Genomic DNA, 72089 nt, shown 5'->3' with positions numbered 1-72089 from the left:
AGGGGTATTGCGGCCGGAGTCGGGCCCGAGTCCCAGGGTCGCGCAGCACTGTACCTGGAGTACGCCTCGAGGTCCCGATGGGCCACTTCCAGGGAGCGAGCGAGGGCTGCAGCTGTTTTCAATTCGAGGTCCTTTGATTCGAGCAGTCTTTGCCGTGAGTAGTCGGACCGAAGGCCTTTCACGAAGGCATCGCGGATATTTCCTTCAGTATGTTCTGCAGCCGTTACAGCTTTAAAGTCACAGTCCCGGCCGAGTGTTTGTAGCGCCCGTAAAAATTCATCTACAGACTCTCCTGGCTGTTGCGAGCGGGATCTTAGGAGATGTCTGGCATACATTGAATTTACTGGGCTCCGGTACTGCTCTTTTAGCAGGTTGAGGGCGTCCTCGTATGTAGCAAGGTCCCGGATGAGTGCAAATACTTTAGGGCTCACCTGGGCGGTCAGAACTCTTAGTTTGGATTCCGGAGGCACGCCGGAGGCTCCCAGGTAGGATTCGAAGCAGCTCAGCCAGTGTTCGAAGTCGAGGGCTGAATTCGCTGCCTGTGGGTTTAGATCCAGGTACGGCGGTCGGAGGGCTCGCAGCCAGGTCGGCTGCTGGGGCTGTTGTAGCTGGCCGTTTGGCTGGGGCTGTTGTAGCTGACCGTTTGGCTGGTCGTTTGGCTGCTCCGGTCCATACATTTCAAAATTTAGCCAATAAAATTGATATACCTATCAATTCAGTCCATGAAAAGCGACGAGTTAAGGTAGTAACTATAGGTTTTTATTGGCTAAATAACAGAGCCCACCCTCGTGGGTGATCGGTTCCAACAAGGAAGAATACTAGCCAAGCGGCCACCTTTATACCTGGGCAAGCAGGCGGAGCCATGGGCGGAGTCAGCTGAGGTATGCCTAGGTATAACAGCGTGCGTAGCAAGAGGTAACCTTGTGTAGCGATAACAACAGTGTAAACAGTGATAACAACAGTGTAACAATAGTGAACGGTTGTGAACGGTAACAGTGGTTTACCACAAAAACTATTTGACCAGCAGGTGTTTCTTTTACTTGATGTCATCTTTTCAAAGGCACATGCCTCTTTTAATGTTTGTGTTTCTGTTCAACATGTTAACTTATAACACCTTAAACTGGGTCTTCCATTGTGTTATTCACAAACTCCAGACCCTCTGGAATCGCCAAACTGCCCTCTCAATAGGGTAATTGTTTTAGTATATTTAACTAATTCCCATTTCAAAGCGTGTTTGGTTTTTACAACTTTGTTATTAAACCATCCCATCTCAGAAGCCTGTATTTCTGTTTACAGCTTGTGTCTGAGGTTCTTTAGATTTTTAAACCTAGTATATCATGTATTAATAATGTCAGAAGTCATAGGATGGCGTATTTTTTTGAAATATGGCTTATTCCCTCACACTGCAAGTGTGGGTTTCCCGATGGCTGCAAACCTCGCCAGGGTCAACGAGGTGAGCAGTGGGTCTGCAGGGTTGAGAGAGATCAAAAAGTGCGCTGTGGAGGTGAGCAATGGGTGCAAGTGTGGAGAGGTAAGTATGAGAGGTGAGTGTAAAGTGTTAGAAAAAGTTTACTTACCTGTGTTTCTTCCTGCAGGCTTCAGCCCTTGGGGATCCGGAGGTGCCTCATCTCAATGGCAGAGATGACAGAATGGCTGCTGCATTCTCAGGTGCAGCAGCCATCTGATTTCTGCTGAGGAAAGTGGTTTGGTGAGTCTTCAGTACAAGGACTCACCTTAGAACAGAGATTGTCAGTGTTTGACAGCTTTTCTAATAAGCTGTCAAATGCTGACAATTCATCTGTCAAAAATTTTTGACATATGAAACGTTATACGCTGACGTCCGCTATCACCGGCTTTCCCTTAATTGGCTGGCTAAGTCCGCAGGGCGGGCTTAACAAGGTCAATCAAGGGAAAGTAGCATGGGTTGGCCGGACGTCATTGGGGGCGGGACTAAAACCCGACAGCCAGCAATCCCGCCCCCATTGACAAAATCCATCCCTTCGTGTCTACAACGAATAGGCCACAGGGTTGTAGAATGACTTTTGGTGGCTAAAAGGCATCAAACCTTGGAAGTTCTGAAATACAGGATGCAATGTAACACATGAAATGTGATTGAGTGCTTTACTGCCACTTCTGTAAAATTTTATGTGTGAATGAACAATTTGGGCTTTGATAAAGGCAGCTAACGGGTAACCACTCAGGATGTGTAGGCGTGAAATTTTGACAGCTCAAACAACTCAGGTCGAACATTAAAGAAACACCTCTCAATCTCTGAATGATTAATCTACTGAGAAAGGAAAGCAGTATAAAAGACTGACTAAAAATATCGGCACTGCAATCAAAAGGCGAAGAGCTACTGCAGTCAAAAGGCGAAGAGCTACTGCAGTCAAAAGGTGAAGAGCTACTGCAGTCAAATGGTGAAGAGCTACTGCAGTCAAATGGTGAAGAGCTACTGCAGTCAAAAGGTGAAGAGCTGCTGCAGTGAAATGGTGAAGAGCTACTGCAGTCAAATGGTGAAGAGCTATTGCAGTCAAATGGTGAAGAGCTACAGCAGTCAGAAGGAGGGGCCTGGCCGCTCATTTCATCTCGAAGAGCTGCAGTTGAAAGGAGGTGGCCTGGCCAGTCATCTTGCCCACGAGGACATACAATCAATACTGGACTGATGATCAGTGGGTGGTTGTATGTATGATTTCTTGTAACATTATTGGTGGACTGCTCAACTAGTGGTTGGAGTTTTGAATCTGTCTTAGGAACAATAAAAGGTTAAAGGCAGAACCCGTGCGTCTGGTGTAATTTCTCACAAGCCTCAAGTCCGAACTCTATAACCAGTTGGATGGGGCGAGGGGTAATTCCGCACACCCTACACTATTTTTCATTAGTGGTGTATTTAAGTAAAGGAAATAAATTATGGATGTACGTACTAGACTGTATACAGCAATCCCAGAACACTCTTAAAGCAACATAACCAATATGTTGGATATTACATAAAGGTCCTAATTTGACCTGTCTCAGACTGACTCAGACCATAGTTAGAATTCTTACATAGCACAACCCAGTCCAAATATGGCACAATGTTGCAGCCTCACACAAACCATGGAAATAGTTGTGGAATTTGTAAATATTATACTGGTATACTGTAGGGGGTCTCTCTGAATTTGGTGCTAAAGCACATTACTGGGGCAGTATTTCCACATTACATTATGTTTCCATCCATTACAACAGTGACTACACTTCAAAACTACTTAATTGGTTGTTAAGCGCTTTGGAACATCCTCAGGTAGTGAAAGGTGCTATATAAATGCAAGTTTTTCTTTAGTATTGAACAAGTTTTAGTTTGTATCTGCTTTGTCTTACTCATGACATAGGAGAACTCTATACTGACAATTGGTGGAAAATGTAAAAAATTGTTTTAATCATCAGCACTCATGGCCCTCCCCATGATAAAAACAAAACCACAAAAAACAATTAAATGTTGAACTAACATTTATTTTCAATGTTTGACTTTAATTATGCAATAATACAATTGAGCTATTGGTGCATTCCCTTTTTGCTTGCTCCCATAACCTAGGAAATTTTCGCAGATGCTCCCCTCCCTCACCAAGGTTTTTGGAATTCCAAGTATACTCTGTGTCTGCACATCAGATGAACCAACTGGCAGGCAGGAGGTGACCTTGTGACAAGATGGAACAGATAGAAGTGGAAAAATGTGGCACCAGAATGATTGGCATTGATTGGATCCAATCACAGGGCAGGAATTGAGAAGGAACAATGGGCCAAATTTTGCTGTGGCAGGACATCTAATGGCATCTGCCATTAGTTAGACTTGTCCTTGCACGTTTAGGTTTTTGCATTGTTTACATGGCAAGTTCCTGAAAGTACAAGCTAATAACATCGCAGCGAGGGAAACAGGGCATCTGGGACCTGAGTGAATAGGACAAGCAACTGTGCATCTCCTTAACCAATCAGATTGAAGGATTGTGAAATTAATAGTGCAAGGACTGAGAAGGAAGTGTAAATTTAAGTGTTACATAGTTACATAGACATACATAAAGTATACAACACAGAAACAGGCCATTCAGCCTAACTGGTCTATGCCAGCATTTATGCTCCACAAGCCTCCTCCCACCCAACTTCAATGAACCCTATCCGCATATCCTTCTCTTTCTTTCTCCATCATGTGCTTATCCAATTTCCCTTTAACTGCATCTATGCTATTCATAAACTACTCGTTATGGTAGCAAGTTCCACTCTTTGGGTAAAGAAGTTTCTCCGGAATTCCCTATTCAATTTATTAGTGACTGTCTTGTATTTCCGCTGGTTGGGGAGTCTAGGACTAGGGACATAGACTAAAAATTAGAGCCAGATCTTTCAGGAGTGAAGTTAGGAAACACTTCTACATGCAAAGGGTGGTAGAAATTTGTAACTGTCTTCCGCAAACAACAGTTGAGCTAGGTCAATTGTTAATTTTAAATCTGAGATTAATCGATTTTTGTTAACCGAAGGTATTAAGGGATATGGGGCAAAGGCAAGTATATGGAGTTAGGTCACAGATCAGCCATGATGTAATTGAATGTCGGAACAGGCTCAAGGAGCTAAATGGCCTAGTCCTGTTCCTATGTTCCTATTTATGACCTCTAGTTTTGGACTCCTCCACAAGTGGAAATGTCTTCTCTACATCTACCCTATCAAACCCTTTCATAATCTTAAAGACCTCTATTAGGTCACTCCTCAGTTTTCTCTTTTCTAGCAAAAAGAACCCCAGCCAGTTTGGCCTTTCCTGATGAGTTTATCCTCTCAGTTATGGTATCATCCTTGTGAATCTTTTTTGCACCTTCTCAAGTGCCTCTATATCCTTTTAATGATATGGGGACCAGAACTCAACATAGTACTCAGTGTGGTCTAACCAAGGTACTATACAAGTTTAACATAACTTCTCTGCTTTTCATCTCTATCCCATTAGAAATAAACCCCAGTGCATGATTTGCTTTTTTTATGGCCTTATGTTAACCGTTGTCGCTACTGTTATGAATCTTATGATCCATGAAGAAAGACTCATGAAATAACACTGGATTCAAGATTCAAGATTCAAGATTCAAGATTCTTTATTTGCCATATGTAACTAGTACAATGGAATGCTTACTCCCCAATCACTCCCACAATAAAGCTGTGGGAGCTCACAGAGACACGTCAGCTATTTTTACAGCGCCGTGTTCAGAAAGTCAATTCTTTGGCATCCAGTGGCAGTGGGAGCACGATGTCCCTCAGCCGTTCCGTCCTTCCCACTGTTGCCGGCTCGGCTCCACGTGCGGTGGCCTGCTTCTCCCACTCACCCTCTGGCCACCATTCCCGGCTCCCCTCCTCCCAGTCGGACTGCGAGTCGTCGAGTCTGCTGCTGCGTCCCCATGCGCTGCGCTCCTCCGCCAGCTGGTGGCGCCATCCAAGGAGTATAAATACATTTACATTTTGTAAACAGGAACTAGTGAAAGATAACTAGATCTCCATGTTTTGAAACAAGTTGATTAAAGCCTTGCTTTACACTCGAACCAAGTGCATAGCGAGTTTTATTATGTCAGCTACTTTTAGTGATTTGTGTATCTGTAGTCACAGACCCGTTGGCTCCTCTACCCCATTTAGACTCTCATTGTCCAAGCAGTATGTAGCCTTCTTATTCCTCCTTCCAAATGCATCATCTCACAATTATCTATATTGAAATTCATTTGCCACTTTGGTGTCAAAAACAAGAAGGCAGATTATTATCTGAATGGCAATAGATTGGGAGAAGGGGAAGTGCAGCGAGACCTGGGCGTCCTTGTGCACCAGTCGCTGAAAGTAAGCATGCAGGTGCAGCAGGCGGTTAAGAAGGCAAATGTTATGTTAGCCTTCGTAGCGAGAGGGTTTGAGTACAGGAACAAGGATGTCTTGCTGCAGTTGTACAGGGCCTTGGTGAGGCCACATCTGGAGTATTGTGTGCAGTTTTGGTTGCCTTATCTGAGGAAGGATGTTCTTGCCATGGAAGGAGTGCAGCGAAGATTCACCAGGCTGATACCTGGGATGGCAGGAATGACGTATGAGGAGAGACTGGGTCGATTGGGCTTATACTCGCTGGAGTTTAGAAGATTGAGAGGGGATCTCATCGAAACTTATAAAATTCTAACAGGACTAGACAGACTAGATGCTGGAAGGATGTTCCCGATGGTCGGGGAGTCCAGAACCAGGGGTCACAGTCTAAGGATAAAGGGGAAGCCATTTAGGGCAGAGATGAGGAGGAATTTCTTCACCCAGAGAGTGGTGAACCTGTGGAATTCTCTACCACAGAAGGCAGTGGAGGCCAATTCATTAAATATATTCAAGAAGGAGTTGGATATATTTCTTAAGGCTAAAGGGATCAAGGGATATGGAGAGAAGGCAGGAGCAGGGTACTGAATTTGGACGATCAGCCATGATCTCATTGAATGGCGGAGCAGGCTCGAGGGGCCGAATGGCCTACTCCTGCTCCTATCTTCTATGTTTCTATGTTGCCAATTACACACCCATTCTGCAAGTTTATTAATGTCTTCTCGTATTCTTCCTCAGTATTAACTATATCCTCAAATCGGCGTCATCCGCAAATTTTGAAATTGTACTTCCAATTCCCGAGTCCAAATCGTTTATATAAATTTTGAACAACAATGGTCCCAGTACCAAGCTCTGGGGGACACCACTTCCCACCTTTTCCCAGTCAGAGTAGGTGGGTGAATTCAATGTCAAATCAGGTACACAAAGAGAAATAAAGTGAGGGAAAGAAAGATTGGATTAAGAGAGAAAGAGAAAAAAAAGTGACAGGAAAAGTTAAAAATAAATTAATTTAAAATTTCACATTTTTTAAATCTCCAACAATTAAAACCTGAAGGAACGAGACTCCACACTTGTGATAGTTAATTTTCAGTGCCAGAGAGGTTGTTTGGCAGTAAGTAACAATTATCACGTCGTTAAAAAATGGTACTTCGACTGGAACGGACAAGACTTAACTTTCTGTAACGGGTATAGTTCGTATCTACCACATAAGTATTGCAACTTCAAGCCATTCAATGCATTTCAATGGTGAGACACTGTGATATCCGAGTGGTAAGGTCAGAAACTGAGAGAAGCGAGATATTAGGAACAAAACCCAACTGTTTATTACACGGTGTAGCAGAGAGACATAGCTCTTACCAGCTGGAGGCAAAGCACCATTTCTTACTGCACGAGCACCAAGATGGAGGATGAACCTCTGAGTCATACCCATAATGCAATGCCACATTACCGTATAAACTGGTGTACCAGGACATTGACTACATGACCCATTACCTTAAATACTGGTGAATATGAACACTTAATCTTTGGCTCCATCTGGTGGATAACTTAAACATTACATCCCAGATTACTATAGACACACAGCGATATGACATTTTCATGCAGCTTAAGGTGGAGCGGCTCAACTCGGACTGCAAGCTTTGGATATTTGAGGTTAACTGGGCATCTGCCCCTTGCCTGAAGTTGCTGTACCATTTGCGCATAAATAACAACGAGTGCCTTTAGCCTCACCATTATTTTGACAGGAAAATCTGGGCCTATGTGTAAGTGGTGCAACCATCAGTAGGTGCTGAACAGTGAGGGTGAGAATTGGTGGTTGGCAGTCTTCAGGCTGTGTGGCTGTGCTTCAGACTGGATGTGCGAGTGAACGATATGTGCATTTGTTCCTTCTAAAGTTATTTTACTGTTAAACTCAAAGTTTTCTGGTTATAAAAATGCTGGGGTGTTTTTTTTTAACCTGAAGAGGCACAGATTTTCTCTCAGCTCAACCTCTGAGCAGAATTCAGAAAGAAACATCGAATCCACAAATCAGGGCATCGGAAATTTGTGGGGATTCTTCCACTTCCTGCTGTAAGTCCAGCAGGTTACAGCTGCACACCAGGTGGGCATTAAGAACAAAGAAGGCAGAATAGGTCATTCAGCACATCTAGCCTCCTGCACCATTTCCCAATTCCTTATCTTTTCTCCATATCCCTTATTATCCTCACTGCCCGAGTAAACATCCATCACCTTTTCAAGCTCCTCAATTGACTTTGCATCTATGGCCTTCAGGGATAAGGGCTGGGATTCTTCCCACTCAATTCCAGCTAACCCTACACACCAATGCCCTAATGGATAGAGGAACGCTGGCTTAGCAGTTAGACTCCAGCAGTACCTAGTTTACTTTGGAGTCTTTAAGTCTCGGCTGTGCCAGTGTCTGTTGGATGAGAAGATGAAATAATTCAGTAAGCATGCATAAATGGGGAATTGAGTGGCACAGTGACTTCTACAGCGACCTTTCACCTCTGGGTTTGGGTTCAAATCCTGCTCAGTGATGAGATGAAAATCTCCCCTGTCGCTCGAAGGGTCTGGTCCCTGGTGGGCATGGGCTCACAGCACAAAACTGTCCCTAATTTGGCACCAACTGCCATTCTTACCCAGAGAGACCACAGGATGGCTGGTGTATGAAATGGAAAAAATAGCATAGTGCTCTTTTCGGGTTTGGGCTGAGGTACATTGTTGGGGGAAGAGTAGAGGAAATGTGACCCTCTATCTGGCTGTGTATACCTGACCTAGAGTGTGATTGATACTTACAGTGAGTGCCGGAAATAGAAAGAGTTCCATTCCCCAGCATTAACATCTTGAGTACAATACTTATAACAAATGTAAAATACAATTATTCAAATTCAGTGAGGGATCAAGCTGTTATTGTTTGTCCAGTCAACAGGAACCAGCAGATCCAAAATTCAACATGTCTCCTGACGTGATTGGCCAAACAGGGCAAGCACTTTTCCCTCATTGAAAGTAATGCATCAGCTTGACCTGAGAAATACAGGGTGCTTGAGAGTTATGGAAGTCTGTGTAGGTAGTGAGCTGTGTAAACTACAACAGATGGTATTTCAGAGCAGGGAAAACTGTGTTGCTGATCAAACTTGTCACCATCTCCCGTCTCTCTCAGAATACCCTGTTTGAATCTCTTCTGTCCACCAGTTAACAACGATGTGTCTGTCCTGGTCAAAGTCCTCTGTGATTGTGACTGTGGTGTGTTATCCCTCCTTGACATCTTTGATAGGTGTGATATGGTCGACCATATACATCTTTCATATCTGGATGAGTTCCTAAGTGTGGCTAACATACCTACATTTAGAAGATAGGTGGTCACTGGGCGATGTATCAGCCAGCCACTACGGACTCCTGAAACTTGCCTTCAGTGTCAGAGGGGAATTTCCCAGAGTTTTTCCAAATTGGCATAAGGTTCTTTTCTCTGTTTCAGTTACCTCTCCCGGAGATTGTGCAGCTGCTATTTCTTTTTCTTTTTTAGGAGGGGGCCAGCGGGGTGGGGGGGGGCGGATAATTGGGGGGGGGGCCGCAGGGTGGAATGGAGGCAGTTGGAGGTCATCCTGTTATCCTCATGACAGTATGGAACAGGCTTGATGGACCAGCTAGACTTTTCCTATACTTCGTTGTCATATGTTCTCGATCATCTCATCTTTATTGTTCAGCTTCTTGGGATTGCCTTTGCATGGTTCCATATGAAATCATGCAAAAAGTGGATATCCAGCAGACTGGGAGAGATATAAAAAGCAACAAAGGGATAGAAAGAAAGTAATAAGAGGTGCAAAATGGGAGTATGAGAAGTAACTGGTAGGGGAATCCAGAACAAGGGGGTATAATCTTAACATTAGAACCAAGATTTTTAGGACTAAAGCGGAACCTCCACCACCTAGAAGGACAAGGACAGGATCACCTCCAAGTCACACACCATCCTAGCTTGGACATACATCACTGTTCCTTCATTATTGCTGGGTTAAAATCCTGGAACTCCTTACTTAACAGCATTGTGGTAATAACGTTAACACATTGACTGCAGCGATTCAAGCAGATGGCCCACAACTACCTTCTAAGTGGCAACTAGGGATGGGCAATAAATACCAGTCTTGCCAGTGACGTCCATATCCCAAAGAATGATAAAACACAAATCAGAAAGTACTTTTTCACACAAAGGGTAATGGAAATCTGGAACTCAAGTGGCTGTGGAAATTTTCAAGACTGCGATCGATAGATTTTTATTCGATAAGGGCTTCAGAGGATATTGGGCAAAGGCGGGTAAATGGAGTTGAGGTACAGATCAGTTATGATCTAATTGAATGGCAGAACAGGCTCGAGGGGCTGAATGGCCTACTGCTGTTCTTATCACAGAATCACAGAAACCCCACAGTGCAGATAGAGGCCATTTCGGCCCATCGAGCCTGCACCAACACATCTCCCACTCGATCCCGGTAACCCCTACACCAACACATATCCCACACTATCCCTGTAACCCCACATATTTAATCCCCCTAACACTAAGGGTCAATTTATCATAGCCAATCAACCTAACCCGCACATCTTTGGACTGTGGGAGGAAACCGGAGCACCCGGAGAAAACCCACGCAAACACGGGGAGAATGTGCAAACTCCACACAGACAGTCGCCCGAGGCTGGATTCGAACCCGGGTCCCTGGTGCTGTGAGGCAACAGTGCTAACCACTATGCCACCGTGCTGTTCCCAAGAATGTGTCAATATTTGCTGGGAGGGTGTCTTTATTCACAGGAGGTTCCAGGAGTGTGTTAGTATTCGCAGGGTGTGTCAATATGCGTAGGGAATCCCCCACATTACAAGAAAGTTTGAAAAGAACTGCTCTGTAATACAGATCTGTATTTACTTTTACATGGTGCGGACATTATAAATATGGACAGAGGATTTTATAACAAAGCGTTATATTATTAATTTTTAAATAATACTTTTATACATTATCATATCTACTTATATTCCTATGTAAACTGATCTCACCTGTGATGGCGCAGTGAGTACATCTCCCTATTCCCTCAGCCTGTACTCCAGAGAAACCCTTGTGCTTCAACCAGCTCTGCTTCCTGTTGAATCCGTGAATGTTAATGTATGGTATTCTTCAATAAATCAACAGAGACTGCAGAGGAACAATTAACAGGTGTTTACTGGATGCAGGTTACTCAAAAACTAAAGTACAGATCCCTACTCAGGGTTTATATACCAGTGTGGTCACTGCCGGTACTACAGTATACAGGAGCTGTAAAAAGTAGTTCTCCCCTTAAAGGTACATACACTACAATTCCTCCCCTTTTAGATTAACAGTACCATAACATTCATTTAACAATTAACACTTTTACCATGTAACATTAACGGCAAATAGTCCATTTATAAATTCAGTCTTTGGGGCGGCTTCCTGATCCTTTCTGGGTAGCGCCTTTCCTGAGTGTCTTGCTCTTGGTGCGGAGGCGATTCTGGCCCCCTGTCGTCGGTTGGTTCATCAGCTTCCAATGCTACTGTTTCTGAGGTAGATGCTACCGGTATGTCGGGTTCGTCACCAGGTACGCGAGACCTGGGGTGGACTCTTTCCTGTGACTCTAGGATCTGGTCGACATGGCGTCTCACAATGTTCTCCCCAACATCCACGGGGTACATTAGTGGCCCCTGCCATGTGCATATCGTTCCTGGTTGCCATTTCTCTGTTCGGAAGTCGCGAGCCAAGACTGGTTGCCCTACATTTAAGCTCCTTGTCGGCTTCTCATTGATGTGCTGGAATTGCTTATTCTCAACATCTCTTCGTACATTTGGTTTGAGCAAATCCAGACGAGATCTCAACCTTCAGTTAAAGAACATCATGGCCGGGGTCTGGTTGGCGACTGTATGTGTCGCATTTCTGTAGGCTAACAGGAAATTGTCCACCTTATGCTGCAGTGGAATGTCGTCATCGCACATGGCCCTTACTGCTTTTTTTAAAGGTTTGTACAAACCTCTCAGCCAATCCATTGGTGACTGGATGATACGGAGCGGAGGTGTAAGGCCTTACCCCATTCCTTTTCATAAATCTTCGAAACTCTTCGGACACAAACTGTGGTCCGTTATCAGAGCAAATCTGCTCTGGCAAGCCGTTCCTGGCAAAGATGGTCCATAGGACTGCAATAGTCTTCTCCGTGGTGGTGGAGGACATTTTGATCACCTCAGGCCATTTCGAGTGCGCATCCACGGCTATTAAAAACATTGAGTCCATGAATGGACCAGCAAAATCAATATGCACCCGTTGCCATGGAGATGAGGGCCACTCCCATGGGTGTAGAGGGGCATGTGGTGCTGCATTTTGGACCTTCTGGCATCCTGAGCAGCTCTTTGTCAGGTCCTCGATTTGCTGATCGATCCCCGGCCACCACACATAAGCCCTAGCAAGGCTTTTCATTTTCACCCCTCCCAGATGGCCTTCATGAAGCTCATTGAGCACGCTCTCCCTTAACTTGGGTGGAATTACCACTCGGGATCCACACATCAAGGTCCCCTGGCATACTGACAGCTGTTCTCTTCTGGATGAGAATGCTGGCAAAAGTGAGTCGCCATGTGCTGGCCATCCCTTCACCGTCAAATCATATACCCGAGACAGTGTCGGGTCATTTCGGGTCTCCTTCTCTATACCAGCGTTAGTTACCGGCAAGCATTCAATTATAGTCGAATGAAATATTTCGACAGGATCCACTGCTGGTGCTTCCTCCGCAGTAGGTAGTGGCAGGCGTGATAGCCCATCAGCGTTTCCATGCTGTTTCGTACCCTTATACTCGATATAATATTGGTGCGCCCCTAGAAAAAGGGACCATCTTTGTAGCCGTTGTGCAGTCATCACCGGAACACCCTTCTTTGGGTTAAAGATGGAGACAAGTGGTTGGTGGTCAGTCAGCAAGGTGAACTTCTGCCCGTGCAGATAGTGGTTGAACTTTTTCACTCCCCACACTAGGCTGAGGGCCTCCCTGTCAATCTGGGCGTAGTTACGCTCGGCTGAGGTTAGTGACCGAGACGCAAAGGCTACTGGCCTCTCCGAGCTGTCTGGGAATTTGTGCGACAGCACCACTCCAATGCCATAGGGTGATGCATCACGCGCCAGCCGAATTGGTAGTGCCGGGTTGAAATGAGCCAACACCTCTTTTGATGTGATCAATTCTTTGCACTTCTGGAAAGCTCGTTTACATTCATCATTCCACTTCCATGGTACCCCCGTTTTCAGTAGGGTGTTCAGTGGGTGTAGAACTGTAGACAAATTTGGCAAGAACTTATGGTAGTAGTTCACCAACCCGAGGAACGACTTCAGTTGTGACACATTTTCCGGTGCTGGAGCATTGACTGCTGCCTCAATCTTTTCAGGGGACTTATGTAACCCCTCTTCATCAATAACGTGGCCACAATACGAGATCTGCTTCTGGAAAAACTCGCATTTGTGGCGATTAGCTCAGAGCCCATAATCCTTCAATCTAGTGAGCACCTGCTCCAGGTTGGCGAGGTGATCACTGCCATTTTCGCCCGTGACCAGGATGTCATCCAGTAACACTGGGTCCCTGGAATCCCTTGCAGGACTTGGTCCATTGCCCTCTGCCAAATAGCCGGAGCTGATGCTACCCCGAACACCAGCCGGTTGTATTGGTAGAGACCTTTATGAGTGTTGATTGTGAAGTACTGTTTCGAGGCTTCTTCTACCTCCATTTGCAGGTACGCCTGGGCCAGATAAATCTTAGTGAAGCATTTCCCTCCAGATAGCGAGGCGAAAATATCTTCAATCCGCGGAAGCGGATATTGTACAGTGTGAAGGACTGGGTTCACTGTCACCTTAAAATCCCCACAGATGCGAACCTTCTTTGGTTCCCCAGGCGTATTACTCAACGACCTCTTCATTACAGGAACGATGGGTGTAGCCCACTCGCTCCAGTCCACTTTGGATAGCACTTCTGAACGTTCCAAACCTTCCAGCTCTGCTTCGACGGCTGGGCAGATCGCATAAGGTACCGGTCTGGCCTTAAAAAACTTTGGGCTTGCATTTTCCTCTATTTTGATCGTTGCTGTTATGCCTTTTAGTGTTCGGAGTCCCTCCTGGAAGACTTCTTGTGCGTCAGTTAGCATTTTTGACAGTCGTCCCGGTGTGACATCGTCATCCTTTTTGGCATCTACAGTCAGTGCTTGTATGGAATGCCAATCTAGCTGTATCTTCCGGATCCATTCACGCCCTAGTAGTGGCGGTCCTCCATCTGGCAATACATATATGTCCATTTTTGGTGTTTCCTTGCCGTTGTATATCACGTTCACCCTTATTTTTCCTTTGGGGTAGACTTTTTGCCCCGTGTACGTCTTCAAGACAATCTCTGTATCTCTCAAGGGTATATGTGAGAATAGCCGCTTGTCGTCCCTTTGGTTTATGACTGTTAGGACTGATCCTGTGTCCAATTCCATTTTCACTTGGACTCCGTCTATCTTGAGCGTGACCCAGATAGTTTGGTGATCCTCCATTTTGATTACATTATGTAGTTTCAGACAACCCAGCTCCTTGCTTCCGGAGTCTGTATCACTTTTCTGTTCGTCTGAACTACTCTCCGTCACCTTATGTACCTTTTTGTACTTCTCCTGTGGAGATTCCTTGCTGCTGGTTTTCTTTCCCGACCTGCAGACACTTGCTCTGTGTCCTACTTTTCCACACTGTCTGCACACTTGGTCCTTGAACCAACAGTCCTTGTGGTCGTGTGTTGTTTTGCCACAGCGATAACACTTCACTGCTCCATATGACATTTCATTTGTGCCATATTCTTGCGATCTCCGTTGTATCTCTGCAGCGCCCCGTGCGGCTGCTTCGTGTGATACTGCCATGCTGAAAGCCTTGTCCAGCGTAAGATCCTTTTCTGATAGAAGCCGTTTCTGGGTTCCTTCACTTTGAAGCCCACACACAAACTTGTCCCTTAAAGTATCTGCTAGTCCCGTTCCAAACTGGCAGTGTTTCGATAGTTTGCGCAGTTCCGTTAAATACTCAGCATTACTTTCGTCTTTATGCTGGTTTCTTTTGTGAAACTTAAATCTTTCGGCTATCAGCAGCGGTGTGGGGTTTAAGTGGTCCTGTAGGATTGCCACTATGCTTTCAAAATCCTTATCCACTGGCCTCTCTGGGGTTATTAGGTTTCGCAGTAAGCCCTACGTTTTAGCACCCATGGAATTCAACAATACCAGTGCTTTCCTGGCATCTGGCACTTCATTCGCCTTGCAGTACACTTCTACACGTTCTATATATGTTGCCCAATCTTCGACTTCATTGTCGAACGCTGTGACAATGCCACTCTTCTGCATCCTTTGGTGTGGTTAGACTGGCTAAAAATGGCGTCTCCCACGCTCTCCCTTCTTCTCCACCGGCTCAAAATGGCATCTCCCGCGCTTCTTTCCTCCCCCGCAGACGCTACTCAGCCCTTGAAACCCCGGCCGCGCTCTGCGCGTTTTCCCTTCTCTCGTTGATGCCACTCGGTCTTCAACCCCGGCTGCGCCCTGTGTGCTTCACCCTCTCTCTTACCCCATCGACGCTGCTCGGCCTTTTTGTGTGCTGTCGATCGGCTCCAGCCGCTGCCGTCTGGGAAGGGTCTGCGCTGTACCTGCTGCCAGCCCGCTGTACTGGATCGTCTCGACTGGGGAACCAAGCCCAGCTCTCCACAGCCTCCTCTGCGATGTTCAAGTCCTCTCCGGATGGTCGACGCCCGCACTGGTGGAATCGGCCTTCTTTTACAGAATTGCAGGTAGGTTCGAATCAACTCGTCGCCACTGTTGAATCCGTGAATGTTAATGTATGGTATTCTTCAATAAATCGACAGAGACTACAGAGGAACAATTAACAGGTGTTTACTGGATGCAGGTTACTCAAAAACTAAAGTACAGATCCCTACTCAGGGTTTATATAACGGTGTGGTCACTGCCGGTACTACAGTATACAGGAGCTGTAAAAAGTAGTTCTCCCGTTAAAGGTACATACACTACACTTCCCAAATTGACTTATGTTTTGGTTTTTAATTATAAATAATCATATAAAATATTATTTCAAAATAAAGACAAAATGTACAATTTTAAAATGGGGACTAAATTACATCTGCGTGCTCCAGTCCAGCTGTCCCTGTCCTGTAACCCTGCTTCATGTAAAGACCGTACTTGGTCTTAACTCCCTGTCTGTAACACCGTTTGTATTTTATATTATTATTACTAGATTGACTAGTTATCTGGACAACAGCAGTTCAAAAATGGCAACAGCATTAATTGCTGCAGCTGAACTGGTCCTTTTGGGAAACAATAGATTCGGGTTCCTTTCACTGCCCTATGATAGTATAATTCTTTACTTCCACCCAACAAACCGTAGCGCTGGCTGTCTAATGTCTCACAGTTTACAGCTTAAAAAGACGCTATCATTGAGAAAATAAAACCAGCTGCCTCACTTAAAATAAGAAGAAAAAAATATATGTGTATGTGAAATGAAAAGCAGACGATTATTGTGAGTGCTCATGTTTCTTTGGGCCTTAGCTGTTAAATAAGCTGCCTGCAGTGCAAACCGCTTTGATTTAATATAAGGTTGAGTCCTGACTTACACACTGATGAATGAATCAAATAATTTAGATGTCAACTAAGATTATTAAAGTCAGTGAACTACAGTAAAGTCACTTTTAGTCTGCGTAATGTCAGATAAATAATCCTGAACAAGGAATGTGCAATTGCTAATGCGTCTCTAGTATACTTTATACTGTTACTCATACTCCAACATACAAAAACAGTGGTGCCTAATGTCATAGTTGTAGCGAAATTTGATTTTATGAGATTTTAAAATTAGGCCAGTGTCTATTGCAAATGGCTTCTAGGACATGTGAGAGGGACACTGCTTGACTCGTTCCCCAAATCTCCCTCTCCCTCTGGGAATGAAGCGTGAACTTTACTTGGCCTCTCACACTTGACAGCTGGGCTAAGATTAGAATTCACCACGGGGGAAATCGTGCACTTATTTTCATACCCCAGGGTGCCAAGTGTCAGAGCACTACTTGTTATATCACCAAACCCTATCTATATTCTTCATCCCTTTGTTCCTCTTTTTGTGTTAATTTCTGTCTGGAAAAGTGAACCAGATGAAATCACTATAGATTCTTTTCCATCACTGCTGATGCTTTGAAACAAGTGCTCACCTTTCACCCCACCAGCCTCCACATTCAACGGATCATCCTCCGGCATTTCCGCTACCTCCAAAGTGATCCCACCACCAAACGTATCTTCCCCTCCCCTCCCCTTTCAGCATTCCGCAGGGACCGCTCCCTCCGAGACACCCTAGTCCACTCCTCTATCATCCCAAACAGCCCTTCCTCTTCGCCTGGCACCTTCCCGTGCAAGCGGAGGAGATGTAACACCTGCCCCTATACCTCCCCCCTTCCCACTGTCCAGGGCCCCAAACACCCCTTCCAGGTGAAACAGCGATTTACTTGTACTTCTCGCAATCTAGTATACTGTATTCGCTGCTCACGATGCGGTCTCCTCTACATTGGGGAGACCAAACGCAGATTGGGTGACCGCTTTGCGGAACACCTCCGTTCAGTCCGTAAGGGTGACCCCGAGCTTCCGGTCGCCTGTCATTTTAATTCACCGCTCCATTCCCACTCGGACCTCACCGTCCTTGGCCTCTTGTATTGTTCCACGGAAGCTCAACGTAAACTCAAGGAACAGCACCTCATCTTCCGATTAGGCAGTCTGCAGCCTTCCGGACTCAATATCGAGTTCAACAATTTCAGATCATAAGCTCGGCCCCCATTTCATTTTCTCTTGTAATTGTTCCACTCCTTTTCCCCCCCCCCCCTTTCCTTTTGTTTCTCTCACACCTGGCAGCTATCTTTTGCCCTGCCAGTACACTTTACACCTAATCCCAGCCTATTACCATCTCGTCTAGCTTCTAATCTCTTTTACTTCTTTTGTTTCTTTTATTCTTTTGTCCGATCGCAGCCCTGCCTCCGATCTAGTTTCTTTTCTTTCCAGTTTTGAAGAAGGGTCCAACCCGAAACGCCAACTCAAATTTCTCTCCACGGATGTTGCCTGACCTGCTAAGTTTTTCCAGCATTTTCTGTTGTTATTTCGGATTTCCAACATCTGCAGTATTTTGCTACCGTACAAGTGCTCAAAACAAATGTTTTTAAATTTTTCACTGGACAATGAATAGGACCTTTTTTGAAATGCACTAAGTCATCTTAAGGAGATGAGACAGATGCTATGGGAACCCCTTGCCCATATCTTTACTAGTTTGCTGGGGTCGGGGGCTGTTCCCTCAGACTGGAAGGAGGCTAATGTAGTTCCAATTTTTTAAAAGGGGGATAAGGTAACTTATAGATCCATTAGCTTGACGTCAGTAATAAGATGCTCGAGGGAACTATTAGGGATGCAATATATGTCTGCTTAGACAGAAAAGGTCGTATTAGGGACACAGCCTCTGGAAAAGAAGATCTTGGGGGAGAAATTCAGAAATTCGGAATCGTCCCACTTTTGAAAGCTAGAAAAATTAGCGCCAGGCGCTAATGATTCTCAGCATTCTGTAAATTTGGTGTTAGCGCTCCAGGAAGGAAGTGGCACACGAAATCAAGTGTGCCACTTCCTTCCTGGAGCGCTAAAGGATGCAGGTGGGGCGGTATTGGTGCAGCGCTGCATAATGTCCCGGGCAGCGCTACCGCGATCTGAGGCTCCTTCCCTCCCTTAAAGGGAAGGGCCATCGCTGCAGGCTCTGCATTGGGACCAGTTAGTTGGTCCCTGACACGGCCGAAGAAAAATGCAAAAAATTCAAATACTGCGTTGCAACAATTTTAGTACTTACCGCGCCAACAGCCCCTTTAACTTGCGCCCCTGAAACGCCCGGCCTCCCGAACAACGCCTCCTGCAGCTGTCGGTGTTGTCGCCCAGCAATGCTGAAGGTGGCGGAACCGAAGTTTGGGTGCTACTGGGGCGATGCGCCGGACAATGACATCATGATCTCCGGGCGCAGGATCGCAATGTGTTACCGCCGCCGCAAGCCTCTCAGCCAATTTAGCAGGAGTCGCTCGTTTTGCCGTGCCCGGTCGGTAAGTCGTTAGCGCCCACCCCCCGGAGGCGATAACAGGAGGCGCTAAGGAGGCCAATTTCTAGCCCCTTGTCTTACCAATTTGATTACACTTTTTGAAGAAGTCACCAGGTTAGTGGATGAGAGTAATTGGTAGACATTGTCTACCTGGACTCTCAGAAAGCTTTTGATAAGAGGCGTCGCTACAAGAAAGAATCTTGTGGAATTAGTGGTAATCTGCTGCGGTGGATTGAGAGCTGGCTGAATGTCTGTAGGCAGAAAGTGTTTGTTAATGGACTTGGATCTGCTTGGAGACCTGTGGTGTTCTGCAGGGATTGGTGTTTGCTATTTACTATTTCCATTAATGATCTAGATGTAGGTGTTGGGAGAATAATCCACAAGTTTGCAGATGATACCAAGATATATGCGAGAGTTAAGACTGTAGAGGATGTTCAACTATTACAAGCAGATCTAGATATGCTCAGGGATTGGGCCTGAGTTTGCCAAATGATGTTTAACTTAGAAAAGTGTAGTGGTATGTAGGTGAGCAGGTCAAATGCTAAACATATATACACCCTACAGGGAAAAGAATTAAAGCTGGTGGTAAACGAGAGCTGTGTGTTTTAGTGCATCGATCACTAAAGGACCATGACCAATGCCATGAATCTATCACTAAAGTGAACAGGGTTCTAAGGCGTATTCACAGGATAATTCACTATAAAATAGCATATCATTTTGTCCTTGTACAAGACCTTGGTTTCAGTCCCGCCCCCAACGATGTCCGGCCAACCCATGCTATTTTCCCTTGATTAAGGTTCACCAACATTCCTTGCTGAGTTTTGATGGCCGAGAATAGCCTTGAGCTTCCGTGACACCAGGTTCCTCAAAACAGCAGCAACAGCAGCTGTACATTTTACGAAACAAAACCAGAGAAACCAGGTGGCTTTATTCATGGAAATCTTTTAATTGTTAAGCACGCCCTCCAGTGACAGAGGGTATCAGCGTATGACGTTGCATCTGTCAAAATGTTTTGACAGATGAATTGCCAGCATTTGACAGCTTTGAGAAGTTGTCAAACGCTGACAATCTCTGTTCTTTGGTAAGTCTTTGTACTCAAGACTCACCAAACCTCTTTCCTGAGCAGAAATCAGATGGCTGTTGCATCTGAGAATGCAGCAGCCATTCTGTCATCTCTGCCGTGGAGATGAGGAGCCTCCAGATCCCCAAGGGTTGAAGCCTGCAGGAAGAAACAAAGGTAAGGAAAGTTTTCTAACACTTTTCACTCACCCCATACTTACCTCTCCACACTTGCACCCATCACTCACCTCCACGGCGCACTTTTGGACCCCTCTCACACCCGCAGACCCACTGCTCGCCTCGCTGACCCTGGCGGGTTTCAGAGCCTTCGGGAAGCCAGTACTTGTGTTGGTAAAATGGGGATAAGCCTCTTAACTACCTGTTAACAGGCAGTTAAGTGGCTGTAATCCCCTTCCCGCCTCGAGGAGACGGGTCCCTGTGAGAGTCGGGGACCCGCCTCCCGGGAAGATGGCACAGAGGCGGGTTGGGAGCGGGTTCGGTACCCGCTCCCAGTTTCTGCCATTTTCCCGGCAGTCCCGCCTCCAAACCCACCTCCCCAGGGCTGGCAAAATTCCCCCCTATGTAACTATTTTCCCAAACTGTTCAACTAAAACAAAATTAACTTGAAGGGGTTATTCAGTGAGATTCAGGTCTTTCTCACCTGAGAAGCAATGGTCGGCAAAATGCGTCAGATCCTATCACATCACTGAAGGTTCAAGTAATGAGCTTCTTCACGGTATTGTTGTAGCAGGAGTGGCATCTAGGTCCAGGAATAAGCTTCGATCAGCAGATCAGGCTAACAGATATCTAGGTGACACCATACTAACTCAGACCGCTTCCTTCAATCCTCTGCATCCTTACTTCACATTTGCTTGTCAGAGTCGACCAGAGCTTTAGTTTGACTGGACGATAGCCAACAAACCTGGCTCAGCAACTTATAATGGAATCTGCCAAAACAATTGCAGACCAAGGAGTGAATCCCACGTGTGGATGGGTTGAGTCACTGTTTTTCAATCAGTAAGATGTAAATGGTGAAACAGCAGGCCAAACAGAGTTTATTTTAGCTTTAAAAGCTTACCTTCTTTTGGCAAAGTAACAGTATAATTCCAATAACAACAGAAAATGTCGGAAAAACTCAGCAGGCCAGGCAGCATCCGTGGAGAAAGAAACAGAGTTAACGTTTCAGGTCTGGGACCCTTCATCAGAACTGGAAAAAGTTAGAGATGTAACAGATATTAAGCAGGTGCAGAGACGGCTGGGGGGCGGGGGGGGGGGTGGCGGGTGGAGGGGAGGAAGGAATTGAAGGAACAAACTGTGCTTTTGTGAGGGAATAAGCCATATTTCAGAAAAATACACCATCCTATGATTTCTGACATTATTAATACATGATAAACTGGGTTTAAAAATCTAAAAAACCTCAGAGACACAAGCTGTAAACAGAAATACAAGCTTCTGAGATAAAGATCAGTTGTTAACAAAGTTGTAAACATACAAGCTTTGAAATGGGAATTAGTTAAATATACTAAAACAATGACCCTATTGAAATGGCAGTTTGGCGCTGTAGGGGGTGGCGTGTGCGCCCTGTCAGCTTTGCCTCTGACTGTCCTTTGAGCGGTTTGAATCGCTCCCACACCCCTGGGTTCTAGACACCGGACTTAGGTACAGGCAGCGATACAGAAAATCGAGTAGACAAGTGGTTTGGTGTAAGAAAACCAAGATTTTATTAAAAGCAGAATACAACAATCTTATGAAGAATTACTGGTATAAAATACAGACATGAAACAATTATATACTTATATGGGAATGGGGAACACATGGCACATCGAGGGAAAACAACTATATTAACAATCCCCTTATCCTTATCCCACCCCCTATACCTAACTAGATTAAGCTATGAGGGGCCAGGAATTCATGCTCACCAATCCAAAACCTGTTGCTTTAACGGTTGTGAGTTTTGAGGTCTGGTCTTGCTGTCCTTTGGGGTACCCCATCGCCATGTGGTCTCAGGGCGCGGCGCTGAAGTTATTGATGCGAAGCACCCTTCTTTTCCTCAGCTACCGTCGTCGTCTCGTCGCAATGGGTTTTCTTCTTCTTCTCCCTCGGGCGGTCGTTGGCGGTAATGTCGCGGTCAGGGGCCAGTTGGCGGTTTTACCACTTAGATGATTTCACTACCAAAGCTTCGAGCGCTGGTTTATTCGTCGCGGGCACTGCCACCTGCGTTTAACACCAGCTTATTCGCAACGTTCAAACGCCAACTTATTCTCACTGTCCATACATGCACTACCACTTTCTTCACCAAACGCCAGCTTATAACTAGGCGTTTGGTTTTTACCAAATGTGTCTTTCGCTGCCCTTCTCTGCTTTTATCGGTTACCTTCTTCTTTGCCTCGTCTCATCTCATCTCGTCTTGTCCCTTTGTGGCCTGTGTGTTCTGTGTGGTATTGAACTCAGGTCTTGTTCTCCTCCCGCATTTGGCCCCGGTGTAATGGGCGTCCTTGGTTGTTGAGCGGTGCGGGGAGCGAGAAGAGAGCCCGCCATGAGGCCAGGGCGCGAGTACAAGAGGCAGCAGGCCAAGGCCACAGGCAAGAGGTCAGAGTCAAGAGCCAAGAGTCAAGGGGCGATTGCTACTGATGGGCCTGCAATTATACCCATTCTTCAACTCCTTATCTGCGCGCCAAATCAGGTCAGTCCATTGTTTAACTTTTGGCGGGCTTGTTTAAATAATTACAACCATTTATTTTAACAACTTTTGGAGTGGTTGTCTCCAGGTCTAATGGCCCCGATGTCCTGGTTGTTTGTCATGGATAAGACCTAATTGTCCCCATCCTGACTTGATGGCTACTGTGAGCTGTTACCCATTAAACATGCAGAAACCTAATGGCCACAATTATAGGCCCATTCTAGCTTGATTGGATTCAAGTCGAATGAATGCATATTCTGTGTTTACTTTGTCTGGCTGGCTCCAGAGAGTCCTGTTTCACAGATTCCTGCATTTTAAGTTTCATCTCCGGGCCTGCCTGTTTGCAGAGCCCTGTTTAAAAATCCTATCGGTTTTGATCACGAGGTTACAGAAGCCATTTTGGGTACCCTGTTTTCAATAACTTGTCCAAAACAGGGTCCCTTGATCCATAATTTGGGGAGTGCGGGAATTTTGAACCCTGCAGCTTACAATGCTTCCAGAGGGTCTGGAGTTTGCAACCAACACAATGAAAAGACCCAGTTTAAATTGTTATAAGCTAACACTCAGGGAAACAGGAACAAATATTAAAAGAGGCATGTGCCTTTGAAAAGATGACATCAAGTAAAAGAAACACCTGCTGGTCAAATAGTTTTTATGTTAAACTTGGAAGACAGGAAACACGATTAAATAGGCAACCAATTGAGATAGCTAGAAAACAAGTAAACACTCAGTCAAAGTGTCTTTAATTTATACATAGTAAATATGATACCAACAAGAACACTTTGAAGATATGACTTCAATAGATACACCAAGCAATTACATTGTGTTTGTATTGAACTTGGAATACCATGGAGTCACAATGTCTGCTAAAACCCAGTTAAGCCAATATTAAGAATTGAATGGAAAATCTTTGATAAGAATGGCATCAAACAGAAACCATTGCTGTTATATTGTTTTTATGATGGTTTTTGGAACACCTAAAGGTAGAGACATAATTATGCATGCAGCAGTTGAATTGACAGAAAGGATAGAAAGCATTCAACAGAGGTATCAATAAAGACAATTAGCTTACATCAGCAGAGAACTTCAAAGAATAAACCACTGCAAAAAGGGTATAAAAGATAGCCCTTTTCAAACAGAAGGTCAGAAATCGCTGAACGGGCCAAGCATTTCTCAACTTTACAGGCGTCATCTGTAAGTTTTTAACTTTGAGTCTCGGGTAATCAAGATATTTGATTTTGGTGGATGTTCTGGATTTAGAGATAAGTAAGAAATAAGCAATGTAATGAAGTAAAGATTTGAGAATAAGGATCTCTGAGAAATAAGAAATGTAAGCTATTTGTATTTTTGAATTGTTAATGTTGCGACTGACACAACAGCTGTTAAATGAATGTCGGCTCTTAAATAAAACTATTTATTTTTAGAATTGTCTCAAAGAGTATTTCTGTATAAACTCACGAACACAATTCCTGTACACTCTTTTGTAAGGAGTTGCAGAATTCTGGGGGGTATTTCGGACCCTCATAATATCCGGAAGGTTACAGTCTAGTTAAACTTATTAAAAGTGCTATCTGGAGGACGGTAACATTTTCAGTCGTTCCTTTCCTTTAGGGAGAGATAGCCTGAACCTTTAGACCCATTTAAGCATCTTGTAGAATTTGGCTATCTCTAACTTAAGTTGAAGGTAAACATCTGCGTAATATGCCTGATCTGGGGTAGCCCAGGAAGGGCTAGGACTTGTAGTTATCCCTTCACTTTTGTAAGAGGCAGGAAAGATAAAATGTTGCAAATGGGAATGGCAAAATCATACAGCATGAAAAATGGGGGCAGGGGTTATTCAGGGACCAACTTTACTCCAGAAAGGCATAGCCAGAGACCCCTCGGTGGAGATTCTCTTACACCCCTTCAGTTTTCCACCACCATTGCATTGTCAAGCCTCCTTTAAATAGTGTTGGGGGAGAGGATTGGATTTCCTGGACACTTTATGAACTCAAGCAATGCTGATTTAAATGCTTTGAGTGTGAATTCTCCCCTTCCCACTCAACAGTCTCGGTGCATTTAAAATGTACTACCCGGGAATGGACTTCTGTGCCTGCGAGTATACACAAATGTACAGAGCTTTCTTCTGGCCCAGGGAGTCAGATTCACAGACAGACCATGTAACTGAGCCACTGTGAATCTGCTTCCACTCTTGTGACTGTTAGCTACAGTGTAACTGCAGCCTTTGATCTCTGTTTCTAAACAGAATAATCTTAATTGCCTAAATTTATAATCACAACCCATGAACCTGAGCCAGAGGCCCTGTGAGTCAGTCTCTTGGATTAATGCAGTACCAGAAAGCCCAAACAGAAAGCAGACATAAATTGAGTCTGAGGCACCAGGAATCATAAAATGCAGAAAACTTATTTGATTTTCTATGTTGCTGACCAATCTGATTCTGATGGCCTGATACCAAACTGAAACTGAAGTTACCAGCTCATTTTGCCACTCTTGCTCAATGCTGCCTGCGGATGGTTCGTGCTTGACGTATTAAAATTTGAAACTGAGGGGTTGTTCCTGGATAAGGCTCACTATCCCATAAATTTGTGGTCACCGTGGTTTCTCATCTATAAAATATGTTTATATAAGTTTGTAGATTGTAACACAGGACCTGACAACTACAATGTACAGCACCAGAGGGCACTCATGCCCTCTGTATATTTAGTCCCTCAAGGTCAAAGGATCTGCTTTAGTGCTACTGCTTCATTTTTAGATTAGCACTCACTTTCAGTGCAGAATATATTATACTTTTTGTTAAAAACAGTGTTTTGTTTCTTGTTTTGTTATAGCCAAAAGGAATGTAGGAAATTATAAGCTAAAGTAGTGAGTATGTGTCTTTGTCTCTCCCTTGTGTCCTGCTGTATGGTGATTACAGAGGGTAAACCCAATCACTCAGAGTTTTTTATACCTTGGAATCTATTGCTGTGTAATTTCTGTTTTGCAAGAGGGAATATGTATTTAAATGACCACTGTCTGGCCTATTTCTGGATGAAATAACCATGGCTTAATTATATATTAAACTAACTCATTCTGCAGATTTGGTGATGATTTTGTTTTGGTTTATACTCATCTAGTCAGTCCAGTTTACTGCATCACAAGGCATTTCACAATGTATGCACTCCAATATCTCCATCTATTTGCTTAAGTAGAAAAGTAGGGTGCGAAATTCGGTTCCGCCCCGTTTGGGGGCAGTAACCAAATTACGCCGGACATTTAGCGCCCGGCGCGGAAGTACTGCCCCAGCTGCTAAATTCAGCATACCGCCCCGGAGAGGAAGGGGAGCGCTATCTCAGGCGCTCCACTTCCTCTCAGAGCAGTGTCGGGGGCGCAAAGTGCTCGAACGCTGGAGTGCTACGCGGCAGCTCCGCGTAGCGCGGACGCATTTCACCACCTCTCCCTTTCCGATAAAGGGGAGGGACGCTGCGAGCTCTGCAGGGCTTCCGATGGCCCACACTAGGCCACCAGGACGGCGTAGTGCCGTGGCCGTAGCCCGGCATCGAGACGCGGTGCCGGGCTGCATGATGGTGGCCACAGACCACACCAAGGGCCACCACGAAGGGCCGACCTTCAGAAGAAAATGGCGGCACGGGTTGCAGTCACACCTTCCCTTTAAATACTGCCCCGCAAGCGGAGGCCGGCCCGGCTCGCGACCCGTGAGGCTGGTGCTGAAATTGCCTGTGGCAGCCTCACAGGGCACAACTGAATTTCTGCTGCGGGGCGGTAAGGGGCCACGGTGGGGCGCTAAGGGGTCGACGTGCATGATGATGACATCATCGCCGGCGGCACAGCGGCCTGGGGCACTACTGGCGGGGGTGCGCCACTATCAGGTAGTGCCTCAGCAATGCCTCGCCGAATTTCGCGGGAGGTGCTTTCCCCCCCCCCGAGGATGATAACCCCTTTGTGCCTCGTTTGCGCCCCCCAGAGGCGTTAACGGCTGGCGCAAAGGAGCCGAATTTCGCCCCCGTAATGTGCATTTGACATTATTTGCACAATGTTTTTGCATTCTCCGTCAATCTTCACGCCATCTTGCAGTGGAATAACTAATGAGGCAGAACCAAAATAGCTGCCAACTTTGGAATTTACTGCTGATACCAAATGGATGGTGGCTGCTGAAGGGACAGGTAAATTCGAATTCAAGAACTCCAACAATCTCTTCCCTCAGGATTTACAAATATTGTAACTCTATCAGTTTGTGTGCACAAGAATTTAGAGACTTTCCCTTCGCACCAATAAGAGATGTATCTGTGCTTCAATTAAGCAACTGGTTACATCCTGGCAGGAGTGTCAATCTGCAGGATAGCGTTTGGAAGCTTGCACTATGTCATGGAATATTATGATGTCTAAAGTTGTTTTCAACCATAAAAAATATTCTTTATTTAATGCTGAATGTTTTGGGGAGTCTTAAAAAAACAATCTAATATCAGATCACGACCGTTATCTTGCAGGTTTTGCATCGTTGCCGAACTAAAACCACTTCAAAGCAACACAAGTCACACAAATAATGGCCTCAGGCCAAGTTTCCATGTCAAGTGGGAGAACAGCTTGAGGAGGTTTCATACCAGCTGCAGTATAACTGCAACCGGCGCAAAGCAATCCTTTCAAATTTTACAATGGAAGGACCATTGGTTCTTCTCACGCACCTGATTTCTATGAGGAGTTGGCAGTATAACTCAGTACTGTCAGTTCACATTACTGTAAGGCAGGTACATTTATCAAACTGGTACCTACATTATAACATTATATTGGGAACTGCTTTCTTCCAGCTAGCACTCCCACCGCTGCAGAAGCTCCTGGATGTATCTTGCAGGGTGATTTCTATAGCAGCCACACGCACTTTAAAACATGTGGCAGTGCATAAGCTTGCACAGATACAGTTGTTTTAAAGTTGCAAGGAGTTTTTATCACTGGAGTCAACACCTTCCCCAGTGCCTGTAGAAGGTCCGTAAAGACTAGGGTTGCCAATCCTCCAGGATTGCCCTGGAGTCTCCAGGAATTAAAGATGACTCTCCAGGCCACTGCTGCGAGCAACCCAGGAGAAAAATCAAAAAGGCTTTAAAAAAGTGTTTTTTCCCCCCATTTTTTTTGAACAATTTTGTTTGTCAGTTATAAAAACATTGGTATGGGTAAAAAGGGCTGTTTGACTGACAGGGTTGGAGGGGGCTCATGTGGTGCATTAACACGGCTTGCACCAATTGGGCTGAATGGCTGTTTCTGTGCTGCACATTCTAGGTAAGTCTGTTTGAGAGAGTGGTTAGCAAAGCCTATGGGATCTTTGGTTTCATAAATAGAGGTATTGAGTACAAAAGTAGAGAAGTTATGCTGAACCTTTATAAAGCGCTGGTTAGGCCACAACTGCAGTATTGCATCTAGTTCTGGTCACCACACTTTAGGAAGGATGTGAAGGCCCTTGAGATGGTGCCTGTTACGTCCGTGTATAATAAGAAACGGACTGCGGAGAACGGTACAATAGGTGTTTACTCAACGTGGCTCAAACTGCAACTGATCTGTACAGATTACTACTCAGTGTTATATACAGGTGTGGTCACTGCCGGTACTGCAGTATATATGAGCTGTAAAACATAGTCCCCCCCTTAAAGGTATATACATTACAATTCCTCCCCTTTTAGATTAACAGTACCATAACACTCATTTAACAATTAAATATCAAACTAATTACAATTAACACTTTTAACATGCAACATTAGCTGAAAATAGTCTATTTATATATTCAGTCTTTGGGGAGGCTTCCTGATCCTTTCTGGATAGCGCCTTTCCCGAGTGTCTTGCTCTTGGTGCGGAGGCGATTCTGGCCCCCTGTCGTCGGTTGGTTCATCAGCTTCCGATGCTACTGTTTCTGGGGTAGATGCAACCTGTACATCGGGTTCATCACCAGGTACGTATGGGCGAGGCATGGGGTTGACTTGATACTGTGACTCTAGGATCTGGTCAGCATGGCGTCTCACGATGCTCTCCCCAACGTCCACTGTGTACATTAGTGGGCCCTGCCGTGTGCATATCGTTCCTGGCTACCATTTTTCTGTTCGGTAGTCGCGGTCCAAGACTGGTTGCCCTACATTGAAGCTCCTTGTTGGCTTCTCATGGATGTGCTGGAATTGCTTACTCTCAACACCTCTTCGTACGTTTGGTCTGAGCAAATCCAGGCGAGATCTTAACCTTCGGTTAAAGAACATCATGGCTGGGGCCTGGTTGGTGACGGCATGTGTCGCATTCCGGTAGGCGAACAGGAAATTGTCCACCTTGTGCTGCAGCAGAATGTTGTCATTGTACATAGCCTTTATTGCCTTCTTAAAGGTTTGTACGAACCTCTCAGCCAATCCATTTGTGGCTGGATGATACGGGGCGGATGTGTAATGCCTTACCCCATTCTTTTTCAAGAGCCTCCGGAACTCTTCGGACACAAACTGTGGTCCGTTGTCGGAGCAAATCTGTTCTGGCAAGCCATTCCTGGCAAAAATGGTCCGTAGGACTGCAATAGTTAATAGTTTTCTCCGTGGTGGTGGAGGACATTTTGATGACCTCAGGCCATTTCGAGTGCACATCCACGGCTATTAAAAACATTGAGTCCATGAATGGACCAGCAAAATCAATATGCACCCGTTGCCATGGAGATGAGGGCCACTCCCATGGATGTAGAGGGGCCTGTGGTGGTGCATTTTGGACTTTCTGGCATCCTGAGCAGCTCTTGGTCAGGTCCTCGATTTGTTTATCGATTCCCGGCCACCACACATAAGCCCTGGCTAGGCTTTTCATTTTTACCCCTCCCAGATGACCCTCATGAAGCTCATTGAGCACTCTATCCCTTAACTTGGGTGGAATTACCACTCGGGATCCACACATCAAGGTCCACAGGCACACTGACAGCTGTTCTCTCCTTGTCAAGAATGCTGGCAACAGTGAGTCGCCATGTGCTGGCCATCCCTTCACCGTCAAATCATATACCCGAGACAGTGTCGGGTCATTTCGGGTTTCCTTTTCGATACAAGCGTTAGTTACCGGTAGGTATTCAACTATAGTTGAATGGAATATTTCGACAGGATCCACTGCTGGTGCTTCCTCCGCAGTAGGCAGTGGCAGGCGTGATAGCCCATCAGCATTTCCATGCTGTTTCGTGCCCTTATATTCAATCTCATAGTGGTGCGCCCCTAGAAAAAGTGACCATCTTTGTAGTCGTTGCGCAATCATCACCGGAACGCCCTTCTTCGGATTAAAAATGTAGACAAGAGGCTGGTGATCAGTCAGCAAGGTGAATTTCTGCCCGTGCAGATAGTGATTGAACTTTTTCACTCCCCACACTAGGCTGAGGGCCTCCCTGTCAATCTGGGCGTAGTTACGCTCGGCTGAGGTTAGTGATCGTGACGCAAAGGCTATTGGCCTCTCTGAGCCGTCCGAGAATTTGTGCGACAGCACCGCTCCAATGCCGTAGGGTGACGCATCACATGCAAACCGAATTGGTAATGCTGGGTTGTAATGGGCCAATACCTCTTTCAATGTGATTAGTGTTTTGCTCTTCTGCAAAGCTCATCTACATTCGTCATTCCACTTCCATGGCACCCCAGTTTGCAGTAGGGTGTTCAGTGGGTGTCGTATTGTAGACAAATTTGGCAAGAACTTATGGTAGTAATTTACCAGCCCGAGGAACGACCTCAGTTGTGACACATTTTCCGGTGCTGGAGCCTTGACTACTGCCTCAATCTTCTCTGGGGACTTATGTAACCCCTCTTTATCGATAACGTGGCCACAATACGAGATCTGTTTTCCATAAAACTCGCATTTGGGGCGGTTAGCTCGGAGCCCATATTCCTGCAATCTAGTGAGCACCTGCTCCAGGTTGGCAAGGTGATCACTGTCATTTTCGCCCGTGACCAGGATGTTGTCCAAATAACACTGGGTCCCTGGGATCCCTTGCAGGACTTGTTCCATTGCCTTCTGCCAAATAGCCGGAGCCGATGCTACCCCGAATACCAGCTGGTTGTATTGGTAGAGACCTTTATGGGTGTTGATTGTGAGGTATTTTTTTGATGCTTCTTCTACCTCCATTTGCAGATACGCCTGGGCCAGATCAATCTTAGTGAAGCATTTCCCTCCAGATAGCGAGGCGAAAATATCTTCAATCCGCGGAAGTGGATATTGTACGGTGTGAAGGACCGGGTTCACTGTTACCTTAAAGTCCCCACGGATGCGAACCTTCCTTGGTTCCCCAGGCGTGCTGCTCAATTACTTTTTCATCACAGGGATGATGGGTGTAGCCCACTCGCTCCAGTCTACCTTGGACAGTACACCTGAACGTTCCAGACTCTCCAGCTCTGCTTCGACGGCTCGGCGGATCGCATAAGGTACCGGTCTGGCCTTAAAAAATTTTGGGCTTGCGTTTTCTTCAATTTTAATCGTCGCTGTCATGCCTTTTAGTGTTCCGAGTCCTTGCTGGAACACTTCTTTCACGTCAGTTAGGATCTTTGACAGTCGCCCAGGTGTGACGTTGTCATCCTTTTTGTCAGCCACAGTCAGTGCCTGTATGGAATGCCAATCCAGTTGTATTTTCCGGATCCATTCACGTCCCAGTAATGGTGGTCCTCCATCTTGCAATACATATAGGTCTAGTTTTGGTGTTTCCTTACCATTATATATAACGGTCACCCTTATTTTTCCTTTGGGGTAGAATTTTTGCCCCGTGTACGTCTTCAAAATAATTTTTGTGTCTCTCAAGGGTACGTGTGAGAATAGCCGCTCATAGTCCCGTCGGTTTATGACTGTTAGAGCTGATCCTGTGTCCAATTCCATCTTTACCTGGACTCCTGCTGTCTTGAGAGTGACCCAAATGATTCGGTGATCCTCTGTTGTGATCACATTATGTAGTTTCAGACAACTCAGTTCCCTGCTTTCGGAGTTGTTATCACTCTTTTGTTCGTCTGAACTATTCTCCATTATCTTATGTACCTTCTTGTACTTCCCTTTGGTCGGTTTCTTATTGGTGGTTTTCTTTCCCGACCTGCAGACTCGTGCTATGTGTCCTACTTTTCCACACTGTCTGCACACTTTGTCTTTGAACCAGCAATCATTCTGGTCGTGTGTTGTTCTGCTGCAGCGATAGCACTTCTCTGTTCCATATGACATTTCGTTTGTGCCATATTCTTGCGGTCTCTGTTGTATCTCTGCAGCGCCCCGTGCTGCTGCTTCATATGATACCGCAATGCTGAAAGCCTTTTCCAGCCTAAGGTCCTTTTCAGATAAAAGCCGTTTCTGGGTTCCTTCATTTTGAAGCCCACACACAAACTTGTCCCTTAAGGTATCTGCCAGTCCCGCTCCAAACTGGCAGTGTTTTAATAGTTTGCGCAGTTCTGTTAAATAATCAGCATTGCTTTCATCCTTATGCTGGTTCCGTTTGTGAAACTTGAATCTTTCTGCTATCAGCAGCGGTGTGGGGTTTAAATGTTCCTTTAGTATCGTTACTATGTCTTCAAAACTCTTTTCCATTGGCTTCGTTAGGGTTACTAGATTTCGTAATAAACCATACGTCTTTGCACCCATTAAATTAACAATACCGACGCTTTCTTGTCATCTAACACCTCATTTGCCTTGCAGAACACCTCTATTTGTTCGACATATGTAGTCGAATCATCGACTTCATTGTCAAATGCGGTGATACTGCCACTCTTCGGCATTTTGGGTGTGGTTTAAAATGGCGTCCCCCAATGGCTTAAAATGGTGTCTCCCGCGCTTTCCTTCCTCCCCCGCTGCTGCCGACGCCGCTCCCGGCGGTCCTCGTGGCAATGGCGGCGCCTCGCGGGTTTCTGCGCATCTCTCTCTCCCTCTCTCCGACGCTGCTCAGTCCCTGTACACCGGCTGCGCCCTGTGCGCTCTGCCCTCTCTCTCTCCCCGTCGACGCTGCTCGGCCCTTTGCTGTGCCGCTCGGTCGGGCTCTAGCCCGCCGCCGTCCGGGAAGGGTCTGCGCACTACCTGTTGCCAGCCCGTTTCACTGGACCACCTCGACTGGAAAGCCAAGCCTGGCTCTTGACAGCCTCCTCTGCAATTCTCGAGTCTCTGCTGGATGACTGGGCGGTTGCCCGTGGTTGACGCCCGAGTCTCTGGCCTTGACCTCCAATCCACTGATCTCCAGGAACGAATCCCCGGGAGGTGATGCAGAGTTGCAGGTAGGTTCGAACCTGCCTCGTCGCCAATGTTACGTCCGTGTATAATATGAAACGGACTGCGGGGAACGGTACAATAGGTGTTTACTCAACGTGGCTCAAACTGCAACTGATCTGTACAGATTACTACTCAGTGTTATATACAGGTGTGGTCACTGCCGGTACTGCAGTATACATGAGCTGTAAAACATAGTCCCCCCCTTAAAGGTATATACATTACAGTGCCACCTTCCAATTGGCGCAGGAATACAGTGCCCTGTGAGGATGGAGGTATAGGATGACCAATGGCAGGGGCATGGGGGCAGGAGCTCATGCGATGAACCTTCCAGGAATATGTCCAACCAGTGTTGACAACCCCAGTGCAGTTGAGTAGGGACAAACTGTTTCACTGAGGTGGGCGAGGTGGAGTACTCCAGCTGATCAGCCTGCTGGCAGTCACACCTTTTGTCTGCACTGCTCCTGCCTGCAGTACTTACATCATCTTCTCCACTCTCGTTTGCTGCTGTGGTGGTGCCCACTGCCCCTGGTAGCAGGAATATTGGCCGCGATTTTCTCATTGGTGGCGGGTTGGGTGCGGGTCAGGTGGTCGGCGGGTTCCGGTCCAGCCGTCGCTTTCAGCTGGTCAGAAATTAAAATTTTGCCCTAATTGGCCTATTGAATCCCTGCGTGTGTGCTCCCCAGCCCAGTTAGAGGTTTTGGGTCTGGAACTCGCCTCTGCTGACGTCTGTGAGCCAGCTGCATTTAAGGGGCTCATGCAGCCTCGGTTCATTCTCTCATTATTTGATGCTGGGTTTCGTGCTACCAACTACTGCCATGAATACTGCAAGAGCCAAGGCCTCGCCCTGTTTTGATGATGACTCCCTCCATGCACTTGTGGAGGGAGTCGGAGGGCGCAAGGAGGTACTCTTCCGATCCTTTGGACAGAGGAAGCCTCCTCAGCAAAGCAAAGCAGCCTGGCTGCAAATTGCCCAGGAGGCCAGCTCCAGATCTTTGAGCACTCGATCCTGGGTCCAGTGCAGGAAAAGGTTTAATTACCTGGTACGCTCAGGAAAAGTGAGTTGAACATCACACTTACCCTCAATCTGCTCCCCATCTTCTCTCATCCCCAGCACTCTGTATTGTCAACCTACTCCTGCACATCCCACTTTACCCTTACATCCCTTGCACTCTTAACCATCCCTCTCTCTATGTACACTGTAAAGTCTGTGTGTTCTAGTTGTAATTAATAACACACAGACTACAAGATTAAAGTTCAACAGGTCTTTACTGGTTGGAGGTCAGGACTATATGAAATACAATCTTACTACACAGTGCTTATATACCGGTGGTCACCACCGGTATTACGTATACAGCAGCCAGAGAAAGTAGTACATCTCTTAAGGTGGAACAGGCTTAAGTTCTCTTAAGGTGGAACAGGTTACATGCACCACAATCCTCCCTTTTTAGCTTAATAGTCATATCCCCATTTAACATAACATCATAACATATATACATATATAACTTCAGGTATAAACAGTTCAAAGGTTCAGTCTCTCAGGGGGCCTTCTGATTCGGTCTGGATAACGCCTTTCAGTGGTCTCTGATTCTTGTTGCTGAGGTGACTCTTCTTGTTGGTTCCCTATGTATTGGACGTCATCATCAGGTACAGTCCCTGCCGAGGTAGATGTTTCAGGTTCATTAACGTCTTCCACAGTTGTCTCTGTCGCAACCATGGGTTCGACCCCTGCTCTTGATTCTACCAGTTGATCCGCATGACGCCTTATCACATTGTTACCAATATCTACTGTGTACATCAGAGGTCCTTGTCTGGCCCGAATTGTTCCGGACTGCCATTTTTTGTTTCCATAGCCCCTTGCCAACACTGGTTGTCCTACTTTGAAACTTCGAGTGGACTTGTTATTAATATGCCGGAACTGTTTGTTTTCCACTTCCCTCCACACATTTGGTTTTAACAAGTCCAACCTGGACCACAACCTCCTGTTATAAAACATCATGGCAGGACTTTGGTTAGTCACTGCATGAGCGGCGTTTTGATACGCCATTAGGAATTTGTCCACCTTGTGCTGTAGCGGAATCTGGTCATCGTTCATGGCCTTTATTGCCTTTTTGAATGTTTGGACAAATCTCTCGGCCAACCCGTTTGTCGCCGGATGATATGGGGCAGAGGTATAATGTTTCACCCCATTCTTCTTCAAGAATTTTTGGAATTCTTCCGACACGAACTGTGGTCCGTTGTCCAAACAGATCTGTTCTGGCAATCCGTTCCTTGCGAATATTGTTCTTAACACCGCAATTGTCTTTTCTGAAGTAGTGGTATTCATCTTGATCACTTCTGGCCATTTGGAATGTGCGTCCACCGCAATTAGGAACATGGAGTCCATGAATGGACCAGCAAAGTCAATATGTACGCGTTGCCATGGGGCTGAAGGCCATTCCCATGGGTGTAGTGGTGCGATCGGAGGTGCATTTTGCACTTTTTTGGCACCCAGCGCAGCTTTTCGTCAAGTCCTCTATCTGTTGGTCAATACCCGGCCACCATACATAAGCCCTAGCAAGACTTTTCATCTTAACTCCCCCCAGATGACCTTCATGCAGTTCTTTTAGAACTCTTTCCCTTAACTTGGGAGGAATAATCACTCTTGTCCCGTACATCAAAGTACCATGGCAGACGGACAGCTGGTCTCGCCTTGCCGAGAATGCCGGTAACAGAGGATCACCACGTGTTGGCCATCCTTTCACTGACACCTCGTAGACTCTGGACAGTGTCGGGTCATTCCTGGTTTCTCTTTCAATACTTGCATTGGTGACTGGTAAACACTCGATGATGGTCGAATGAAATAACTCAACAGGGTCAACTTTCGTCGTTTCTTCTTCTTCAGGTAGTGGCAGGCGCGACAGCCCATCAGCATTGCCATGCTGCTTCGTACCTTTGAATTCTATCTGATATTGATGTGCCCCTAGGAAAAGGGACCATCTCTGGAGATGCTGTGCTGTCATCACTGAAACACCCTTCTTAGGGTTGAAAATGGATACCAACGGCTGATGGTCTGTCAGAAGTGTGAACTTTTGGCCCTGCAGGTAATGATTAAACTTCTTCACTCCCCATACAAGGCTGAGAGCCTCCCTATCGATCTGCGCATAGTTGCGCTCAGCGGAGGTCAATGATCTGGATGCAAACGCGACTGGCCTTTCCGTGCCATTTGGCAACTTGTGTGAGAGTACTGCCCCAATACCATATGGAGAAGCATCACAAGCCAACCGAATAGGCAGTGTCGGGTTGAAGTGAGCCAACACTTCCTCTGAGGTGATCAATTCTTTGCTTTTGCGAAATGCCTTCTTACAGTTTTCGCTCCATTCCCATGGTACCCCCTTCTGTAAAAGAGCGTTTAGCGGGTGCAGTGCCGTGGATAGATTTGATAGAAATTTATGGTAATAGTTAATCAATCCTAGAAACGACCTCAACTGAGAGACATTATCCGGAGCGGGAGCCTTTACAACTGCCTCTATCTTGTCAGGAGACTTATGAAGCCCCTCCCAGTCAATGACATGACCACAGTACGAGATCCGCTTCTGGAAGAACTCACATTTCTGCCGATTAACTCTAAGTCCATACTCTTTCAGTCTGTTGAGCACCAGTTTCAAGTTTGCGAGGTGTTCTTCATCACCATCACCTGTAATCAGAATATCGTCCAGGTAACATTGTGTGCCTGGAATTCCCTGTAATACCTGCTCCATGGCCCTCTGCCAAATTGCTGGAGCTGATGCCACTCCAAAAACCAGCCTATTGTACCGGTACAAACCTCGATGCGTGTTGATCGTGAGGTATTGGCGTGACTCTTCTTCAACCTCCATCTGCAAGTACGCCTGCGCCAAGTCTATCTTGGTGAAGTGTTTCCCGCCAGACAACGAAGCAAAAATATCCTCAATCCGCGGAAGCGGATACTGCACCGTGTGAAGCACCGGATTAACGGTGATTTTGAAATCTCCACAGATGCGAACCTTCCCTGGTTCTCCTGGCTTGTTGCTCGAAGGACGTTTCATAACGGGAACAATGGGCGTAGCCCACTCACTCCAATCTACCTTAGACAGTACACCTGAACGTTCTAGCGCTTCCAGTTCCGCCTCTACAGTAGGTCGTATTGCATAGGGTACCGGTCTGGCTTTAAAAAATTTTGGTTGTGCATGTTCATCAATCTTGATGCTTGCCGTAATTCCTCTCAGTGTTCCCAGTCCCTGCTGGAACACCTCTTTAGCATCATCCAATATTCTGGACAATCGTTTAGGTTTGACATCTGTTTCCCCAGAATCTACCGTTAGTGCCTTCAAGGAGTGCCAGTCCATATTCATTTTCCTAACCACTCCCGTCCCAGTAGTGGTGGACCTCCTTCAGGTAGCACATATAAGTCCATTACTTGGCTTTCTTCGCCCTTATGGACCACTTTTACCTCTATCTTTCCGATGGGGTACACTCTTTGCCCCGTGTATGTTTTCAATATAATCTCCGTATCCCGTCGGGGAATATGTTGGAATAACCTTTTGTAATCTTTCTTATTCATGACCGTCAATGCCGATCCAGTGTCCAATTCCATCTTTACTTGGACTCCTGCTATCTGAACGGTGACCCAAATTGTCTGGAGATCTGCATCCTTACCAACGTTGTGTACTCTTAAGCTACCCAGTTCATTACTGCTAGCGTCTGAATCTGACTTCTGTTCGGTCGAACTGTTCTTTGTCACCTTGTGTACCTTTATGTATTTTCCTTGCGGTGACTTTTTGTTGCTGGTCTTCTTTCCTGACCGGCATACTTTAGGTATGTGGCCAAGCCTGCCACACCTTCTGCATTCTTGGTTTTTAAACCAACACTGGTTCTGATCGTGCGTTGTCTTTCCGCAACGATAACATTTTACAGTACTCAAACCCAATTTATTTGTACTGAGTTCCGGTGACCGTAGCTGCATTACTGCCGTGCCTCTCGCTGCGGCTTCGTGTGCTGCTGCCATAGTGACCGCTTTCTCAAGCGTCAGCTCATTCTCCTCGAGCAATCGCTTTTGTGTATCTTCTTTTAATAACCCACACACAAATTTATCTTGTAGCGCCTCTGTCAATCTCATTCCAAATTGACAGTACTTTGCTAGCTTACGCAATTCCATTAAATATTCAGCATTGCTTTCATCCTTCAGCTGCCTTCTGCTGTAAAATTTAAATCGTTCCGCTAGCATCAGCGGCGTGGGGTTTAGGTGATTTTTCAGGACAGTAACAATCTCCTCGAACGTCTTATCCGCCGGTTCATCTGGTGATAAAAGGTGTTTCAATTGCCCGTATGTCTTCGCACCCATTAAGTTTAATAATGTTAGTGCTTTCTCTTCATCTGGGATTTTATTTGCTTTACAATAATTTTGTATGCGCTCTACATACATAGCCCAATCTTCGAAGTCGCTATCAAAGGTATTAATGTTCCCATGTTTAGGCATCGTTGCAATTTAATTTCTTTTTATTTTTATCCAAGATGGCGGCTTCCACGCTCTTGTCTTCGTCCTCCGCCTACAAAATGGCGGTTTTCCCGCGCTTGGCGGTCTTCACCCTTCCCCCGACACTGTCTCCGCTTCACCGCGGCTCTCGCGCCTTCAGTTGCCCCCAGACGCTGCGCCTTTTTAGCCCGAATGCGGCCCGGCCCTTATCACCAGCCGCGATCGATGTCCCCGCGCTGCGCCTTTCGGCCCGAATGCGGCCCGGCCCTTATCTCCGGTCGCGATCGATCTCACCGCCCTTATTCCTCCGTCTTCCCTCCCCGTCTGTACAGCCGACGTGGCCGATTTTCTGGTCGCGTCGCTGCCCAGCTTACCCACTACCGAGGTAGAAAGAAGATAGCTGACAGCCGCTGATGGAGGCTTCGAGTTCAGGATGTCTTCTGCACTCTGGTTTCTCGATGTCTGCCACGCGACGTGTCTTCCAGCAGGGTGATGAGGGTGGAAGCCTCTCTTCGACGTCCGTTCTGTGGACGAAGCCGCCGTGGATATAACTGCCGCAGGGTAAGAATCTGACTCGTCGCCACTGTAAAGTCTGTGTGTTCTAGTTGTAATTAATAACACACAGACTACAAGATTAAAGTTCAACAGGTCTTTACTGGTTGGAGGTCAGGACTATATGAAATACAATCTTACTACACAGTGCTTATATACCGGTGGTCACCACCGGTATTACGTATACAGCAGCCAGAGAGAAGTAGTACATCTCTTAAGGTGGAACAGGCTTAAGTTCTCTTAAGGTGGAACAGGTTACATACACCACATACACAATCACTTCACTCTTCGACTATGCTGCCCTCACACTCGCTCTCACTGTTATGCAATGCCAACAACTAACAATGCACAGGGAGGGCCCTTGGTATTGGCACCTCACTCCATCTTTGTCTCCTTCTAAGCATCTATGCCATGGATTCTCTTCACTCACTCCATCATTCTCACTCATACTCCACTTGTGTCTCAGGAAAAGAGAGCCCACAATAAGAGGGAGCGGGCTAGGACAGAAGGAAGGCCACCTTTCTTTTCCCATCTGACCAACGCTGAGGAGGAGGCCCTCGAAATAATCAGAGGTGATGAGGATGTGGAAGTGGGGGACAGTCAGATGGGTGCAGCAGAGCAAGCTGATGACAGAATTGATTGCATCTCTCTCATTTACATTGCATGAGTGACTGATATGGCATCTGATGCTCATACAGATTGACTTATGATCATCTGCACAATTCGATGTGCATGCTACGTTAATATCACATGTCTAACTCATGCCTTTATTCCCCCACAGGACCATCGACAGCCCCCGTCCCCACTGCCCAGGAGGAAGAGCCTGAGCCTGAAGACTCCTCAGAGGAAGCTGCAACCTCTGAGGGTGCAGCGTCAGCAGAATTAAGTGCACCCAGCACCAGTGCAGATACGCACACCTCGGTGGGACCTTCACGAGATAGAGTAGTGTTGTCACCTGGTGTATCACAGCTCACAAGTGAGCATCAGCAGATGGTGGAGACAGGGACAGCAGTGGAGAGTCCTCGTTGGAGGCCGCAGGGCACTCCCAGTTTGGCTCAGCTGCATGTGGATCCCGCCGTCAGTCTTTGCAATTTTACCCTCTGACCTGCCTCCAATCCCGCCCTCTGAGCGCCGGCAAAATCGCGGCCGTTGTTTGTTCACTTAGCAACTTTTCCACTGATTTTAGAAATGCTATTGGGTGCAAATCACTAAACCATACTGCTATAATTATATTACCCTTGAACTGTTGGTCATGAGCAGCAACGTTTCAACTTGTTCTGAGACACTTGTTAAATGCTACATTTAAAAGGTCACTGACTGCAACTAAATGTTGAGTGATTAGATCTGATATATGTGATAAAATCTTACAGCTTAGCCTATGTTGCTATCAACTACATCTCAGCACACTTCATTCAGTATCTGCAGCACCTCTCAGTGTGACTATTTTGTGGCTAATTTTTCTGTGTTATCTGAGTAAAGCCAATTACACCAAATGGAGTCCTTTAGATTAAGTGAAAATTTAATCCCCGCCATGTCAGCCCTGATCCCATATCACCATCTAGCTTCTCTTCAATCTCTCCCCATTCCGCAGTTGGCTTATCTCCTCAATGAGATCCATCTTTTGTTCCTCCAAGTGGTGCAAAAGTAGCTGAGATCTGGATATGGCTCCCTGACGCATTTTTCTGCCCCAATCACCCATTCCACTGGTGCCACCGGAGACACAAAACAAGAAATCTCCCCTACGCTTTCCATCACCAGATTCAGTTCTTAGCAATCTAGTGTGCACCCATTTCACTGGTTCTCTCGTGCCCAGTATGTATCATTGTTATTGGCAAGTGAGCTGGTTATAGTGAAGTGAGGGTGGCGGTGGCTCTATCCACTTCCTGGCATTGTGCAGGAGAAAACAACAACAACAATTTGCATTTATATAGCGCCTTTAACATAGTATAATGTCCCAAGGTGCTTCACAAGAGCAATTATCAAACAAAATTTGACACCGAGCCACATAAGGACATATTAGCAGAGGTGAAGGTAGGTTTTAAGGAGTGTCTTCAAGGAGGAGCGAGAGATAAAGAGGCAGAGAAATTTAGTGAGGGAATTCCAGAGCTTAGGGCTTAGGCAGCTGAAGGCACGGCCAACAATGGAGGAGTGAAGAAAATCAGGGATGCGCAAATGGCCAGAATTGGAGCACAGATATCTTGGGAGGTTGTAGGGCTGGAGGAGGTTACAGATATAGGGCCATGGAGGAATTTGAAAACAAGGATGAGAATTTTAAAATCTTTGGGCTAGAAATTCGGTGCCTTAGCGCCTCCCGGGGGGCGATAACGGGAAGCTAAGGTTTACCACCTGGGTGCGGAGATGTTACCGCCGCCCGCAAAATTCACCTGCCGGCTTGCAGCGGCAGAAACCTCTATCGCCACGCCGCCTGCGGCCGGAGATCATGACCTCATCTGGCCACACAGTGCCCCGGTAGCAGCCCGGACCTGAAATTCATTTCTGCCCCCTGAAGCATCGCCGGGCATAAACAACGGCAGCTTTAGGGGACGTGCATCGGGCGACCAGCCGCTTTGGGGGCGATGCTTAAAGGTGAGGTGGCCGAGGTAAGTAAAAAAACGTACCTTTTTTGATCCTTTATTTTCCGCGGGTTCCTGCTCGTGATCGCACGGGTTCGCCACTCCCTTGGTGGTCCCTAGGTGCCAGTTTCAAAGGAGGCGGGTACCCGCCCTGCACTGGGACCCGCCTACCCGAGGCGGGAAGGGATTAGGGATTTCATTTGCAGAGCCTGCAGCGATGGCCCTTCCCTTTAAGGGAGGGAAGGAGCCTTCCAACGCAGCAGCGATGCACGACCCAGTGAGCAGCGCTGCAGGACTTACCGCCCGGCCTGCTGCCGATCGCGCTCCAAGAGGAAAGTGGTGGAGCACTTGGTTTAACACTCCACCTCCTTCTTGGAGTGAGAAAACCGAATTTTTTTAATTTAGCAAAACATAGCGCCTGGCGCTAATTTTCCAAACTTTTAAAAGGTATCGGGGCGATATCCAATTTCACCCCCAAGGTTCCAATGTAGGTCAGCGAGCACATGGATGATGGGTGTAGGAATAAATGGGTCTTTTTCGGGGTGGCAGGCAGTGACTAGTGGGGTACCACAGGGATCAGTGCTTGGGCCCCAGCTATTCACAATATATATCAATGATTTGGATGAGGGAACCAAATGTAATATTTCCAAGTTTGCTGACGACACAAAACTAGGTGGGATTGTGAGTTGTGAGTTGTGAGGAGGATGCAAAGAGGCTTCAAGGCGATTTAGACAAGTTGGGCTGGATTTTCATTCAGGAGTCGGGTAGGAGGTGGGACTACAGCTTTCGGGGTTGTAGTCCCGCCTCCATCAAGATGTGGCCAATCCACGCGATTTTAACTTGAGTGACCTTGTTGAGCCTGCCCAGCGGGCTCAGCAGGCCAATTAAGGGCCACCCAGCAACAGGTGATGTCACAGACTGAAATTTCATCTGGCAAGAGGTTTTGACAGATGAAATATCAGCGTTTCACAGCTGCTTGAAGCTGCCAAACACTGACAGTCTTATTTCTAACCTGAGTCCTTCTCCACAGACTCAGTTAAAAATCTCTCCTGCATAGAAAGCTGAAGGCTGTCACTTTTGACAGTTCGCACCATTCTGCTTTCTGTGCCGGTGAGATGAGGGACTCCCGAAACCTAAAGGATGGCTGAAAAAGTAAGAAAAGGTAATTTAAACTTGTTTAAACACTTTAGACATGCCAAACACACTTACCTTTGCACTCATGCATCCATCACTCACCTGAACACCGACATCTCGACCCCTCCAAGTCCTTCAACCCGAAGGCCCGCCTCGCAAACTTGCCGTGGTTCGGAGCCATCGGGAATCCCACACTTCAGCATTAAAAATAGGGATTAGGCTAAAAACTGCCTGTTAACTACCTGTTAACAGGCAGTTAATTGGCACTAATCCCCTCCCACATTGGGTAGGCGGGTCCCAGTGCGGGGCGGGTACCCGCCTCCTTTGAAACTGGCACGGAGGCGGGTTGGGTGTGGGATGGGGTCGGGACCCTTGATTTTGGGATTTTAACCCCCCCACACACCTCTAATCCCGACTCCACGGCCCAATGAAAATCCTGCCCGTTGAGTGAGTGGACATGGCAGATGCAGTATAACATGGATAAATGTGGTTATCCACTTCGATAGGAAAAATAGAAAGGCAGAGTATTATTTAAATGGTGATAGATTGGGAAATGTTGATGTACAAAGGGACCTGGGTGTCCTTGTACACCAGTCGCTGAAAGCAAACATGCAGTTGCAGCAAGCAGTTAGGAAGGCAAATGGTATGTTGGCCTTCATTGCAAGAGAACTTGAGTACAGGAGCAAGGACATCTTCCTTCAGTTATACAGGGCCTTGGTGAGACCACACCTGGAGTACTGTGTGCAGTTTTGGTCTCCTTACCTAAGAAAGGATATACTTGCCATAGAGGGAGTGCAGCGAAGGTTCACCGGACAGATTCCTGGGATGGCAGGACTGTCGTATGAGGAGAGAGTGGGTCGACTAGGCCTGTATTCACTAGAGTTTAGAAGAATGAGAGGGGATCTCATTGAAACGTATAAAATTCTGACAGGGCTAGACAGACTGGATGCAGGGAGGATGTTTCCCCTGGCTGGGGGTGCTCTAGAACGAGGGGTCACAGTCTCAGGATACGGGGTAGGACATTTAGGACTGAGATGAGAAGAAATTTCTTCACTCAGAGGGTGGTGAACTTGTGGAATTCTCTACCACAGAAGGCTGTGGAGGCCAAGTCACTGAATATATTTAAGAAGGAGATAGATAGATTTCTAGACACAAAGGCATCAAGGGGTATGGGGAGAGAGCGGGAATGTGGTATTAAGATAGAGGATCAGCCATGATCACATTGAATGGCGGAGCAGGCTCGAAGGGCCGAATGGCCTACTCCTGCTCCTATTTTTCGATGTTTCTATGTTTATGATGGGCCAACTGGACTTACGAGCTATGATATGAGCAGCAGAGTTTGTATTTCTCAGAATTTAGATTACAATCATGATATTATCACTCGTTGGCAGTTCGTTTTTTTTTTGCTCTAACTAAGATTATTTTCAAAATAACTTCCCTGAAGCATTTTTTATTTTAAAAACATTTTCCCCCTCCTATCCTGAAGGCAGTGGCTCTGACTGTCCTCCAGTAACCTCACGCATGTGAACCTCTTTTATCACCCTGGCTGATTGCCCAAACCCTCCCCCCCTCCTACCAGTAGCATTTCTATCAGAGTGTCAGCTAAGATCATCTGACTCAACATACACAGAGGATGGAGTTATATTTACCAATTCTGTAAAGTTTATGCTATCAGTTTTGTTTTCCTGAATGTGTTAAAATTACAGATTGACTTCTTCACATCTCAACTTTAAAATGTAATCTTCTGTAAATGTTGGGCAAGTTAATTTATTTTAAGATTGGCATTTTCTCATTAATCTTTTCTCTCACATATGCCAACCACCCTGTCACCACCAAAAAAATGTTGCTTTGCTAGGTTTCTTAAGAAGATTTTATTGGAGTGTTTGTTCATCAAATCCAATGGACAAGCCACAGAATAAGACAGACCTGCATGTAATGCACTTGAGTGAACAAGCTACTAACTGCAGCGTGCCGCACTTTGGCCCCGATTTTCTCCCAGCCGTCGGGTGGGTTTTCAGGCGGGCGGAGGCCAAAAATCGCAGAAATAGGGGGTCGCGACCCCCCCCGCCCGATTCCCCGCCCTGCCCGACTTTCGCCCCCCTTGTTTCAGCGCGACCCAAATCAGTCCCGCCTGCCGCAGGCGGGAATGGTCGGCGGGAGCCTAATGATCAATTATTAGCATGTTTAATCCTATTTTCAAGGGTCCCTTGCAATTTTCAGCCTTTCCCCACGTGAAACACGCCTGGTGGGAACACCGCTGATGAAACCTGTTGTGAACAGAGTTGGCTTGCTTGCTTTCAGCTGCAGGTCAATCAGGAATGAAGAGATTTATTCAGACAGCATTTGTAGGCTGCAGGACCTTGTTGCTGAAGACTTGGGGCAACTTGTTGAAGGCTTAGGCACAGCTGTGGAAGGTTGGAGCCTCACACACTTCTCCAGTGTGAGCACCTGGGAAGCCCCTCTCACCACTCTAACTCAGCGACTCCTCAACGGAGGCATCTGCCAGAAGCGTGGGAGGCCTTTTGTTCCTTCCCTTCCTGGCACTAGAGGATCTCCAACAGCAGAGGAGGCTGGAGCAACTCCAGCAACAGCAGCACCAGCAACAACAGCAGCACCAGCAGGAGTGGCAGGCTGCGGCTCAGCAACCTGGGGCAGCACAGGCCAGAAGGGGCCAGCGCATGGAAAGCCGTCGGTGCAGGAGATACCCCCCAAACAGGGTCTACAGACATAGGGTCAGCTACCTCAACATGACTGAGCAACAGTGCCAGAGGCGGCTCTGACTTTCGCGAGAGGTTGTGACTGACATCTGCGCAATGCTGCAGCAAGACCTGGAGCCCAGAGCACCAGGTCCACACTACTTACCAGTGGCCATCAAAGTCACCACCGCACTCAACTTTTATGCCTCAGGCTCCTTCCAGGGATCAGCAGCAGACATCAGCAGCATCTCCCAGGCTGCCGCACACACTTGCATCATGCAGGTAACCGATGCCCTCTTTGCCCTCGCGCACAATCACATCCATTTCACCAGGGCTCGCGCAAGTGTGACGGCGCGAGCGCTTGGATTAGCTCAGCTGGCAGACTTTCCAAGGGTGCAGGGCGTCATTGACTGCACACATGTGGCCCTTAGGGCACCCCACTGCAATCCAGGAGTTTTTGTCAACCGCAAGGGCTTCCACTCCCTTAATGTTCAGCTGGTGTGTGACCACAAGAAGGTGATTTTGCATGTTTGTGCCAGGTACCCTGGCAGCTGCCATGACTCCTTCATACTGTGCCAGTCTACTGTGCCTCCGCTATTCAGTCCGCCAAGCGAACTTCAAGGATGGCTACTTGGAGACAAGGGATATCCCCTGCGCTCTTGGCTAATGACGCCGTTGAGGAGACCAGCCAGCGAAGCTGAGGAGCACTACAACTCCAGCCACATTACCACCAGATGCATTATCGAGCAAACCATCGGATTGCTGAAGATGCGCTTCAGATACCTCGATAGATCACGTGGAGCCCTACAGTACTCATCAGCCAGGGTCTCCAAAATCGTCGTGGTATGCTGTGTGCGTCACAACATGGCACAGCGTCGTGGCTTGCCAATTCCGCAGAACCAAGAGGCTCCTCACAGAGCCGCCTCGGATGAGGATGATGCTGAGGAGGAGGAGGAGGAGGAAGAGGAGGAGGAGGAGGAGGAGGGGGAAGGAAACGAGCATCCTGCAGAGGCCCGCCAACCAGTGGCACAGTGCGCGAGAACATTGCTGGGCGGAATGCAAGGAATGCACTCATCCTGGGCAGATTTGCGTAGCCTGGTACATCAAACACTGCAGCCTCACTGCTTCTTAACTGACCATGGACAGTGGCCCATGCCTACACATTCCTACCTATTTGACCAGCTTGCTGACATCTGCAAGTTATCCTAAGGCCTCTATGTGGTATCCCCATTCGCCAAATGACAGACGCCATAACTGCAGCAGCTGCCACCAGATTTTTTATGTACAGGAAAATGATGGCATTAAAACTATTTACAAGACTTTTCACCCAAGTGACTACCCTTGTGATTAGTGGTGCTTTATTTTTCTCATACGCGTGCTCCTACATAGTGCTACCCCTGTGGCTTCAGCAGATGTGGAGGCCCCTTGCTCACTTTCCTGCTGCGCCTGTCTCGACACCTTTGGCGGGCGTCCTCTGGGGTGGCGAGCCTGTGAGGGCTCACCAGCAGTCTGCTGCTCCTGTGGCTGTGCAGGGCTTGAGACTCCTATCTCACTGGGGTGTGGACTCCAACGGGCCTCTGACCGAGGGCTCTGAAGTGGCATGGAAGTGTGAGCGCGTGGAGAGGAGCCCCCACTTCCTTGAGGTGTGCCAACAACCTCCCTCTCATGGGTCAGCTCCCCCTCAGCGCCTGCAAGTGGCTGGAGAGCACCTTGCTGCACATCAGGGGGGCCATGGGGACCCGGCTCAGCACTGGAAGTCCTGCTCAGAGGGACTTCCACGAAGGTCTGGTTTCGGTGCTCAATAGATGCCCATCGCTCCTCAAGAGATGCCATTCTATTCAGAGCACTCACCATGTTTTCGACACCCTGGCGACTAAGCTCCTCCATGGCCGCAGCCCTCCTCTCCTCGGCTGCAGCCCTCCTCTCCTCTGCTGCAACCCTCCTCTCTTCGGCTGCAGCCAGCATTGCCACGGAGGTAGCCATCCTTTCCATGGTGATGCTTTGATGCGCCAATGACTCCAATAAGGCTCTGCTCATGCTCGCCATGGACTCCTCCATTCGCTCCACACTCGCAGCGAGCCTGGAGACAAAACCTCCCAGAGACTCCTGCATCTGTGCATGGAGATCCATCACCTCCTCTCTTGCGTGTGGACCCAGAGGCATAGGGTCGACATGCAGCTGAGCTGAGCTGGCAGAGCCCTGCGCCCTCCGACGAGGACTCTCCACTGCTGTCCCTGTCTCCACAATCTGCTGATGCTCACTTGTGAGCTGTGATACACCAGGTGACAACTCTACTCTATGTCCTGAAGGTCCAACCGAGGTGTGAGTGTCTGCGCTGGTGCTGGGTGCGCTTACTTCTGCTGACACTGCGCCCTCAGAGGCTGGAGCTTCCTCTGAGGCGTCTGGCTGCAAAGCCTCTTCCTCCTCGGCAGTGGCGACAGGGGCACCGAATGGTCCTGTGGGGGAGTAAAGGAAAGAGTTAGAGATGTGATGGCAAGGCTACTTACACATTGGATTTAGCATATGCTCATAAGTCCAAATGATGTGGCTTCAGAATCATATCAGCAGCTCATGCTATGTCAATGAGAGAGATGGGGAACTATTCTGCCACCAGCTTGCGGGCTTGCTCCTGTCTCTCCTGCCCCAGCATCCACAGGCATGTCAGCCCCAGCAATCTCGATCGCTGCTTCCTCCCAGGGGCTCAGGTGGGTGACTGAGGGTGGTCCTCCTCCAGTCCTCGCACGCTCTCGTCTATTGTGAGCTCTCTTTTCCTGCAATGAGAGAGACAAGTGGAGTTTGAGTGAGAGTGCAGGAGTGAGTGTAGAGATTGCATAGCATAGATGCTTAGAAGGAGACAAAGATGTTGTGAGGCTGCAAGACCAAGAGCCCTCCCTGTGTGTTGTCAGTTGTGTTCCAAGCATCAGAGTGAGAGGCAGTGTGAGGGCTGGATGGTGGAATAGTTATGTGAATGTGAGCATAGAGAGATACGGAATGGGTAAGGGTGCATGGATGTGATTGTGAAGTGGGATGTGGAGGAAGAGATTGCTGAAGCTGAGTGCTGTTGGGGAAAGGCAATGGGGATCAGGTTGAGGGTGATGGAAACTTCGTACTTACTTTCCCTGTGCGGTGAAGGTCATGGAAGCGCTTCCTGCACTGCATCCAGGTGCGACAGGTGACTCCTAGAGAGTTTACCTCTGCTGCCACCTCCATCCAGGCAGCCCTGGACTCTTTGGGAAGCCTCTTCCTCCCTGAGCGAGGGTAGAGGACCTCCCTGTGGGCCCTTACCCCATCCACCAAGGTCTGCAGTGACGTCTCATTGAATTTGGCGGCAGCTCGGCCTCTGCCGCTGGCAGTGTATTGATTTCTTTGTGGGTTCAATGACGAGACATTTATGAAAGAGAATGTCTTTTAATCTAAAGTCTGTTCAACTCTTTATACAGCTTTACAGGAGACATGATGCTAGTGATGCATCTAGAACGAAACTGAAACCAAACTCCACTGCCTTGCTTGTCTCGGTCACATGCCCTCTGCTGGTCAGGCACAAGCAATCAATACATGCAATTATGCTGGTACGGCATGATAATCAAACAGGCAAATAACATCACTATTTGCTGATATCATTACATCTCCCTTTCTTAAAACAAAAGTATTTTACTTTTAACTAACAACATGTTTTCTTTGTATTAATCTGCATTTTAACTGTAACACTTAATGAACTTACATTAACATTATCATTATCAAGGTTTTTTAACCTTGCTTTGTGTGTTCACATGAAATATGTAAATACACTAGAACTTGAAGAAAGAATAAGATAACATTACTTCCTTCTATAACAATAGTCCTTAAATTTGCTCAATGAGTCTCTCAGGAGGCTTCACATGTCTTGAGGATTTTCTGATTGATTGTCCTTGAATCTGAGTTGTTGCCTCAGGTGATTGGTTCTCAGCTGTGTGATCAGGTTGTTCAACAGTATCAGTCTCTTGACCTGCTGTGGCTGGTCCCATGAGAAGATCTCGATGATTTCTTCTCAGAACAGCACCCTCATCTGTCTGAATGGTGTATGATCTTAGTTGAACTTCACTCAGGACAGTTCCCTTCTGAGTCCATGTGTTTGTTTTGTCTTTCAACCTTAATTGGTCACCAGTGTGGAGTTCAGGTAGGTTTTGTGTTCCTCTGTCATAGTAGTACTTTTGCTTTTCTTTCTGTTGTTCTTTGAACTTCCTCACTTTCTCCCCCTCTTTTGTTTTCAGGAGGTTCTTTGGGATGGGTAGGTTTGACCTTAGCCGACGTCCCATCAGGAGTTGGGCTGGTGACATACCACACTCGAGCGGCGTTGTGCGGTATACAAGCATGCTCTGGTAGAAGTCAGTTCCACTGTCTTTTGTCTTGTACATCAGTCTTTTCACTGTGTTTGCGGGCTCTCCTGGGTCAACAGCTCTGGACAACATGTCTGCTGTATACATCAGCTTACCTGGTGTGTACGCAACATTCAGTTCATCATAGACTGTCTCTCCTTCGCTTTCCACAACGAGGACTCTCTTTACCAGGTTCAGTCTCTCACAGGCTTTTAAACCTAGTATGGCTTGCACATCCTTTGGCACCACGATTAATGCTAGCGTGTGCTCTCTGTCCTTGTGTGTTACTTTGACAATGCATCTTCCTTTCACTGGTATATCAATACCTGAGCATCCTGTCACTTTCACTTTTATTCCATGTATCTTTGGTCTGGGTCAAATTTTCTTAAAGTCAGTCTCTGATATCACATTAACTTGTGCTCCAGTATCCAATTTAAATGGAATGTGTATGTCATTCACTTTTAGTGTCAACATCCAGTCTCTTTCTTCTTTTTTGTTTTCAGACACAACATCTACATTGAACTCCTCTATGTTGCTTTCATCTACTGCATGGACCTTGCTTTGTTGCGCTTGGTTCTTGCAGCAACGGGCATAATGGTTGTTTTTGTTGCATCTATTGCATGTTTTACCATATGCTGAACACTTTCTTGGTGTATGCTGTGTACCGCATCGACTACATGACTTTCGATTGTCCCTTTCATTTTCGTTCACTGGCCATGCCTCTTTTTTCACATTGGCGCTCTTTTTGTTAACCGGTTTGTATCCGTTCATTCTCACTGCATCCACGTTGCAGCTACTGTCACTGAACAGCTCCTTTGCCTGTGACTTCACAGTCTCTGTAGCCCTACACAGTGCTATGGCTTTTCCCAGGTCTAGATCTTGCTCTCTTAGCAGTCTTTCCCTTAGACCATTATCTGGAATACCACACACCAGTCTGTCTTTTATCAGCGAGTCTGTCAGTCCCCCAAATTCACATGTTTTGCTTCGGTTTCTCAGTTCAGTCACATACTGATCAACAGTCTCACCCGTTTTCTGTACACATGTGAAAAATCTGTGCCTCTCAAACGTCACGTTACGTTTAGGTATGCAGTAGGCCTCAAACTGTTCCATTATTTTATCTAGCTTCATTTTGTCTCCATCAGCAGCGAATGTGAAGTTATTATACACCTCCAGCGCTTCATCACCCACGACATGTAAGAACAGTGACGATTTCCTTTTATTACTTTTCTCGTCAGCTCCGATTGCTGATAAATACAACCCCACACATTGTTTGAATCTCCTCCAATTTTCAGCCACATTACCTGTCAACTGAAGCTTCGCCGGTGGGAGTAAACCTTCCATTTTTCACTTTGTTAGCTATTCTCTAATGGTAAGTAACGATGTTCTCTTTTGGCTTGCTAATCTGTGGAGAGCTGATTTAACTTCAGATTTTTCCTCTTCATCTCTTTCAATCACTTCTGACACCATGTATTGATTTCTTTGTGGGTTCAATGACGAGACATTTATGAAAGAGAATGTCTTTTAATCTAAAGTCTGTTCAACTCTTTACACAGCTTTACAGGAGACACGATGCTAGTGATGCATCTAGAACGAAACTGAAACCAAACTCCACTGCCTTGCTTGTCTCGGTCACATGCCCTCTGCTGGTCAGGCACAAGCAATCAATACATGCAATTATGCTGGTACGGCATGATAATCAAACAGGCAAATAACATCACTATTTGCTGATATCATTACAGGCAGCAGCTGGTGCAGGCTCCTCTGCCATTGTGCAAGAGTGGTTGAGAAGCCTGCAGAGGTGGAGAAGCTTGCTGGACACTTTAAAAGCACCACGAATGATGACATCATACTGTGGGGCTTTCTGACTGGAAATGGACAATTAGCAAGGCTGCCCACACGTTGGAACTTAATTGGCCACTTGTGGGAAAATTGCGTGCAGCTGGCTGACCCATTTTTTTTCGGGTCGGAACCCCACATTCGGGGAACCCGCACATTTCCCGCACAATCCAGAAAATCGGGCCCTTTGACTCTGATTTGTTAGAAGTTCAGAATCTCATGTAGGGGGCGGAAGGTTTTTCCCTTACCTCGCAGGATCTCTTCATCTTTCCCAATAGCTGCGGACCTGCCTTGTCGGGAATGTCGCTGTGGCTTCCCAGTTCACGCCTGACCTGACGAGGCTCCCGCCTGCTTCCAGTGGACACCTCACACAGCTGACTTCAGTAAGCGGATAAAATGGTGGCCAGCGGGAGTCCAGCGCAAATGGGGCGGTAAGGCAGAACGCTCCATTTTAGAGGCCTCCCCACCCCTGTTGTCACCAGGCGGAGTGGGTTAAATTCGACCCGATGGCTATTGTTTACTTTGCCTGTAAAGCTAGATCTTTGCAAATTGCAAACAGGAAAGTAACAGGAAGCTGCATCATTATTGTACAAATGTTCATAATTAAACTGTTATATGATATTTCTGTTGTGCACGATTCAGATTGATGGGCTCTAGGTAAGGATTGGTGTTATTATTCCACCACAAAATAGAATTATCGTTCACTAATACGACCCATTTATTCGCAGCTCAGGCCTGACAAGTTTCGATAATCTGGCCCGATAATTCTTTTAATGGAAAATTTCAAAGAACCTGTGGTAAACCACTGCTAACTCTCTACATGTCTGTGTGGTAAACCACTGTTAACTCTGTACAGGTCCGGGCATGTCTCCGCCCCTGGCTCCACCCCTAAGCCCGGGTATAAAGGTGACTCACCACCCTTCCCCGGGAGCTCTTAGGATGGATCCACTAGCAGAGGCATGCTCCAGTTCTTAGTCAATAAAAGCCTACTTCATATGAGTTCAACTCGTAGTCTTTGGTGTTGTTGATAGTGCATCAATTTTATTGACTAAATTTTCGACATGGAGCAAATCTTGAAGCCGGAACGTTTAGACCTGGATCCTCAAGCAGCAGATGCAGCCAATAACTTTGAACACTGGCTGAGCTGTTTCGAAGCCTTCCTGGAGGCCTCCAGCACTACCGTCACTACAGATGACGCGAAACGGCTTGTCTTGAACTCACGGGTGAGCCACCGAGTCTACTCGATCATCCGAGACGCCACAACTTACGCGGCCGCCATCGCGACGCTAAAGGAACAATACGTGAGGCCTGTTAACGAGGTCTATGCCAGACACCTCCTGGCTACCCGAAAACAGCGCCCCGGGGAATCGGGCACCGAATATTTACTGGCACTGAGAGTCCTCGGCCGGGCCTGTAATTGCAAAGCGGTGACGGCCAAGGAATGCACGGAAGACCTGATCCGAGACGCCTACATAGCCAGCATCAGGTCCAACTATACACGGCAGAGGCTGCTGGAACAGAGGGGGCTCGACCTGCAGAAGACGGTGGCCCTCGCTAACTCATTAGACGTGGCCCTCCAGAACATGGACGCCTACCCCCCTGACCGGATGGCCACGTGGATGTCACGGGAGCAGCCATCTTGGGACCCGGTAAGGCCACAAGCCACCAGCAGCCCAACTACAGCTGCAATGACCAGAGGCCAGAAATGCTACTTCTGCGGCCAGGCCAAGCACCCCAGACAGCAATGCCCAGCAAAGGACGCGACCTGCTCCAAATGCGGCAAGAAAGGCCACTACGTGAGAGTGTGCAGGGCGAAATCGACCCCCAATTCCAGCAGTGCCGCGTGTGAACCATGCAGGCCGCCATTTTGGACCCCACCAACCACGTGTGAGCCGTGCGGGCTGCCATTTTGGGCACCACCAGCCGCGGGGGAGCCGCCATCTTGGACACCATTTCGAGACCAGGCCCCCGGCGCGGGCGAATACTACAGCGACCCACCGACCTCGATGATGGCCTCCATCACCCTGGACCAATCTAGGCCCCATCAACTAGCCAGGTCCATGATGAACGTAAAGGTAAATGGCCATGCCACAAATTGCCTTTTCGACTGCGGAAGCACGGAGAGCTTCATCCACCCCGACACGGTGCGACGCTACTCCCTATTGGTTATGCCCACACACCACCAGGTCTTTATGGCCTCAAAGTCCCATACGGCGGACGTCGGCGGCTACTGTGTAGCGACTCTGACAGTGAACGGCGTGGAGTACAGAGGTTTTAAATTCCTCGTCCTGCCACAGCTCTGCGCTCCCGTACTGCTAGGATTAGACTTCCAGTGCCATCTGGAGAGCGTCACGATGGCATATGGCGGGCCCCTGCCCCCACTTACAGTCTGCAGCCGGCAGAATTTAAACACGGCGCCGCGCAAAGTATGCAGCCTGTCGACCCTGAAGGTCAAACCCCCCCGTTGTTCGCTAACCTCACCAAAGACTGCAAGCCAATTGCTACTAAAAGCAGGCGGTACAGTGCCGGGGATAGGAGCTTTATTAAATCAGAAGTAGAAAGACTCCTGAGGGAAGGGATTATCGAGGGCAGCACCAGCCCATGGCGAGCCCAAGTGGTGGTAGTGAAGACCGGCGAAAAACAGCGCCTGGTTATTGATTACAGCCAGACGATCAATCGATACACGCAATTAGACGCATACCCACTTCCCCGCATATCTGACATGGTCAACCAGATAGCACCATACCGGGTATTCTCGACGATTGATCTGAAGTCGGCATACCACCAGCTCCCCATCAGGCCTGAGGACCGCCAGTACACGGCCTTCGAGGCTGACGGTCACCTCTACCACTTCCTCCGAGTCCCCTTCGGCGTCACCAACGGGGTCTCGGTCTTCCAAAGAGAGATGGACCGGATGGTTGACCAGAACGTGCTGCAGGCCACCTTCCCCTATCTAGACAACGTCACCATCTGCGGCCATGACCGGCATGACCACGACGCCAACCTAGAAAAATTCCTCCGTACAGCCCAACGGCTGAATCTGACATACAACAGAGAAAAATGTATGTTCCGCACCATGCGCCTCGCTATTCTTGGCTGCGTGGTGGAAAACGGAGTCATCGGCCCCGACCCCGACCGAATGCGCCCCCTCCTGGAACTACCCCTCCCCCACTGCCTAAAAGCCCTGAAGAGATGCCTAGGGTGCTTCTCTTACTACGCCCAGTGGGTGCCCAACTATGCGGACAAAGCCCGGCCCCTCATCAAGTCAACCTCCTTCCCCCTGACGGCAGAGGCCCGTGCGGCCTTCACCCTCATAAAAGAGGACATTGCGAAGGCCACAATGCACGCAGTGGATGAGACCATCCCTTTCCAAGTGGAGAGCGATGCATCCGACTTCGCCCTAGCCGCAACCCTTAACCAGGCGGGGAGACACGTGGCCTTCTTTTCACGGACCCTCCAGGGCCCCGAAATTCGACACTCCTCAGTCGAGAAGGAGGCCCAGGCGATAGTGGAGGCTGTACGGCACTGGAGGCATTACCTGGCCGGTAAACGTTTCACCCTGCTCACTGACCAACGGTCAGTAGCATTTATGTTTAACAACAGACAAAGGGGGAAAATCAAAAATGATAAGATATTGCGGTGGAGGATCGAGTTATCCACCTACAACTACGATATCTTATACCGGCCCGGGAAACTTAATGAGCCCCCAGACGCCCTATCCCATGGGACATGTGCCAACGCACAAGTTGATAGGCTACGGACCCTCCACAATGATCTCTGCCACCCGGGGGTCATCAGGGTCTTCCATTTTATTAAAGCTCACAACCTGCCTTACTCCATCGAGGAGGTCAGGACCATGACCAGGAACTGCCAGGTCTGCGCCGAATGCAAACCGCATTTTTATAGGCCAGACAGGGCAAACCTGAAAGCCACCCGCCCCTTCGAACGTCTCAGCGTCGATTTCAAGGGGCCCCTTCCCTCCTCTGACCGCAACACGTACTTCCTCAATATTATTGACGAGTACTCCCGTTTCCCCTTCGCCATCCCCTGCCCGGACATGACCAGTGCTACAGTCATCAGGTGCCTCAACGACCTGTTCGCCATATTTGGCTTCCCCAATTACATCCACAGCGACAGGGGCTCGTCGTTCATGAGCGACGAGCTGCGCCAGTACCTGCTCGAGAAGGGCATAGCCACGAGCAGGACTACCAGCTACAACCCCCGGGGTAACGGAGAGGTAGAGAGGGAGAACGCAACGGTGTGGAAGACCGCCATGCTCGCCCTAAAATCCAAGTGCCTCCCAATCTCCTGCTGGCAAGATGTCCTCCCCGATGTGCTCCACTCCATACGATCACTGCTCTGTACTACCACAAACGCCACCCCTCACGAGAAGATGTTCATCTTCCCCAGGAAATCCACCTCGGGGACATCACTACCGCCATGGCTGACGTCTCCGGGACCCGTCCTGCTCAGTAAACACATGAGGAACCATAAGACGGACCCCCTGGTCGAAAAGGTTCACCTCCTCCACGCCAACCCACAGTACGCCTACGTGGCGTATCCTGACAGGCGGGAGGACCCAGTCTCAATTCGAGACCTCGCACCCTCAGGTACCACCCGAAACACCATCGATCACCATCCACTACCTCCACCCACCACCACTACCCATGACGCACCACCGGGGTGTCTACCATGAACTGACGACATGCCGGTGCCATCCCTACCCCGAGAGGACGACACGCCAGTGCTCCGTCCCACGCGAGAAGCGGCCACGGGCAAAGAGCCGCCGCAACCGGCACCACGAAGATCATTACAGCAGACAAGACCCCCGGAGAGACTTTCGTATACGAACTTTTGAAACAATTCACCCCGCCGGACTCTTTTTTAAACGAGGGGTGAATGTGGTAAACCACTGCTAACTCTGTACATGTCTGTGTGGTAAACCACTGTTAACTCTGTACAGGTCCGGGCATATCTCCGCCCCTGGCTCCACCCCTAAGCCCGGGTATAAAGGTGACTCACCACCCTTCCCCCGGGAGCTCTTAGGATGGATCCACTAGCAGAGGCATGCTCCAGTTCTTAGTCAATAAAAGCCTACTTCGTATAAGTTCAACTCGTAGTCTTTGGTGTTGTTGATAGTGCATCAGAACCAAAGAATCCTTCAAATCTGAAATCCATAATACCCAAGCACGGACTGTGTGATGAAATAACTCTGTGTCCTGGCATTTGTATTGTCTGTTGTTGTTGTACTTGCTAATGTCTGGAATGTTCTACAGATGTAACCACTAATGCTCCTCCCTAGCCCCGCCCCTCTGGATCCTTCCGGATTGGTGTGAGTCTTACTCATAAGTGCTGGGTCGGTGATGAATGATGGCTGCCTTGTGTTAACTCGATGCCATGTTCTTACTTAATAAAAGCCTTCAGTTTTAAGCTTTAACCTCTTGGATTCAGGCAGTTATTTGGCACATCAATTTTATTAAGTAACAACTTTTGGAAGATGGATCGATTTTTGAAACCAGAGCATCTGGATATCGATCCCCATTCGGCAGATGCGTCGAAGAAATTTACGCATTGGCTTCGATGTTTTGAACACGTCATCGCATCGATCGATCCGACGGTTAACAAGTTGGGTCTTCTAACCAACTTGGTAAGTCATCAAACTTACTCTATAATTGAAGATATTACTACATATGAAGAGGCCCTCGCAGCTCTTAAGGCCCAGTACCTTAAGTCGGTTAATGAAGTATATGCCAGGTATCTTTTGTCTACTCGCAGGCAATTACCCGAGGAATCCCTGGACGATTTCCTGCAGGACCTTAAGACTTTGGCTAAGGATTGCAACTACAAGGCTGTCTCTGCCATAGTGTATCAGGAAGAAGCCATCCGCGATTCTTTCATATCTGGCCTCCGATCTAATTATATTAGACAGAGACTCCTCGAGAACGACTCGTTAGTTTTAAAAACGGTCGTCGCTACTGCTCGATCGTTAGATGTAGCCCAGAAGAATTTAGAAGTGTATGCATCGGCCCATGCGTCTCTCTCAGCCTCGTGTGTTCCGAGTATGGAGGCATCCATAACACCAATGGAGCCTCCACTTAATCCTATTGTTGCGGCTGTACCCCATGGGTCTAAGTGTTATTTTTGTGGCCAATCTAAACACCCCAGGCAAAGATGCCCAGCCAGAGAGGCTACCTGTTTTAAATGTAAGAAACGGGGACATTTTAGTAAAGTGTGTAAGGGTAATCCTGTACCCAATGTCTTCTCTGCTGCCGCCTATCGTTTTACTCTAGCCTCGGCTACGGTTGACCAGACCATATCGTGTTCCTTGTTGAAATCTATGATGGACATCAAGATTAATGGTCATCCTACTGGGTGTTTGATAGACTGTGGCAGTACTGAAAGTTTTATACACCCCAACCTTGTTAACTCCTGTTCATTGAAGGTGTATCCTACTCGAAGCGAAATTGTGATGGCGTCCAAGTCCCTTACTTCGGAGGTAACTGGATATTGTAAAGTCACATTGACCATTAAGGATACGGAGTATAAGGACTTTAAACTCCTCATATTACCTCAGTTGTGTGTGAACTTAATTTTAGGCTTGGACTTCCAGTGTCAGCATGAGAGTGTTACCCTTAAGTATGGTGGATCTCAGCCTCCACTCACAGTCTGCAGCCTTTCTACTTTTAAAGTAAGTCCACCTTCTTTGTTCGTGAACCTTGCTCCTAATTGTAGACCTATAGCGACTAAGAGTCGACGGTATAGTTCAGAAGATAAAACATTTATAAAAGAGGAAGTGGAAAGGCTTCAACGGGAGGGAATCATCGAACACAGTAATAGCCCGTGGCGTGCCCAGGTGGTGGTGGTTAAAACTAATGAAAAGAAAAGACTTGTGGTTGATTATAGCCAGACTATAAACTTGTATACCCAATTAGACGCCTATCCTTTGCCGCGTATTTCTGAGATGGTGAACCAGATAGCTCAGTACCGCGTGTTCTCCACCATTGATTTAAAGTCTGCCTACCATCAACTCCCTATTAAAATAGAAGACCGACCTTATACGGCCTTCGAAGCTAATGGGCGCCTGTACCAATTCCTTAGGGTGCCCTTTGGCGTGACGAATGGGGTATCCATCTTCCAACGGGAGATGGATCATATGGTGGATGAATACGTGTTGGAAGCAACATTCCCATACCTGGACAATGTTACTATCTGTGGGCGCGACCAACGGGAGCATGATCAAAATCTCGCGAAGTTCCTAGAGACTGCAAAGAGGTTAAACCTGACCTACAACGAAAACAAGTGTACCTTCAATACTACATGTTTGTGTATTCTTGGTTGCGTTGTGGAGAATGGGGTAATCGGGCCAGATCCTGAAAGATTACGCCCACTTAAGGAATTACCTTTACCTCACACTGTAAAAGCTTTAAGAAGGTGTCTGGGATTCTTCTCGTACTATGCCCAGTGGGTGGCTAGCTACTCAGATAAAGTCCGACCTCTTATTAAGTCGACGTCTTTTCCACTATCGGCGGAAGCTCAGGAGGCTTTCTTTAATATCAAACGGGACATTGAGAAGGCAGTGGTATGTGCCGTGGATGAGAAGATCCCTTTTCAAGTGGAAAGTGATGCATCTGATTTTGCGTTGGCAGCAACTCTTAACCAAGCTGGTAGACCAGTAGCTTTCTTCTCTCATACATTGCAAGGACGAGAAGTTCGACATTCTTCAGTGGAAAAGGAGGCACAGGCGATTATCGAAGCAGTCAGGTATTGGAGACATTATCTCGCTGGCCAACGTTTTACGCTTATTACGGACCAGCGATCTGTGGCCTTTATGTTCAATACTAAGCAGAGAGGCAAGATCAAAAATGATAAGATTTTAAGATGGCGAATAGAACTGTCAACATATGACTATGATATTCAGTACAGGCCTGGAGTATTCAATGAGCCATCGGATGCTTTGTCATGAGGAGTATGTGCTAGTCTAGGTATAGATAAGCTTCAAAATCTCCACGACGCACTCTGCCACCCTGGGGTTACCAGAATGAATCACTTCATTAAGTCCCACAATCTACCCTACTCTATTGAGGAGGTCCGGACAATGACCAGAACCTGTCATGTTTGTGCTGAATGCAAAACCCACGTCTATAAGCCCTCCGAGCCAGCTCATCTTATTAAAGCAACTCGACCATTTGAGCATTTGAGTCTCGATTTTAAAGGTCCCCTTCCATCGAGCGGCCGTAATGTCTATTTTCTTAATATTATAGACGAGTACTCTCGGTTCCCTTTTGTTATCCCCTGTCCGGATGTGACCAGGGCTGTTGTAATTAAATGCCTCTGCCAACTGTTTTCCTTGTTTGGCATGCCTAACTATATACATAGTGATAGGGGTTCTTCCTTTATGAGCGAAGAATTGCGACAGTTTTTGCTATCGAAAGGGATTGCAACGAGTAGAACTACCAGCTATAACCCTTGTGGTAATGGGCAGGTCGAGAAAGAAAATGCGATAGTGTGGAAGGCTATCGTACTGTCTCTGAAGTCGCGAGGCTTGCCGACCTCTCGCTGGCAGGATGTCCTGCCAGACATGCTGCATTCCATAAGGTCTCTTTTGTGTACAGCGACGAATGCCACCCCTCATGAAAGGATGTTTAGCTTTCCAAGAAAAGCTACTAATGGAGTATCGTTACCCACATGGTTGACGACCACGGGCCCTGTGCTGTTGCGCAGACATGTGAGAGGCCACAAGACTGATCCACTGGTGGAGGAAGTACAACTCCTCCATGCAAATCCCCAGTATGCGTACATTCAATATCCGGATGGGCGAGAGGATACGGTCTCTATTAAAGATCTTGCACCTGCTGGAGCTCAAAAAGAGTTCGACTCTGAGAGTAGAGTTTTCAATCGTGGTATTGGACCTTCAGAGACACAAATCCTCAGTGTGGAAAACACTGATGATTCTGGGAATTCGAATGAACCGGAGTTAGTACTCCAGGAGGAGCCTCAGCAAGAGTTACGTCGTTCCCAGAGGACTATCAGACCTCCTGACAGACTGAATCTATAGCAGGGGGTGAATGTGATGAAATAACTCTGTGTTCTGGCATTTGTATTGTCTGTTGTTGTTGTACTTGCTAATGTCTGGAATGTTCTACAGATGTAACCACTAATGCTCCTCCCTAGCCCCGCCCCTCTGGATCCTTCCGGATTGGTGTGAGTCTTACTCATAAGAGCTGGGTCGGTGATGAATGATGGCTGCCTTGTGTTAACTCGATGCCATGTTCTTACTTAATAAAAGCCTTCAGTTTTAAGCTTTAACCTCTTGGATTCAGGCAGTTATTTGGTACATCAGGCTGTATCACCATGGGATCTAAAAAAGGAACTTTATTTTAGTAGGCATGATGTCTGGATTGCCAGAGGCAATCAAATCGAAAAAGCAAACATCTGTGTTAAATGTCTGTTGTTCCTCTTTCACTTCCACCATTTTCTGCTTCTCTCAATCCCACCTCCCCCCAAAAAATATTATTTCTTTGCATGAAACTCCACAATATAACAATGGATAGGAAGAAGAATTCACCATCCCAGATTGGTGGAAATATTCTGAGATAAGAAATGTGTAGCTGCTTGTTATCATTTATATTTTAGAGGTTTCCAGACAGGTTGGTTAAATAAAGGGGCTGTCTGCTTCTAAATCAACTCCATTGGGACGAGCTTGATTGTGGGAGGGTTAGGGTGTGATGTGATTGAAATCCAATGAAACTGATAACTTGGTGAGAAATACATGCACATTAGAATGAATGTAAATCAGATATATTCTGTATAGAACTTGTGTGGACAAGTGTGTTTTCCAAGAAAGAACAACTGGTTCTGTTCAATCACTCCCAGGCATCATCAAGGCTCTGTTGTGTGAAGATATCATGGCAACCTTTGAGTCCACTTCCACAGTACATAAACTAATAATGAGAATGGCATTTACATGTATGCTATCATCCAGTAACTAACTATCTGGTGTTTGAATTGTTAGAATTTTATTGCTAATGACATCCCTTCCATGATGATGAACTGAAGCATATTTCAGTACTTCCACATCCTGATCAGATTTTTCCTCTGGGTAACACTCCTTCAAAGCATTTTCATACTGGTTTTTCTTTGTTTTCTTATATACAAATGTAAATGCAGGATGACAAAAGTGCTTGAATAGTTGTGGGCCCAATATTTTTGGGTGCTAGGCCTGCTTTCGCTTGTTCAGGGCTACATAATGGCACATACATGATAGCCAACGGGCTGCTCCTGTGTTTCTGCACGTATGTTGTATCTGGTGGACATGTTCTTTCTAAGAGTGGAACAGTAAGCAGCTATGAGTTCTCTCAATCCTTCTCTCATGATTGCCTCTTTATGTTCTATGTATTCTCCAAGCAAGTTGTAGCTGGACATGAGTGCTTGGGGACAACCTATTCCATATCATGTTCTACTACTGTGGGTATTGATTATATTGAAGTAAGTGACTGCTCAACACTGCATGTGCTTCACTATCTTTTGTGTTAAAGCAGGCACTATGATGTCTATATTGTCTGAAGAGGGTCAGGCAGCCCAATGGACTTCCACCCTGCACTTGATCACCCCTCACCATTGTCGATCTCTTTTAGCTTCTTATTCATTAATTTCCTGTGTTTCATACAGCAAACACATGTTGACCTCAATGCCACAAGGTGCTCGTATCTGAGCTGATGGTTGTTCAAAGTGTTTGGCATGGATGTTGCTACACTAAATCTTCCTGCACTGCTGGTGCTACAGGCCAATTGAAGACAGCAGAGGAGACAATGGCTCGTATTTTCCAATGCCTACGGGTGTGTATGTGCTGTGTACACACCTGTAGGGACCTCGCAAGTGCCGGTTTCAGGCATGCGAAGCAAATGCGCAGAAAACCAGCATTTCCAATCTGTCAAGAATCCTCTTGACAGATCCTCCGCCTGCCCTGGAGAAGGGCCTCTGCGGGGAGAGAGTTCCGCTTTCTGCAGAACCTCCGCCTGCTGAAATCCCTTAGAAATCTTACGCCTGGTAAAAGCAGGTGTAAGGCCTGCTTTTACCAGCATGAGTTTAAAAAAAGTTTTTTTTTTTAAATGTACTCATTTATAATTTAAAAATACTTTTTAAAAAGGTAAGTTTATTTTTTGCCCCGTAAAAAACTTACATTTTTTTCCCAAAAATAAAATTGTTTAAAATATTAAATTTGATGTAATTTTAACTAATTTTAAAAATGTGATGTTTTATTTTTAATTTATTTAATGTTTTGATGTGTTTTTGGGGTGATCGCCATTCATATATTTGATAGGTCTAAGCTGTCAAAAGTATGAAGGGAGATTCCCTTCTCCCATTGGCTCCCCATGGCCCACGTGATCCCAGGGACCCTTGCAAACTGCCTGCGCCCCTGGGATACCTGGGCCCTGCGCATTTCGTCATGGAGAGGCCCAGGAGCGAAAATGGCCGAACCTCTGGAGCCCTCAGGTAAGGGCGTAGATTTTTTCCAGATCAGAGGCCTCCGCAGGCAGGAAGCCTCCGATCGGAAAATATGGGCCATTATGACTAAGGCTGTGTTGCCTGCCCGGTGCCAGGGGTAAGGACATCTCCTCTGGGCTGGAGAGAAACTTGGAGTGGGAGGGGGAGGATCCAGTTGTCGTGGTCCATGTTGGGACCAACGACATAGATAGGACAAGGAAAGTGGTTCTGCTGAGGGAGTATGAGCAGCTAGGGTCCAAATTAAAAAGCAGATCCACAAGGGTAATAATCTCTGAATTACTACCTGAGCCACGAGCAAATTTGGCTACGGTAAATAAAATCAGAGAGTTAAATGCGTGGCTCAAAGACTGGTGTGGGAGAAATGGGTTTTGCTTCTTGGGACACTGGCACCAGTACTGGGACAGGAGAGAGCTGTTCCGTTGGGGCGGGCTTCACTTGGCCAGTGCTGGGACGAGAATCCTGGCGAATCGAATAACTAGGGCTGCAGAGAGGGCTTTAAACTAATTAGTGGGGGGGGAGGATTCAAGAGAGCAAAAATTAAAAATGTCAACGGAGAAGGCAATAGAGCAGGGTAGCAGTGGGGGAATTAAAAACCAGAGCGTGTCAGGAAGGGACAGAATGTATAAAGATAAAGGAAAAGCAGGAATAAATTGTCACAAAACATATTTAAAGGTTCTTTATCTGAATGCACGCAGCATTCGTAACAAAATAGACGAGTTGACGGTACAAATAACTACACATGGGTATGATCTGGTGGCCATTACAGAAACATGGCTGCAAGGTGACCATGACTGGGAACTAAACATCCAGGGGTATTTGACAATTAGGAAGGACAGACAGAAAGGAAAGGGCTATGTTAATAAAGGATGGAATCATTGCAATCCTACTGAACTCCACAAATAAACTCTAAAGCCTGCACATCTGCCAATGCACTTTATTATGGTTATGTTTATGTTAATATACTACAAGCCAAATGTATGTTGAATGTTTAAATGTCTTAATCCAAATGTACACTCTCGGGAGCTGCAAGCCTACATTTCGTTGTACTGCACTTGTGCACTAACAATGACAATAAAAGTTGATTTTGATTTTTTTTTTGAAATGATATTGGGTCAAAGGATCAGGATAGTGAAACAGTTTGGGTGGAGATAAGGAATAATAAGGGAAAAAAGTCACTAGTGGGCGTAGTCTATAGGCCTCCTAACAGTTGCAAATCTGTTGGTCGGAGTATAAATCAGGAAATAGTTGGGGCTTGTAATAAGGGAACAGCTATAATCATGGGGGATTTTAACTTTCATATTGACTGGACAAATCAAATTGGGCAGGGCAGCCTTGAGGAAGAGTTCATAGAGTGCATTAGCGACGGGTTCCTTGAGCAGTATGTTACTGAACCAACCAGGGGGCAGGCAATCTTAGATCTTGTGGTGTATGTAACCTGTTCCACCTTAAGAGAACTTAAGCCTGTTCCACCTTAAGAGATGTACTACTTTCTCTGGCTGCTGTATACGTAATACCGGTGGTGACCACCGGTATATAAGCACTGTGTAGTAATATTGTATTTAGTATAGTCCTGACCTCCAACCAGTAAAGACCTGTTGAACTTTAATCTTGTAGTCTGTGTTAGTAATTACAACTAGAACACACAGACTTAACAGTGGCGACGAGTCCGATTCTTACCCTGCGGCAGTTTATATCCACGGCGGCTTCATCCACAGAACGGACGTCGAAGAGAGGCTTCCACCCTCATCACCCTGCTGGAAGACAAGTCGCGCGGCAGACATCGAGAAACCAGAGTGCAGAAGACATCCTGAACTCGAAGCCTCCATCAGCGGCTGCCAGCTATCTTCTTTCTACCTCGGTGGTGGGTAAGCCGGGCAGCGACGCGACCAGAAAGTCAGCCGCGTTGGCTGTACAGACGGGGAGGGAAGACGGAGGAATAAGGGTGGTGAGATCGATCGCGACCGGAGATAAGGGCCGGGCCGCATTCGGGCCGAAAGGCGCAGCACGGGGACATCAATCACGGCTGGTGATAAGGGCCGGGCCGCATTCGGGCTAAAAAGGCGCAGCGTCTGGGGCAACTGAAGGCGCGAGAGCCGCGGTGAAGCGGAGACAGCGTCGGGGGATGGGTGAAGACCGCCAAGCGCGGGAAAACCGCCATTTTGTAGGCGGAGGACGAAGACAAGAGCGGGAAGCCGCCATCTTGGATAAAAATTAAAATAAATTAAATTGCAATGATGCCTAAACATGGGAACATTAATACCTTTGATAGCGACATCGAAGATTGGGCCATGTATGTAGAACGCATACAAAATTATTGTAAAGCAAATAAAATCCCAGATGAAGAGAAAGCACTAACATTATTAAACTTAATGGGTGCGAAGGCATACGGGCAATTGAAACACCTTTTATCACCAGATGAACCGGCGGATAAGACGTTCGAGGAGATTGTTACTGTCCTGAAAAATCATCTAAACCCCACGCCGCTGATGCTAGCGGAACGATTTAAATTTTACAGCAGAAGGCAGCTGAAGGATGAAAGCAATGCTGAATATTTAATGGTATTGCGTAAGCTAGCAAAGTACTGTCAGTTTGGAACGAGACTGACAGAGGCGCTACGAGATAAATTTGTGTGTGGTTTATTAAAAGAAGATACACAAAAGCAACTGCTCGAGGAGAATGAGCTGACGCTTGAGAAAGCGGTCACTATGGCAGCAGCACACGAAGCCGCAGCGAGAGGCATGGCAGTAATGCAGCTACGGTCACCGGAACTCAGTACAAATAAATTGGGTTTGAGTACTGTAAAATGTTATCGTTGTGGAAAGACAACGCACGATCAGAACCAGTGTTGGTTTAAAAACCAAGAATGCAGAACGTGTGACAGGCTTGGCCACATAGCTAAAGTATGCCGGTCAGGAAAGAAGACCAGCAACAAAAAGTCACCGCAAGGAAAATACATAAAGGTACACAAGGTGACAAAGAACAGTTCGACCGAACAGAAGTCAGATTCAGACGCTAGCAGTAATGAACTGGGTAGCTTAAGAGTACACAACGTTGGTAAGGATGCAGATCTCCAGACAATTTGGGTCACCCTTCAGATAGCAGGAGTCCAAGTAAAGATGGAATTGGACACTGGGTCGGCATTGACGGTCATGAATAAGAAAGATTACAAAAGGTTATTCCAACATATTCCCCGACGGGATACGGAGATTATATTGAAAACATACACGGGGCAAAGAGTGTACCCCATCGGAAAGATAGAGGTAAAAGTGGTCCACAAGGGCGAAGAAAGCCAAGTAATGGACTTATATGTGCTACCTGAAGGAGGTCCACCACCACTGGGACGGGAGTGGATTAGGAAAATGAATATGGACTGGCACTCCTTGAAGGCACTAACGGTAGATTCCGGGGAAACAGATGTCAAACCTAAACGATTGTCCAAAATATTGGATGATGCTAAAGAGGTGTTCCAGCAGGGACTGGGAACACTGAGAGGAATTACGGCAAACATCAAGATTGATGAACATGCACACCCAAAATTTTTTAAAGCCAGACCGGTACCCTATGCAATACAACCTACTGTAGAAGCGGAACTGGAAGCGCTAGAACGTTCAGGTGTACTGTCTAAGGTAGATTGGAGTGAGTGGGCTACGCCCATTGTTCCCGTTATGAAACGTCCTTCGAGCAACAAGGCAGGAGAACCAGGGAAAGTTCGCATCTGTGGAGATTTCAAAATCACCGTTAATCCGGTGCTTCACACGGTGCAGTATCCGCTTCCGCGGATTGAGGATATTTTTGCTTCGTTGTCTGGCGGGAAACACTTCACCAAGATAGACTTGGCGCAGGCGTACTTGCAGATGGAGGTTGAAGAAGAGTCACGCCAATACCTCACGATCAACACGCATCGAGGTTTGTACCGGTACAATAGGCTGGTTTTTGGAGTGGCATCGGCTCCAGCAATTTGGCAGAGGGCCATGGAGCAGGTATTACAGGGAATTCCAGGCACACAATGTTACCTGGACGATATTCTGATTACAGGTGATGGTGATGAAGAACACCTCGCAAACTTGGAACTGGTGCTCAACAGACTGAAAGAGTATGGACTTAGAGTTAATCGGCAGAAATGTGAGTTCTTCCAGAAGCGGATCTCGTACTGTGGTCATGTCATTGACTGGGAGGGGCTTCATAAGTCTCCTGACAAGATAGAGGCAGTTGTAAAGGCTCCCGCTCCGAATAATGTCTCTCAGTTGAGGTCGTTTCTAGGATTGATTAACTATTACCATAAATTTCTACCAAATCTATCCACGGTACTGCACCCGCTAAACGCTCTTTTACAGAAGGGGGTACCATGGGAATGGAGCGAAAACTGTAAGAAGGCATTTCGCAAAAGCAAAGAATTGATCACCTCAGAGGAAGTGTTGGCTCACTTCAACCCGACACTGCCTATTCGGTTGGCTTGTGATGCTTCTCCATATGGTATTGGGGCAGTACTCTCACACAAGTTGCCAAATGGCACGGAAAGGCCAGTCGCGTTTGCATCCAGATCATTGACCTCCGCTGAGCGCAACTATGCGCAGATCGATAGGGAGGCTCTCAGCCTTGTATGGGGAGTGAAGAAGTTTAATCATTACCTGCAGGGCCAAAAAGTCACACTTCTGACAGGCCATCAGCCGTTGGTATCCATTTTTAACCCTAAGAAGGGTGTTTCAGTGATGACAGCACAGCGTCTCCAGAGATGGTCCCTTTTCCTAGGGGCACATCAATATCAAATAGAATTCAAAGGTACGAAGCAGCATGGCAATGCTGATGGGCTGTCGCGCCTGCCACTACCTGAAGAAGAAGAAACGCCGAAAGTTGACCCTGTTGAGTTATTTCATTCGACCATCATCGAGTGTTTACCAGTCACCAATGCAAGTATTGAAAGAGAAACCAGGAATGACCCGACACTGTCCAGAGTCTATGAGGTGACAGTGAAAGGATGGCCAACACGTGGTGATCCTCTGTTACCGGCATTCTCGGCAAGGCGAGACCAGCTGTCCGTCTGCCATGGTACTTTGATGTACGGGACAAGAGTGATTATTCCTCCCAAGTTAAGGGAAAGAGTTCTAAAAGAACTGCATGAAGGTCATCTGGGGGGGGTTAAGATGAAAAGTCTTGCTAGGGCTTATGTATCGTGGCCGGGTATTGACCAACAGATAGAGGAGTTGACGAAAAGCTGCACTGGGTGCCAAAAAGTGCAAAATGCACCTCCGATCGCACCACTACACCCATGGGAATGGCCTTCAGCCCCATGGCAACGCGTACATATTGACTTTGCTGGTCCATTCATGGACTCCATGTTCCTAATTGCGGTGGACGCACATTCCAAATGGCCAGAAGTGATCAAGATGAATACCACTACTTCAGAAAAGACAATTGCGGTGTTAAGAACAATATTCACAAGGAACGGATTGCCAGAACAGATCTGTTTGGACAACGGACCACAATTCGTGTCGGAAGAATTCCAAAAATTCTTAAAGAAGAATGGGGTGAAACATTATACCTCTGCCCCATATCATCCGGCGACAAACGGGTTGGCCGAGAGATTTGTCCAAACATTCAAAAAGGCAATAAAGGCCATGAACGATGATCAGATTCCACTACAGCACAAGGTGGACAATTTCCTAATGGCATATCGAAACGCCGCTCATGCAGTGACTAACCAAAGTCCTGCCATGATTTTTTATAACAGGAGGTTGTGGTCCAGGTTGGACTTGTTAAAACCAAATGTGCGGAGGGTAGTGGAAAACAAACAGTTCCGGCATATTAATAACAAGACCACTCGAAGTTTCGACGTAGGACAACCAGTGTTGGCAAGGGGCTATGGAAACGAAAAATGGCAGTCCGGAACAATTCGGGCCAGACAAGGACCTCTGATGTACACAGTAGATATTGGTAACAATGTGATAAGGCGTCATGCAGATCAACTGGTAGAATCGAGAGCAAGGGTCGAACCCATGGTTGCGACAGAGACAACTGTGGAAGACGTTAATGAACCTGAAGCATCTACCTCGGCAGGAAATGTACCTGATGATGATAACACCCAATGCATGGGAGACCAACTAGAGGAGTCACCTCAGCAACAGGAATCAGAGACCACTGAAAGGCGTTATCCAAACCGAATCAGAAGGCCTCCTGAGAGACTGAACCTTTGAACTGTTTATACCTGAAGTTATATATGTTATTATGTTATGTTAAATGGGGATATGACTGTTAAGCTAAAAAGGGAGGATTGTGGTGTATGTAACCTGTTCCACCTTAAGAGAACTTAAGCCTGTTCCACCTTAAGAGATGTACTACTTTCTCTGGCTGCTGTATACGTAATACCGGTGGTGACCACCGGTATATAAGCACCGTGTAGTAATATTGTATTTAGTATAGTCCTGACCTCCAACCAGTAAAGACCTGTTGAACTTTAATTTGCAGTCTGTGTTAGTAATTACAACTAGAACACACAGACTTAACAGATCTGGTCCTGTGTAATGAGACAGGATTAATAAAAAATGTCCTAGTAAAGGATCCCCTTGGAATGAGTGACCATAACATGGTTGAATTCCAAATTCAGTTGGAGGGTGAGAGAGTTGGATCTCAAACCAGCGTACTAAGCTTAAATAAAGGAGACTATGAAGGTATGAGAGTAGAGTTGACTAAAGTAGACTGGGAAAATAGATTAAGGTGTAAGACGGTACATGAGCAGTGGTGTCCAGTCAAGGAGATATTTCACAACTTTCAACAAAAATATATTCCACAGAGGAAGAAGGGGCATAAAAGAAAAGACAGCCATCCGTGGCTAAGTAAAGTAATAAAGGATAGTATCCAACTGAAAACAAGGGCATATAAAGTAGCCAAATCTAGTGGGAGGATAGAAGACTGGGAAGCATTTAAAAGCCAGCAAAGAATAACTAAAAGATTAATTAAGAAAGGGAAGATCGATTATGAAAGTAAACTAGCAAAAAATATAAAAACAGATTGCAAGAGTTTCTACAGTTATATAAAAAGAAAAAGGGTGGCTAAAGTGAATGTTGGTCCCTTAGAGGACGAGACCGGGAAATTAGTGGTGGGGAACATGGAGATGGCAAAAACGCTGAACAAATATTTTGTATCAGTCTTTACAGTGGAGGACACTAACAATATCCCAACACTGGACAAACAGGGAGCTATAGCGGGGGAAGTGTTAAACACGATTAAAATCTCTAAGGAGGTGGTACTCGGTAAGATAATGGGACTAAAGGCGGATAAATCCCCTGGACCTGATGGCTTACATCCTAGGGTCTTGAGAGAAGTAGCGGTAGGGATTGTGGATGCATTAGTGGTAATTTTCCAAAACTCCCTGGATTCAGGAAAGGTCCCAGCAGATTGGAAAACTGCTAATGTAACGCCCTTATTCAAAAAGGAAAGTAGACAAAAGGCTGGAAACTATAGACCAGTTAGCCTAACCTCTGTGGTTGGTAAAATGTTGGAGTCCATTATTTAGGAAGCAGTAACAGGACATTTGGATAAGCATAATTTAATCGGACAGAGTCAGCATGGTTTTATGAAGGGGAAGTCATGTTTGACAAACTTGCTCGAATTCTTTGAGGACGTAACAAACAGGATGGATAAAGGGGAACCAGTGGATGTGGTATATTTGGACTTCCAAAAGGCATTTGACAAGGTGCCACACAAAAGATTACTGCACAAGATAAAAAATCACGGGATTGGGGGTAATATACTGGCATGGGTGGAAGATTGGCTATCTAACAGAAAACAGAGAGTTGGGATAAATGGTTCATTCTCGGGTTGGCAATCAGTGACGAGTGGTGTTCTGCAGGGGTCAGTGCTGGGACCCCAACTCTTTACAATCTATATTAATGATTTGGAGGAGGGGACCAAGTGCAACTTATCCAAGTTTGCCGACGATACAAAGATGGGAGGGAAAGCAGTGAGTGAGGAGGACATAAAAGACCTGCAAAAGGACATAGACAGGCTAAGTGAGTGGGCAGAAATTTGGCAGATGGAATATAATGTTGGAAAGTGTGAGGTTATGCACTTTGGCAGAAAAAATCAAAGAGCAAGTTATTATCTAAATGGAGAGAAACTGCAAAGTGCTACAGTACAAAGGGATCTGGGGTCCCTGGTGCATGAAACACAGAAGGTTAGTATGCAGGTACAGCAAGTGATCAGGAAGGCCAATGGAATCTTGGCTTTTATTGCAAGGGGGATGGAGTATAAAAGCAGGGAAGTCTTGCTTCAGTTATACAGGGTACTGGTGAGGGCACACCTGGAATACTGCATGCAGTTTTGGTTTCCATATTTAAGAAAAGATATACTTGCTCTCGAGGCAGTTCAGAGAAGGTTCACTCGGTTGATTCCGGAGATGAGGGGGTTGACTTATGAGGAAAGGTTGAGTAGGTTGGGCCTCTACTCATTGAAATTCAGAAGAATGAGAGGCGATCTTATCGAAACATATAAGATTGTGAGGGGGCTTGATCGGGTGGATGAGGGGAGGATGTTTCCACTGATGGGTGAGACTAGAACTAGGGGGCATAATTTTAGAATAAGGGGCTGCCCTTTCAAAACTGAGATGAGGAGAAACTTCTTCACTCAGAGGGTAGTGAATCTATGGAATTTGCTACCTCAGAGAGCTGTGGAAGCTGCGACATTAAATAAATTTAAAACGGAGATAGACAGTTTCCTAGCTGATAAGGGAATTAGGGGTTACGGGGAGCGGGCAGGGAAGTGGACGTGAGTCTAGGTTCGGATCAGCCATGATCCTATTGAATGGCGGAGCAGGCTCAAGGGGCCGTATGGCCTACTCCTGCTCCTACTTCTTATGTTCTTATGTTCTTATGAGGACATGAAAAGCAATAAATAAACGCAGGTTTGTTCTTTGTTCTTTTGTCATACCACTCGGTATCTGAATCCATCGGTGTTCCTCTCAAATCTCACAACTCCCATGCACGCAAGAGCCTGCTATCCTATTAATAGGACCTTGGTTTAACGTCTTAATCAGTTTGTGATGGCAACCTCTGAGAAAATAAACAACTTGTTA

Source organism: Somniosus microcephalus, chromosome 18 (genome assembly GCF_052327205.1).
Source record: "Somniosus microcephalus isolate GS21.2 chromosome 18, FLI_Smic_1.0, whole genome shotgun sequence".
NCBI classification, from domain to species: domain Eukaryota; kingdom Metazoa; phylum Chordata; class Chondrichthyes; order Squaliformes; family Somniosidae; genus Somniosus; species Somniosus microcephalus.
Note: the sequence above shows the minus strand (reverse complement) of the source record.